This window comes from Sceloporus occidentalis, unplaced genomic scaffold (genome assembly GCF_023333645.1).
Source record: "Sceloporus occidentalis isolate IW3139 unplaced genomic scaffold, rSceOcc1.0.p SCAF_297, whole genome shotgun sequence".
Taxonomy (NCBI): Eukaryota; Metazoa; Chordata; class Lepidosauria; order Squamata; family Phrynosomatidae; genus Sceloporus; species Sceloporus occidentalis.
Genome location: NW_028317277.1, coordinates 402,611 through 474,699, shown reverse-complemented (window position 1 = coordinate 474,699; position 72,089 = coordinate 402,611). Strand labels below are relative to the sequence as shown.

Below are 72,089 nucleotides of genomic sequence, written 5' to 3'. Positions count from 1 at the left end.
ATCCTACGTTACTTTATTAAATTATTTTAAATAAATGAATTTTTTTTATTTTTTATCCGATTAATCGAAAAAATAATCGGCCAACTAATCGATTATGAAAATAATCGTTAGTTGCAGCCCTACATTAGTGACTCTAACAGAGTCCTTCCCCTATTAAAGGAATTCTTATTACATATCTATTACTATTGCTCAATTCATAAAGTGTGTACTAAATGTGGGATTATATCTTCTAGTCTTATGCCCCAAATATTTGTCCCAATATCTTAACTCTATATTTGTGACAATATAATATTAAGGAACTAGCAAAAGCAAGTATGCCTTTGTAACTTTGTGAAACCCCCCATTTTAAGTGATTTCTTATATCTTATTTATGTGTTGCCGTTACGCAAATCCTATATGTGAGGATATCTTTCCAAACCAACACATTTTCGTCCCGATTCACATAACATGTCATATATAGGGACATCATTCCAAACTAATACATTCCCCCCCAAAAAATTCAACAAAACAAAAATTATAATCAAAACAAAATTTCCTCTATTAGGTTACAAGACCTGATTTGATTAAATTCCACTTCAATAAATTATCTTTTGCTTGCATAGGGTCGTTGCAAATATAGATCTTTCCTTGATAATTAATTCGCAGTTTTGTCGAGAAGCCCCAAGAATAAGTAATATTATTTTGTCCTAGACAGGTAGTAATGTCTATAAATTTCTTTCTTTGTAGTCTGGTTGCCCGTGAAAGATCAGAATAAGTAATTAGAGATGCAAATTTTTCGATTTTAGTAGGATTCCTTCTCATTTCCTTAACTTAATCGTCTTTGGTTCTAGAATTGGTAAAGCAAACAATAACATCTCTAGGTGTATTTGTTTGTAGCCAATTAGGGGGCAACGGAAGTCTCTGGGCTCTTTCAATTGGCGTCGGCCCATACTTTTTATAATCTATAAATGTTGAGAGTAGCTCCATCAGGTAGGGTTGCAGTTCTTTCACATCTTCTGGGATTCCTCGGATTTTAAGGTTTTGCCTGCGTGACCTGTCTTCTAGGTCTGCGAGTTTGAGGTCTTGTCTTGTTAGTTCTATATTTTAACATTTCATTTTGAGATTGCAGCTCTTTAATTTTCGTATGTAACAGAGTAATTTCTTTTGATTGAGTGGCTAGTGTGACTCTCAAATAGGTCAGTTCTTCTTTATAGTCTCTAAGATTTTGGTCCAAATCGGCTTTAATTTTGGTATATAAAGAATCCAATGCCATCATTAGATTAGACTTTGTAATGTAATCTGGTGAGTTACTGATACTAATCTCGCTCATCCGATCTGGAGACGATTTAGATGATAAAACGGAAGTGTCTGTTTGGCTTTTGGGATAGTAATAGGCACTAATTGGGTGAGGTTTCTTCGTTTTCACAGACATTTTAGATTTTTCCTCCTTATTCCCCCTTCCAGCCTTATCTCATTTTGGAGGCATTTATCGTCACCAGATTTTGTGTATGGAAAAATTACCTTCAAGGGCCCTTAGGCCAGAATATATTTAAAGTGTATTGGTAAGTAATATCAGCGAGTCCATATACGTCAAACCCAAATAGGGAGTGCAATACTTAATAGTAGTTCTGTGCAAGCTCAGTTGACCCCAATAATTATATATAGTAATATATATAAGGCTTCTTAAAGATGATTCCAGTAATGGAGCTTAATATGTATATGTATAGGTTAAGACCCAGAAGATGTCTTTGACAAATATCATGTGTTCCGTTTACATAACAATTACTAGCACAGAAAGATCTGACTCTCAGTTTGTTGAAATGGGGTCCGTGGTTGTTCAGTATTCGGCATTTGATCTTGATGATTTAATCATTATGCAAATAAACACTACAGGTATCGAGGGAAGGCGCCGGAGAGACAGCCGAGCCGACACAGCCGCAGAGGAAACCGCCAATAGAGGAACAGGGAGAGTGCAAATCGCCGGGATTCGCCGTAAGTCAGTGTTCCCGCTCCATCCACCGGCCCGGCAGCACGCCTCACACACACGATTAATGCACCTTGTTAAGTATTTTTTTTTACCTCACCAGATGTACAATACCTGTACCTGAAGCCCTTGGCCTATATAGTGTGATGCTAAGGTGAATGACAAAAGGCACTATTGTATGAATGAGTAACCCTTTGTGGAATTCAATTTAGTAGCTTGTTTTTACCTCAAAAGGTGTGAGGTGACATATATTAGTGAACATTTCGTCCTCAAAGCTGATGTGTTAGAAGCAGGAAAAATGGGCAAACATAAGGATCTGAGAGAATTTCCAAAACTGCAGCTCTTATGGGGTGTTCTTGGTCTGCAGTGGTCAGTGTCATGATTAACTCATATAATGTAGTGGATGCATGGAAGGGTAACCCAGCAGAGGTGGTTAGTTTCTTTGTTTAAGCATTCAATGAGTAAATCTGAGGTTGATTTAAATGTGTTTCTTAGTGCATGCCCTCTGTATCTGTTCTGGCAAGAGGTGTCATCTTCCCATGACCCGTGTGGTGATTCATGGCCTAACAGATAAGGATCCTTAGTTATAGGAATTCCATTCATATCTTAAGTGGAGGGGTTTCCATCACCTTTACCCCACCACAACTTATTGGCAGATCAAAGATGGGAACCAATTCTTGGAAAAGGTGTCATAATTCGCCATGTGGTCAGAGGGGTGTTTTCTTGAAACAGAGCCTGATTTAGGGACAATGCAGCAATCTCAAAGTAGAACTCCATGATATACTCTGATTGGAACAACATCATAAGAAACCATCTGGACTTAAGGAGTTCCCAGAGGCCTACTTATTGGAGAAACTCGTGAGTGAGGGTCCTGTGTTTAAGTCCCTTTGTTTTTAAGAACTTTGCTAAAAGATATACAGACTGGACCAAGAGTTCTCTATAATTATCTGTTATTGTTTTCTGTATTGTTATTATCATTTTCCTGTTTCACATTTTTTCACTGATTGATTGATTGTTTTTAGTTGGTAAAATGTATGTGATGCCTGTCACTACTTAAGTGTGTTATATTTTACTTTCTATCTTTCTGCTCCACTAACCCCTTATCTCCTATATCTGCCCTCTTACTGCCCCTGTCCACTTTAACAGTATTTAACACTCTCTATTACAGCCCTCAAAGCCTGTAATACGCTCCTTCATCTTCCCCACAACAACTGACTTTTTGCCTGCCCCTCTCTCACCTGCCCCAGTGTTGTTCTAATTTATAGACAGTTAATTACCAGATCTATTTAAACATGCCAGTAGAGGGCACCAACTCATTGGATCCCTTTAGTACCCACTCCTCCCCATTAAACCATTCCAAATCCCATCCCTCTCCATCTCTCTGCCATCAGAGCTATCCTAGTACCTCTACACTAACCTTTATATGTGAAACCTGCCTGTGTTTGCTCTGCTACTTCTGTCCCCCACATATTCTTCCCTATTACTATCACTCTCAACCACCAAACTTAACCAACATGCTCAACCTAACCAATTTTATTCCTATCATCTCCAACCATAAACTCCCTCCATTCTTTAACTGTGCCTTAACAAAGGCTCTCCTCACTTATCACCTCTTCCTTTTCCCGTCTACAAGATTTCACTCAAGCTGCCCCATATATCTGGAATCTACTTCTACTGAACCTTCAGCTTTCACCCTCCCTCCCAACATTCAACAAAAATCCCAAAACCCACTTCTTCAGAGAAGCATTTCACCATAGCTGCTAGAACTTCCTTGGAATTTAGACGACCACCACACTACCTCTCAACCTTTTTCTGTGCCTTATACCCACCCACACCTCTCACACGTCACTGATGCCCCCCACACTACCTCTCACCCTTTCTCTGCGCCTTATGTTTGTCACCCCATTCCCTCAAGATTGTAAGCTTGTGATCAGGGCTACCTAATGTATCGGTTTGTCTTAGTCTGCCAATTCTCGTCTTGTCAGACCCCTTGAATATATGTATTGTATTAAGAGCGGCGTAAATTGTTGGCACTATAGAAATAAAATATAATAATAATAATAAAGATCTGTTTGCTGTTTTATTTTTCTTTTATATGTATTGTTTTTTGTAATTGTGGCACTGTGTAATCTTTGTCTTTTTGTTATTAAAATATTCATAATCTAAGTCTGTCTTTGGGCTCTAGTATTGATATCCACAAACCCTAAGAGAGGATAACATGTAACCATATTGTTATTAAGTTCTAGAGGATATATACAGGGGCGGGCTGGGCCGGGGGGCAGGGGGGCAATTGCCCCCCAGGCCGCCCTAAATCCGGGCCGGTGGGCCGGACGGACGACCGGCAGACGAGCATTCAATGCGGCTGCGGCCGCAAAGTTAAAAACTAAGCGGCCGCGAGCAGGATTGAATGCGGCCGTCATGCGTACCTGGCGGGCGGGGGAGGGGGGCGGTCTGCCCCGGCTGCCGCTCATCTGAGGGGTGCCACCATGCCGGCACGCCTCCAGAAACGATGCGCGCGGCAACTGTGGCTGTGCGCCGGGACTTGATGTGAAATCCCGGCGCACAACACTGAAGCCACGCCCACCGTCTTCCGCGCTCAGTACACCGGAAGGACAGGAAGAAGAAGTAGAAGAAGAAGAAGAAGAGGAGGAGGAGGAAAAGTGAGAGTGAAAGAAGAAAAGGTAGGAGAGAGTGGATTAGTAAGTGTGTGAGAGTGATGGGTGTTATGCTGAATGTAAGTGTGTGAGAGTGGTGGGTGTTATGCTGAATGTAAGTGTGTGAGAGTGATGGGTGTTATGCTGAATGTTTGTGAATGAGGGTTCCAGATAGCATGGATGTGTACGTGTTGGGGGATAGCTTGGCATAGGGAGTCCGTAATCACATTCCTTTCATGCCCAGATTCCAGCATGTAGTGGCTGCCTAGGCATGATAGGAGTGGGATTGCTGTTATAAATTATTTTTTGGTCCAACTTCGGTGTGTTAACACTTTTATTGGACAGAATAATTCAATGACAGTATTAAAATATATATATATATAATTGCAAACAGCAATCACACTCCTATCATGCTAAGTCAGCCAGCACATGCTAGAACCTGGGCATGATAGGATTGTGATTGTTGTTATATATGTGTGTGTATATATATATATATATATATATATGTTAATATTGTTGTTGATTTTTTTGTCTAATTTTGGTGTTACTTTTAATAAAGTATTTTAAAGTTTTTTTTTTCAGTTTTGGCCAAGTGAATGCTGAATTTTTAGTTTCAGTCCAGAATTTTCATTTCGGTGCATCCCTACTATATACTATGCCAGTCACTAAAGTGGTAAGCCTACACCACATCAATGTTTGGCTTAGTATATAGTGATAGGGGTTGTCAGTGTCTGGCTCAATGTATAGGCACACATTGACGGTGGTACCGCGTAATCCCTAAGCATATAATGATAACAAATATGCTGTACCCCTGTCAATGTTTGCCTAACCATAGAAACTATGCAGTTTTAAAGTGTGTGTGGGGGGGTGCCACATACAGGGTCTGCCACAGGTGCCAAATACTCTAGGTACGCCCCTGCATCATGCGGCAGTCAGACCCAACGGCCATGCCTCAGCTCCTCTTCCCACGTCTTAAAAGGGGTGTGATGAAGAGCTGAGGCATGCGGTGCGTGCACACCGGCCACTTTAATTTCATTAGGCGCTGGTGGTGTGACTGCCGCACGACGGCCGCTTTCAATGTCGCTTGCAGCCGCTTTGATGGTGTAATGGGCCAGTTGACTAGACTTGCCCCCCAGGCCTTAGGCTGCCAGCCCTCCCCTGGATATATATATATATATATATATATATATATATATGTTGTTTGCCCGGGGTGGGTTGATATATATATATATATAGAGAGAGAGAGATAAATGTTCTAATTCGGATTTCTCACGAATCCGGTATCAAAATTGTGAGTGGTGGCAGACTACCTGAGGGGATACAGGCAGGATTTGGGGGTTAATTTGGTGTAATTTATGCATTGTTAAGGGGTCAAGTTAGTAAATCCAGAGGCCTGGTGCTATTAATAGGGGTTAACCCCTTCATGCCCACACCATCCACACAGTCACAGCTTGGCAAGTAGTCCTGACCGTGACAGTCAGTACCTATTAAAAGTGGGGCAGCCAGGGCTAATTGATGCATGTGGGGGCAAAGGCTGGCCCGTGTGGTCAAATCTGTATCTCAAAATTGCCGAAAACGATTCTAAGGGCTTACCAGGAGTTGGAGCCCAGTTGCAGGAGATGGTGCACACCCTTGCAAAATAACACTGCTCAGAGTGACAGGATGGAGAAATCACTTGAGTAGTGAGAGCAACGCAGGTACACGGTACAGACAGGGGTATCCAAGTCAAATGTAAAGCAGAGGTCAGGGCCGGGAGACACTGATCACGAATGGTGTATCAAAGCAGAGGTCAAAGTTCAGGAAATCAGGAATAGAATAACTGCACATCCAGCAGGAAAAAACATACAACCAGATCCTGGGCTAGAGGTGAGGCTGACCTTTAAAGCCTGTTCACAAGGCCATAACCGTGGCTTCAGGTAAGGGAGGAGGGTTCAGTCCACAGCAGACCTACCTAGTTCTTTTGGTCACCTGACCACACAGCAGGCATAAAAGATGTATAGAACTCCAGTGGACCACAGGTTAGAGAGCCTGACTGGAATGCTGGAGTTGTGAGCTCAAGTCTAGCCAGGTCTCTGCCATGCCTTGCTGTCTGCAGGACTCTGGGTGATGCCTTACAAAAATAATGCTTGATTGAAAAGCGTAACAACACACAGTGTAACGTAGTTTGTTGTTTATGGGGCTGTGTAGCTGCAGACCAGTCAGGGTGCTCATGCTGAACCCTACGATAAGCATGCAATAAGCATGCAAGCATAAGAACTAGACCACAGAGCAATGGAAGAAGGTAGCCTAGTCTGATTAATCACATTTTCTTTCACATCACGTGGATTGCTGGGCGCATGTGTGTTGGTTAGTTGGAGAACACATGGCACCAGGATGCATCCATGGTGGCCCCAACTCTCAACTTACAGGACTTAAAGGATCTGCTGCTAACGTGTTGGTGTCAGATACCACAGCACACCTTCGGAGGTCTATTGCCTTGATGGGTCAGGGCTGTTTTGAAGGCAAAAGGGGGTCCTACGCAATTAGGTAGGTGCTCATAATGTTATGGCTGATCAGTGTATAGTTTCCTGCTAGGGTGAATGACAAAAGGCACTATAATATTACCTGTGGTTGCTTAAATGAATTATTGCAAAACAGTAATTTATTTGGTCTAATATATTTTAAGTTATTGTATTATTTTCAATCTAATAAAAGTTTTTGTTAATTTCACTTTCCAGTTACCAGAATTTATTTCACTGTTGATTGCTTTGGTGCTTATATACCGTATTTGCTCGATTATAAGACAAGTTTTTTTCCAGAGCAAATGCTCTGAAAAATACCCCTCGTCTTATAATCGGGGTCGTCTTATAATCAGACCTCAAACAGGTCTGACTATGAGACCAAGATCCAGATCCCCTGCAGCGATGCAGGGGACCTGGATCCTCCTGTGTCATGCCCCCCCCCCAACTTACCGGTGCTTCTGAGTCCCCGGTGCTTAGTCCGGGCAGCGTGTAGAGCTCTACGCGATTCGCGTAAAAAACAGACCTTCCCCGGCTGTCAGAAATCAGAGTTCCCCGCACCGGGACGGCCGGGGAACTCTGACTGCCGGGGGTTGTCTGCGCGATGGATGCAGACAACCCCCGCTTCTAACCGCACCTCCTCCCGGCTGCAGCGGAAGTTGTCTAAGCAAATCGCGTAGAGCAGCGGGGACTCAGAAGCTCCGGTTAGTTTGGAGGAGGGAGTGTTAAATGGGGAGCATAAGGCATTTCTGGAGGCAGAGCGCTCTTAATGCCACTCTGCCTCCAGAAATGCCTTATACCTCCCTATATGCCACTCTGCCCCATAATATGTCTTCTGGAGGCAGAGTGGCACATAGTAGGTCAAAAGGCATATTATGGGGCAGAGTGGCATATAGGGAGGTATAAGGCATTTCAGGAGGCAGAGTTGCGTATAGAGGGTTAAAAGTCATTTCTGGGGCAGAGTGGCAAGCCTGCGGGCAGATGTGCATAACTGGGGGGGAGCAGGTTAAAAAAAAAAAAAAGGAAATAAAAACAAAATATTTTTCTCAATTATAGCTTTTATTAAAAAAAAAATGTTCACATAGTTTACATGAATTAACTTTTACTGGTAAAACTTTTTTCCTATAGGGTCGTCTTATATTCAGGCTTTTTTTTTTTCATAAATTAATATTCAGATTTTGGGGGGTCAATTTATAATCATAATTCTGTTTGTTTAAATATGGGATATATGATCCATTTTATATCTAGGTCTGAGACATTACTCTTGTCTTCTTTCCATAGTGTGGGGATATTGAATAGTGCTAAATATAGGTCTCATAACATTGAGAAAAGAGCAATGTAGGGCTGAAACAACTAATCGATAAAATCGATAATAATCGATAATGAAAATCGCTGTCAACGATTTTCATTATCGATGAATCGAATCGATTTTTATCGATTATAAAAATTATAATCCAACCTCAAACAGAGATCGGATTATAACACTAGAATCCAGATCCCCCGCAACGCTGCAGGGGACCTGGATTCCCCTCACTGTCGGCCGGTCTCTCACTTCCGTCTCTCTCCCCCTCCCATATACCCCTCTGACTCCTCCCCCCTCCCATACATCACTCTGCCTCTCTACCCGGCTCCGCTACTGACTTCATAGAAGCCTCAGCGTAAGTGAAGGGCAGTAACGGAGGCTGTCTGTGCGCATCGTTTAGACCCCCACCGGCTGACAGAGGATCATCCTCTCTGTCAGCCGGTGGGGGTCTGCATCGCACAGACAGCCTCCGTTACTCACCTTCACTTACGCTGAGGCTTCTATGAATCTGCAGTGAAAGTTCCTGTCAGTAACGGAGCCGGGTAGAGAGGCAGAGCGGTGTATGGGAGGAGGGAGGAGTCAGAGGGGTATATGGGAGCCACCCTCCCATACACCACTCTGGCTCCTCCCCCTCCCATACGCCACTCTGCCTCTCTACCCGGCTCCCTGGTGTCTTGTGAACCTCCGTGGCTGAAAGGAGGCAGAGTGGAGTATGGGAGGGGGGAGGAGGCAAAGTGATGTATGGGAGGGGGAGGAGCCAAAGTGATGTATGGGAGGGGGAGGAGGCAGAGTGGAGTATGGGAGGGGGGAGGAGGCAGAGTGGAGTATGGGAGGGGGAGGAGGCAGAGTGGAGTATGGGAGGGGGGAGGAGCCAAAGTGATGTATGGGAGGGGGAGGAGCCAGAGTGTGTGTGGGAGGGGGAGGGGCCAGAGTGGTGTATGGGAGGGGGAGGAGCCAGAGTGGTGTATGGGTGAGTTATAGTAGTGTATTGGGGGTATTATGAATTTCAGGGCATATAGGGGTATAAGGCATATCAATATTAGGCATATCAGGGGGGCATAAAACATATCTGGGGGTAAAAGGTATATCAGGGGGCTCAGTGGCATATAGGGGGTATAAGGCATATCGATATTACTCATATCAGGGGGGCATAAAACATATCTGGGGTAAAAGGTATATCAGGGGGCTCAGTTGCATATCACTGGCATATAAGAGGTATAAGGCATATATGGGGGCAGAGTGGCAAGCTGGGGGTCAGATGTGCATAACCGGGGGCAGTTTGGTAAATAAAAAAAATTTAAACAAGGCTTTTTTCTCATAGTTTTTATTAAATATGAAAAATAGTTAACATATGAATTAATATTTACTAATAACTTTGTATTAAAACCTAGTTTGAGAAACACTGTGTTTGGGTTCTTGTAGCTTTTATTATTATGTCAGTAAAATAAGAAGGTGAATAGAGAGAGGCCATTGCAATAAAGAGCTGAAAGTATAAATTGTACGTTTTTTATTACATTATTTTAAATTGAAAAAAAAATAAAAAAATTTATCCGATTAATCGATTAATCGAAAAAATAATCGGCCAACTAATCGATTATTAAAACAATCGTTAGTTGCAGCCCTAGAGCAATGTATCAGATCAGTAATGGATGGATACTTTTCAATATGTGAGATAATATTTTACTACATTGAAAGTAAAATATCATAAAACACTAATAAAATTCTTTGTGCTTGATAAAATGAAAGATAAGCTTGACAATGTAGATTTCCTTGTGCTTATCAGAAAAAAACACCCTTTGATGTGTGATTAATATCCAAGTTATGTAAGGAGGTAATCCTTGGCAGCATAAATAGTGTCAGTTGAGTTCAATTGTTCTTGACAATTTGTTCAGATCCTACCACTATGCACAGAAAAAACTACAGAAAGGGGAGCGTATAACCTAAAACTACATAAAAAGGATAGACATTCAGATTCCCAGGTTGCTGAATAATAATGACCAAAAAGTACACAAAAAAAGCTTGGATTCAAGTCTGTCTCATCCATCCAGACCCATTCAGTGTTCAAAGTCACTTAAATTCCCTTTTCTTCCCAATTCTGATGCTCGGTTTTAACTTCAGCAAGTTGTCTTGACCACGTCTACATGCCTAAATGCATTGAGTTGCTGCCATGTGATTGGCTGATTAGCTATTTGTGTTAACAAGCATTTGAACAGGTGTACCTAATGAAGTGGCCAGTGAATGTATACTCCCATGGATCAGCACCCTCAGTGTTTGGAAGATGCATTGCATCCTTCATAGACCATTACGGGGCCTGGATTTTAGATACCCCTTCCCTTGCGTGATCATCGATGGATCTTGAAATCATAAGTAATGATCTTCTTTGTGTCAAAAGGGAGGGCTGTCTAGCCCTAGTACTTAGAGGTATGGGAGTTGGTAGAGACTTTAATATTTATTTATGCCTCTCCTCCTCAATAGCACAGGGCACGAATGGAGAAAGGGGAGCGATAAAGGATGGGGTTCATGCCTTTCCCAAGTTTAAGGCCTTTAAAAGAACCTTTGGGAACTGGGGTTATTATTATCATAGTTGTTTTTATCTGTTTTATTATTATTATTTATTGTTTTATATAGCGCCATCAAATTCCGTAGCGCTGTACAATGGGTGCACAGGACACAACAAGTAGTATGTAACATAACAATTTGACTTACAGAGACAACAGGTGAGGAGGGCCTTCTTTATTTTGAAGGCAGATGTTTGCACTAAACTTTGCAAATTTCACGTAAGGACAAGTTCTGTTTTCATTCAACTCATATGCCCTCATCTGAAACTCACTTTTGTAAATATGCCGCATCCCCCGTCGACCAAACCAGCGAACCTCCACACTCAACGGAGAGAACCCCAACTGTTCCCCGCTCGGACGAACCGCAGCCCGCTTTCTGGCCCAAAAGATGTACGAGTGCCCGATGAACCACACTTGCGGAAGAACCAAATGCAAAAGAGCAAGCCCGCAGACCGAAACTCCACCAGGCACGTGCCTACTAGGGCTGACCAATTCCCCTATCCGCAGGGCCCCGAAAAAAGCCAAACTAAACGCAGCCCGAAACAACCAGACTTCAAAATCTGAAACACACACCGCCTCCAGTACCGAGCATAAACGGACCAATAACTCAGCCGACACCGGCCTCCTAGTGTCCATCGACACAGTCCCCCTCCTCCAGCCCTTAACAGCTTGACGAACCAGGAAATCTTTAGTAAAATCCCCCATCCCCATCAACTTGCATAGGAAACTCAAACCCGACAGGCGAGCGGACGCCGCCGACGTGGACACCCCAGCCTCGTCCCACTGACACAGGAGGGAGAGCAGACCCTGGACCCGAGCAGCGTGAGAAGCAAAACCACCACAGGCTTCCTCAAACACCACCCACTCGTCCCACACCTTACTATACCTCCCCCAAGTGGCCTTGGAAACCGAACCGCGGATCCACTGTGTCACTCGTCCAACCCAAGGGACCAAAGTTCCACCGGACATGGAACCCGCTCTTCGTCTGCATATGGTGCTGTAGGTCGAAACTCCGCCCACTGAAAGCATCAGCCGTCACGTTCTTTACACCCGGTATATGCACCGCTTTACAGGTCAGATTCAGACCCAAACGCCACAATACCAGCCGACACAAGAGGCGAACCACAGGAGGAGGAGAAGCTGTCAAGGAATTGATGGCCTGAACAACCCCCAAATTATCACAGTGAAACAACACCCAGCGATCCCTAAGCACATCCCCCTATACCTCCACCGCTACGAGGATGGGAAAAAGTTCCAAGAGCGCCAGGTTCCTAGTGAGCCCAGTATCCCCCCAGGACGTCGGCCAAAGCTCCGCACACCATCGGGAGCCCAGGATGGCCCCAAAACCCGCAGAGCCTGCTGCATCCGTGCAAAGATGCAGCTGAGCATTGGAAACCTCGGGTGCCTGCCAATACGACCAACCATTATAAGTGTCCAGAAAAGACCCCCAAACAGCCAAGTCGTCCCGCAGCGGACGAGTGAGCTGAATAAAATGGCGAGGCCGGACAACCCCCGCCGTTGCCCCGGCTAACGCCGGCTAAACACCCGACCCATCGGCAAAATGTGACACGCAAAGTTCAACTTACCTAACAGCGACTGAAGCTGACATAACTGCACTTTGCGCATGCCCCGCACCCGTGCCACAAAACCCTTCAAATCAACAAGCTTGTCAGCCGGCAAACGGCACTCCGTAGCCATGGAATCGATTTCGATTCCCAAAAAACTGAAGCAGGTAGTAGGCCCCTCCGTTTTGTCAGCTGCAAGCGGAACACCAAAACTTCGCATTGCCTCCTGCATGGTGCGCAGGAGGTGAAGACAATCCCCAGAATGACCAGGACCGATACATAAAAAATCGTCCATGTAATGCAAGATAGAGGCCAAACCAGCCTCCTCCCTCACACCCCACTCCAGGAACGTACTAAAACACTCAAAATAGGAACATGATATGGAACAACCCATTGGGAGGCATGTATCCACAACTTTTCATCAAACCGACAACCTAACAGATGATGACAGGCCGGGTGAACCGGAAGGAGGTGAAACGCCGCCTCAATATCCGTTTTTGCCAACAGTGCGCCTCGCCCGGCCGCCCGAACCATAGCAACAGCTTTATCAAAAGAAGCATAAACAACTTTAACCATTAACCGAACAACCCCGCGGGTACGACAAGTGGTGAATTAAACAAAATTTACCCGGCTCCTTCTTGGGAACCACCCCAAGCGGCGACACCCTCAAATTCGCTAGGGGCTGCACGGCGAAAGGACTCGCCATGCGCCCCAACCTTACCTCCTTACGCAACTTGTCCCGCACTACATCCGGAAAATCAGCAACAGACCGCAAATTACGAAAAAGTAACTGTTTGGGGCATCCACACAGGGAATCCAAAAACCCTCAGTGAAACCCCGTAATAGAACCTCTGTGGCCCGGCGGTCTCTATACCGGTTTAGCCACGGGCGCATCGCGTCCTCACCCTTCTACCCCACATCCTGACGCTCATCCCACTTTGCCCGCTTGAAACAGCGGGAATGAGGGTGGGCTCCGCCACAACCGGAGCATTCGTGTTTAAAACGGCACAACGCTCCCCACTTACACTGCCCATCGTTATACTGATAGCAGCATCCTGGCCGCCGCTGACCGGCCGGGGAGGGTGCGGTTCCCAATCCCCCCCGGCCCCCCGAGAAACGACGAAAACCTGCCTTGATGAGTGGCAGGCCGAGTCATAATGGCCAGCCACAGACCAATATCCATTTGATCTCATCCTATGGACGGCTGAACCGCCAAACGCTGGCGGAACTGCTCGTCATACCGCCACTAGCCCAGACCCCCATACGTCCTGCAAGCGTTCCAAATTAAATCCTGATACGCAAAAAGTGCCGAGCATTTTTCAGGGCACTTTTCGCCTATCACACTAGCTAGAATGGAAAAGGCGCAAATCCAATTACCAAAGGTCTTTGGAATCCGCAGGTACCTGTACTTCTCCTTCTCCTTTTCTTTATCTGCCCCCTATTTTGCTGGTGGAGGAACCTCCTCCAGCGGCAAGAGGGAGAAAATCTCCAGAAACTCGCCTTTCCAGATTTTTTCTTTCGTCTCCTGCTTTAAGTGCAGGCCCAATGGGCCCGACCAACACATATACGCAGCCCCACATATACGCAGCTACACCCAGCACCGCATCAACTATGGCGGCAGGGGCAGACTCAGAACCCGCCGAAACCACAAGCGCAGCCCCATCAGAACCCGCCACCGTCGGCGCTGGCAAGGGAACAGGACCTGCAGACCCCGCAAGGCTCCCAGACTGCTCCCAGACAGATCTGACCTGCCCATCTAAACCAGCTCCAGCCGGCCCCGCGCTGCCCCCACGCTCCCACGCATCCAGAAAGCCCCTAAGTCCCGACAAAAATTCCCCCACACTAGAGCCCGGGCGACCCCCCACACCGGACCCCAAAACACCAGAAAGCTGAGAAGGTAAGTCACCACCAAGCGACCGGCAGACCTCCTGCGGCGCCGTGCTCATAGCCATGTTGCTTGCAGCATCGTGTCTCATCGGTCCAGACAGCCGGGAAGGATCCTCCTGTGAAACTCCAGCCCCAGCCTGCGCAGAAAAGAGGGGTGAGAAAAGATGACCCTGGGCCACTGAAGGACCGGGAACCGCCGGCAGGGACCCAGCCACAGGAAAGCCACCAGCAGGTGCCGTAGAAAAGGGGGGGGTAGAAAAAGCCTCCTCACCAGAGGAGCCGTAACCCAGGAGGGAAGACCCCCCCAACCCCAGTATCCAGAGGGGGTAAACGGGCCGAGAGCCGCCGAGGTGACCCCAGATAGTCCCCGGAGGACCCACCGTTGTCCTCCGAGTTGTCCTCTCCCGCACGGCCCCCAGCCAGACTATATATATTGGAACAACCCCGGTAGCACGAGAGCCATAAACGTCAATTAGGGGTCTTAAGCACAGTCCTCTAGGGCAATCAGAGTCAGGAACACCAGTTTGTAGCAAAACAGTGCTTTATTTTTAATCGCTCAGACCCCAAAACCAAATCATAAAAAGAAAACCTAGCTCCCAATTGGAGCCCTCTCTAACTAAACTATGCTGGTCCAGACTGACTAGCCTAATCACTCAATAACTTGACCTCCCAGCCAGACCCAGCTACGCCAGGCTCTGGAAACCCTCCCCCAGACAGCACACACAGGTCCAGGCAGGTATTGCCTCACTTGGCTCAGGGATGGTCTTCTCGTTCAGGGCCTCTCCTTGCCCTGGGAGCTCAGGGAACTTCCTCTTCCCCCCAACAGTCTCTCTGAGTATCAGGCTCCAGGGGTTTTTTAATGCCCAGCACCTGTGCCTGATGCCAGCCTTATAGAAATCCCGTACTGGATCCTGCAGACTTCTAGCCTCCTGGAAAAGCCGGCATGGATTTTCCACAGAATGGGGGAATGGAGCATTGGCCCTACCTGCTCTCCAATTGCTCCACCCCAGGGACCCATATTTACATTCTGGATAGCACCTGTACCCAAATGCCAAAATAAGCATCTCCCTGGGGTTTACACTGTCACAATATATATATATATATATATATATATATACCGTATTTGCTCGATTATAAGACGACCCTCTATATGCCACTCTGCCTCCAGAAATGTCTTATACCCTCCTATATGCCACTCTGCCCCATGATATGCCATTTAATCCTCTATATGCCAGAGTGGCATATAGGGGGTTAAAAGGCATTACTGGAGGTATATATATATATATATATATATATCTGCTAACAGCAATCACACTCCTATCAAGCCAAGGCAGCCAGTACATGCTGGAACCTGGGGATGATAGGAGTCTGAGTACAGCCTCCCTATGCCATGCTACCACCATCACCCCCCTTACACATCCATACTAACACACACTCATTCACAAATTTAAATACTCATTCATTCCATTAATCACACATACTTGCTCAAAAAGTTTTAAAAATAGCTTGTGTAAGGCGCAAAAGAAGCCAAATACAGCTCTGCCCACAACATCCAGGCAGCGCAAGAGCCTGTTGCTCTGTCACTGCACTTATTTGTAAACTATAAAGAAAAGCTTCCAAGAGCTTTCCTCTCTTTCTCTGATCTGAAACAATACCTGAGGAAGACAGGAAAACTTTTGAAAGCTTGCCATTTAAGTATTATGTTAAGCCAAAGGTATCATTGCATACTGCATGTTCTCCCCCATATTTACTAGACTTGCGCATTTGTCTTCGGGCGAACATGAAAACGAGCATGAAGAGGCCGTTTTTTTGTTTGTTCCGAAGACACGCCAAAGAGAATACAGTGCCGGCAAAACGTAGGAGAAGACGAAGACTCACAACCACGAAGAATCAAAGTCTTCGTTTTTGCCGCACAGCCGCCAAAATTTCAAACAGGAGTGAGCTGATCCTCATCTGTCCAATCAGCTCACTCTTGTGACGTCACGCTAAGGGTCTCGTCCAATGCCTGTGCTGCTGTTTTTTGAATTCTGAAGGCGCCTTTATAAGACCAGAGCTTGCCTGAGAGATCCATTCATTTTTCACTGTGACTACTTTGGCAACACTGCTGTGCTGCATCCGAGCGTTACAGAGAGAGATTGTTCTGTTCTGTGTGTTCTCACAGTGTACTTCATCCTCACTTCAGTTCAATTAATATATTTTATATGGGCCTATGCGGTCGTCCTTAACGCAGGACAAAAGGGGCACCTGCCCCTTAAGCCTGCAGCAACTACGACCGGGCCCGCTACTTACCAGCAGATGCGCGCGGGCAGCGTCCCTTCCACGGCCAGGGGGACGCAGGAATCCAACAGAGCCATGTGACGTACGTGACGTACGTCACATGACCCTGCCGTGCGTCTGCTTCCCCTGTGCAGATCCGCGGAAGTCTGCGAGCGGCGCGTGCATCATCGGTTTAGGTAAGGGGGTGAGGGAGGCTGTATGGTGTATGTGAGATTGAATGAAAGAGTGAATTAATGAGTATCTGTGAAGGAGTGAGTGAATGAATGTTTGTGAATGAGTATATGTAAATCAGTATCTGAATGAGGGAATTAATGAGTATCAATGTATGAATGAATATCTGAATGAGTGAATGATTATCTGTGAATTAGTGAATAAATATTTGTGAACAAGTGAATGAGTATGTGTGTGTGATAGCATGGATGTGTAAGGGGGGGGCAAAGATGCCACAGGCAGGCTGTTATGGTGGCAAAGTTGCCACAGGCAGGCTGTTTTGGTGGCAAAGTTGCCACAGGCAGGCTGTTTTGGTGGCAAAATTGCCACAGGCAGGCTGTTTTGGTGGCAAAGTTGCCACAGGCAGGCTGTTTTGGTGCCAAAGTTGCCACAGGCAGGCTGTTTTGGTGGCAAAGTTGCCACAGGCAGGCTGTTTTGGTGGCAAAGTTGCCACAGGCAGGCTGTTATGGGGGCAAAGATGCCACAGGCAGGCTGAGTGAAACCGTGTGTGGAAACCCTCCGGATGCGGGTGTCAGTGTGGCAAAGCCTGTCCTGGTGTTTGTGGTTGGGTGTCAGTGTGGCAGAGCCTGTCCTGTTGTGTGTGTGTGTGTGTATGTGTGTGTGTCGGTGTTGCAGAGCCTGTCCTGGTGGGTGTGTGGGTGTCGGTGTGGCAGAGCCTGTCCTGGTGTGTGTTTGTGTATGGGTGTTGGTGTGACAGAGCCTGTCCTGTTGTGTGTGTTTGGGTGTCGGTGTGACAGAGCCTAACCTGGTGTGTGTGTGTGTTTGGGTGTCGGTGTGCCTGTCCAGAGCCTGTCCTGGTGTGTGTGTCTGGGTGTCAGTGTGGCAGAGCCTGTCCTGATGTGTGTGTCTGGGTGTCAGTGTGGCAGAGCCTGTCCTGATGTGTGTGTTCGGGTGTTACTGTGGCAGAGCCTGTCCTAGTGTGTGTGCGTGTGTTTGGGTGTTGGTGTGGCAGAGTCTGTCCTGGTGTGTGTACGAACACAGAAAAGAACCCCAGCACTCCAATCAGCTTCCAATCCTTAGGTTACTTTACTCAAAGAAAGCAAAACAAAAAAGCAACATTCCGTCCAAACAGGGTCTTTGTCAAGCTCAAACGGCCCTGTTTGGCCAAAACTTTGCTATTTTTGTTATGCTTTCTGTTTTTGTTTTGCCCTTTTTCCTGCTAGCTCCCAGCTTCCTGGGAGTTGAGTGCTGAAACATTTCTTCTTTCTTTAACTGTCCTGGTGTGTGTGTGTTTGGATGTCGGTGTGGCAGAGCCTGTCCTGGTGTGTGTGTGTTTGGATGTCAGTGTGGCAGAGCCTGTTCTGGTGTATGTTTGGGTGTCGGTGTGGCAGAGCCTGTCCTGGTGTGTGTGTCTGGGCGTCGGTGTGGGAAAAGCCTGTCCTGGTGTGTGTGTTTGGTTATCTGTTTCCTTAATTTACAGTGGGAACTATTTCATTTTAACTTATCCAGAGATAAAATGCCCTCCTGAATTTGTAGTGACTTCAGGGGACAAAACATTCAAGGCCCTGAAATCACCCTGAAATAGTGGAAAAGATAAGGTATTGTGTTATTTACTCTATAATATTTATTTCAAGGATAAGTCGCACTAAATTGTGGCCTCAGGCTTCCAATGTTGAATGACCAAGTATTATGTATATGTATGTACATATATGTTTTTTCATAAAAATGGGCTGCTCAGTCTGAAATGCGCGGGCCTATTTTTTGTCCCAGTCCGGGCCTGCTCTGGGGTGAAACAGGTGAGCGGGACGCCAATTGCCCACTCATTCGCCTTTCCCAATTCTGCTGCTGCTGGTGGTGGTGGTGGTGCCAGCGTCTCTTCTCTGCCAGTTCGCTTCCTGGCTAGTGTCATGCCTCAAATGTCCCTAATGGTAAGGGTAGTTTCTCCCCCCTGGCTGCCTCTGTCTGCGGTGTGGCAACGCCTGCTACCTCCGCCGGAGTGGCCAGCTTACGCTAGGGCCTAGTGTCTGAGCTCTGGAAGTCTGCTGCCAAACGTCTAAGACTGACAGTGTTTGGGTGCTTTGCCCTGGGGTGAAACAGGTGAGTGGGTCGCCAATTGCCCACTCATTCGCCTTTCCCATTTTTCAATGCTGCTGGTGGTGGTGGTGGTGGTGCCAGCATCTCTTCTCTGCCAGTTCGCTTCCTGGCTAGAGTCATGCCCAAAATGTCCCTAATGGTAAGGGCAGTTTCTCCCCCCTGGGTGCGTCTGTTTGCGGTATGGCAACGCCTGCTACCTCCGCCGGAGTGGCCAGCTTACGCTAGGGCCTTGTGTCTGAGCTCTGGAAGTCCGCTACCAAACAAGACTGACAGTGTTTAGATGCTTTGCTCTGGGGTGAAACAGGTGAGTGGGTTGCCAATTGCCCACTCATTCGCCTTTTCCATTTCCTTTTCCATTTCTATTTCATTATTTTCCTTCTGATACACAACCAACCAAACATAACACACACAATAACACAAATAACACAGTGACATAACACATAACACACATAACACATATAACACAGTGACATAACACACATAACACATACACGTACAATGCACAAATCACAAGGACCTTTCCTCTTGTTATTTGTCCTGGCCTTCACGTCTACACTCACTAGCATTAATGCTATAACTCACACTTCATCCTATAACATTTTTCCATCCACATACCTGCCAACAGACCCAACTTTTTCAGGGACAGTCCTGCTTTTTTCCAGTCCTGTCCCATCTAATTTAGCTAAACTAGGTATGCAAATACACGTAGGTAGTTATAGCTTGGTAGGTAGCACTAGTATAAACATTAAATAAATATAATAAAGTACTAAATAATAAATCTAACTTTAAAATACATTTAAATAAACCCCTAATTTTTTTTTTAAAACCCATTTAAATTAAAATTAAATTATTATTTAGACATAATACATCTTTAACCAAACCAGTGCACTGCTACTAATCTTAAACATAACCGTACATTAACCCTAAACTATTTTTTAGTTCATTTTTCCATCAGCATACCTGCCAACACACCCAAGATTTTGGTGGACAGTCCTGCTTTTTTCCAGTCCTGTCCAGTAAAAGTTGGGTTGTTGCAAAGTATGCCATTGTAAATAGGTAGCAAATGTTAGGCATGTATTACAAGTGGTCCAAAATCAATTTAAAAATGTAAAATAATCCCTATTCTTTTATTAAACATCTATGGATGTGTGACTGTGTATGATAAAAACGGAGGCCAAGTTCCTTGGAGCATTTGTCTCTAGGTCATGACCCTTGCACTGCCCATACCCAGGAGGTTCCCCATTTCCCAAACCCGAAATAAGAGACAGACACCAGCAGGATTGGATTTAGAAAAGGCCGAGACATTTATTTAACAAATGTCTCGACATAACTTTATTTAACATCTTATAAATTATTGTAAAAACACTTTAATAATAACTTCTGTATAAATACTATACAGTCTTCTGTACACCTGTGTACAAACAGCTGAGGGTTCCCAACCTAAACACAAAACAATGGCTTCACACTACCCCTTCCGCCGGATACCACAATCGCCCAAGCGACCGCGGGTCGGATAGGGGAGCTCCACCTTAACGCTTTGGTTAATCCTGTACAGGGAGGGCATTAACTCTAACCTCTAACCAAAACCATCAACTTGCCACTCCCATTATCATTCAAACTTCTCCAGGGAACTCCTCCGCCACAGCAAAGAAAACAGATCCTGAAAAAAGAAAGAGGGAAAGGGGAAAAGAAAAAACACACAAAGCCAACACAGAAACACAAAGCCAAAAGACAAAAAAGGGGGAGGGCGGGCGGGAAACTGCTCCTGTGGTGTTCAGTAATTGCCCCTTGCACGTGTGCTTAGAGGGGCTTTATAGCCCTGTCCCCTTCCCCCTACAGTCACGTTCCTTGTGACTTCCCCCTCGTTTCCTGTGCATTCTCACCTCGTGCTAACCCTTGCTGAGTTAACCCTTTCCTGCCCTAATACCATGTGCACCGTCCTGTAGTGCTGGCAGGGTCATGTTCCCCTTACGCCTATGACTCCAGGGTTTCTATTCCATTACATATATGATATCTCTGTTCGCAATGGATTTATGTTCACTTGTTTGGCCCCCTGAGCCGACCATCCAGACACCTTGTGTGTCGAGTTTTCGGTATCATCCATTTATTGGATTGAATGGCTCTCCTTTTGATGTGTCTGCATCCTGCTGGAACCCGCTCTGCGGGAATACAGTGTTCTGTTTTGTTTTTTTCCTGTTTTTTTTAGCCCTGACTGCTGTTTGCAGTTTTAGCGATGCGTGTAATCCGGCTGTCACCTCTGTGTCTTTTCAGGGGTCACTCTCATGCAGCTTAATATAGTTAAATTTGTCACCTTAAATGTACGGGGCCTCAATAAGCCGGAAAGCCGTTCCAGTCTATCTTATTTCCTACAATCCACTAAATCTAAAGTGGCCTTCCTCCAAGAAACCCACTTCAGAGATGGCAAGGAACCGAAATTATGTGCTTACCGCTTCCACCTTGCCTTTATCTCAAGCTCCCATGACACTAAGTCTAGGGGAGTAGCTATTTTATTACACAAATCTTTGCCATTCCAGCTAGTTGACACCTGGAAGGACTGAGGGGAGGTGTGTCTTTATTAAAGGATATATTGTATCTCAGATGGTTACCTTTGCCTGTATATACTCCCCCAATCGAAATCAGACGAGTTTCTTGGTGTCGGTGCTTCGTAAACTCGCCGATTTCCAAGATAAACACATCTTCATTAAAAGTAAGTAACACACCAAAATTGGACAGAAAAATTTGATAACAATATTAATATATATATATATATATATATATATGATTGCTAATAGCAATCCCACTCCTATCATGCCCAAGCAACCAGTACATGCTAGAACGTGGACAAGATAGGAGTGTGATTGCTGTTTATCATATATATATATATATATATATATATATATATATATATATATATTGTTATTGATTTTTTTGTCTAATTTTTGGTGTGTTACTTTGGCTTAGTATATAGTGATTGGGGTTATGCTGCATTATTGTCAATGTCTAGCTCAATGTATAGTGATAGGTGTTGTGTTGTGCCACAGTCAATGTAGCCTCTGTATATAGTGATAGGTGTTATGCTGTACCACCATCAGTGAGTGCCTCAGTATATAGTGATAGATGTTCTGCTGTACCACTGTCAGTGTTTGCCTCAGTATATAATGATAGCAGTTATGCTGTACCACCCTCAATGTTTGCCTCAGTATATAGTGATAGCAGTTATGCTGTACCACTGTCAATGTTTGCCTCACTATATAATGTGAGCAGTTATGCTGTACCACCGTCAATGTTTGCCTTAGTATATAATGATAGCAGTTATGCTGTACCACCGTCAATGTTTGCCTTAGTATATAATGATAGCAGTTATGCTGTACCACCGTCAATGTTTGCCTCAGTATATAGTGATAGCAGTTATGCTGTACCCCTGTCAATGTTTGCCTAACGATAGAAGCTATGCAGTTTTAAAGAGTGTGTGTGTGTGGGGGTCCCACATACAGGATCCGCCCCAGGTGCCAAATACTCTAGGTACGCCCCTGCACACAACAGTTTTTCCCAATTTTTTTTTATCCTTTTTTTTATGCGGCCTGGAGCCTCCGCTTGTGATTCGCTCATAATTTACCTATGCAGTGAGAATTTCACCTTTAAAAAAACATTACAGTAAGTAATACTGTTGTGTAACTAATACTACATTATCACACTATAATGTAGTGCTATTACCCATGAGCGAGCTGTACCAAAAATATAGAATAACAATTTAAATTTAACATTTGCAGAAGCATATTGTGCGCATAAAATTTTGGCTCTGGGAAAATTTTTGCACAAAAGAAATTTTCTGCAAACACCCCCTAAGAAAAACATTGGAGGTCAAGTTCCTTCAGGATGGAGGGCAGAGATATCCGGGGCCGAGAGATAGAAAAGAGAAGATCGTCGGCATAGCCCAGGATCTTATGTTGAGTGTTGCCCACCGGTATACCAGCAATTATCAGGATTCATCTGGATGGCCTGTAGAAGGGGTTCAAGGGAGAGCACAAACAATAACGGAGACAGCCCTGCCTGGTGCCGTTACAAATAGGGAAAGAGTCCGAGAGGAGCCCATTAATCCGAAGCTGCGCAGAGGGAGTGGAGTACAACGAGCGGACCCAAGCTAGATAGCCCGCCTCGAAGCCCATGTGTTCAAGAGCGGTCAGCATGAAGGTCCAATCTACGCGATTGAACGCCTACTCAGCGTCCGCGGAGAGGAAGGCCGAGGGCATGGAGAAGGACTTCTCCAGGTGCATTAGGCTAAGGGCGCGGAAGGTGCAGTCCCTGGCCTCTCGACCAGGGACAAAGCCAGATTGATCTGGGTGCACTAAGGCGGGGAGGAAGGGCTTCAGTCTGTTCGCCAATATTTTGGTGAACAGTTTTAGATCCGCATTAAGCAGTGAGATCGGGCGGTAGCTGCTGCAATGCTCCGGGTCCTTGCCCTCCTTATGAATAAGAGTGATGGATGCTAAAATGGAGTGTGATGTATCTGACCGCCGTCCAGTATGGAATTAAAGGCATCCACAAAGTGTGGGCCGAGTTGTTCGCGGAATCGCAAGTAATATTTCAGGGGGAACCCATCCGGGCCGGGACATCTCGGTATACGTCGAGTCAGGGTGAGTGAGAGGTAGTCTCGGATGCGTGGAATCCGGGAGGGCGAATCCCCCCTAGAAGAGGGAAGGTTGTAGAGGTCAGAAAATAATTGAGAAAGCTGGCCGAGATGTCAGAATGAAGGAGATGCACCACGCAATCCGAGGAACAGATCTTGGGTATGTAGGTGAGATGGCGAGATTGCTGGAGAGCCCTCGCCAAGAATTTACCTGATTTATCACCGTGCTCGTGAAAAAGAGCCCTGTGAAAAGATCTGTGATATCTGGCGTTCAAAAGAGAAGCCAGATCCTCCCGAAGCAATAGTAGACGCTGTAGGTGCTCTCCAGATAAAGATTCTTTGTGGGCCCGTTCCGCGGTTGCTATTTGGTCACATAGAGAGGAGATCGACAATGCCCCTGGAAAACACATTTATGGACCTCCCATACAGTGAGACGGGGGGTGTCGGCTGCGAGGTTGTCATGGAAGTAATGGGAGATCGCGTCAGCCGTGTCTGCGCAGATGCCGGTATCCGCCAGAAGGGACTTGTTTAGGCGCATAGTGCGCTCGGAAGAACGAAGGAGGGGAGAGCAAATGTATATAGTCAAAGGGGCGTGATCAGACCATGTGGTCAAGCCTATGCGGGCCCCGCGTAAGAGGGCGGTGTGGTGGTACGGGAGAAAAAAGTAATCGATTCGGAAGTAGGAGCCATGAGGCGCAGAGAAGAACGTGTAGTCCCTGTCAGCAGTCGACAAGGTGAAATCGGGAGAGGATGGAAAGGACCTTGCGCAAGACATGTGTAGGGGAGCGGGAGTTTCCAGTGGAGGTGTCAAAGGCCGGGTGAAGGGCGACGTTGAAATCGCCGCCTAACACTAAGATACCGTCGCTAAAGTCGTGGAGACGCCCGAGTGCAGACCTCAGGGTAACATGTTGGCCACGGTTGGGCAGATAGAGGTTAGCGAGAGTATAGATCTGGTTAGCAATGAGACATTTTAGAAATAGGAAACGGCCATCAGGATCCGCCAACACAGCCAATTCACGAAAAGTCACACATTTTGGTAACAGGCTTTTGTTTTAGACCCAGAAGTATTACCAAAGAAACCCGTGGGATAATAACGATTGGATAAACTAGGTGCAGAACCCTCCCAAAAGTGCATCTCCTGGATAAAGGCCACACCCGCTCCCGCCGTAGGTCACAGAGCAAGTGGGAGCGTTTCTCCGGGATATTAATGGAGAGAAATGTGAGCGGATTCTCTTGGGTGGGGAAGGCATAATGGGTCAAGGGAGGAGAAAAAAAAAAAAGGGGGGGGATCAGGGAGAGGAGGAGGAACTTTCACAGAGAGGGGGGAGTAGGGAAGAAGGAAAAGGACATCAAGGGGGGCACTAAGTGCGACGGGAAGGGCGAGAACAAACCTCACTGCGCCTAGGCTAGAGAGGGATCACCCAGCCCCTACAAAAGAGGACGTAAAGTGTCAGGACCTACACAGCCCTAGAGGGAAAAAGGCACAGGGAAACAGTAATAAGGAGAAATAACTACAGCGAGGGCATCCACCACCGCTCAGCAGTCATGAGAGCAATAAGGAAACACGTGGAGGTTGTAATTGAAGTGGCTAATAGAGGGTCAGTAAAAGTTGAGAGTAAAAACACGTGTGTGAGAAGAGGAATCGTGGTGTGTCAACGGAACGAGACCAAACAGCTTAATTAAACAGGGGAGTGTGTGTGATTAATGGAATGAATGAGTATTTAAATGTTTGTGAATGAGTGTGTGTGTGTGTGTGATAGCATGGATGTGTAAGGGGAGTGGTGGTGGTAGCATGGCATAGGGAGGCTGTAATCACACTACTATCATCCTCAGCAGCCAGCATGTACTGGCTGCCTCTGCTTGATAGGAGTGTGATTGCTGTTAGCAGTTTTATATATATATATATATATATACCTCCAGAAATGCATTTAACCCCCTATATGCCAGAGTGGCATATAGGGGTATAAAGCATATCATGGGGCAGTGGCATATAGGGGTTAAAAGGCATATCATGGGGCACAGTGGCATATAGGAGGGTATAAGACATTTCTGGAGGCAGAGTGGCATATAGAGGGTTAAAAGGCACATCATGGGGCAGAGTGGCAAATAGGGGGTATAAGGCATTTCTGGGGGCAGAGTGGCAAGCCTGGGGGCAGAAGTGCATAACTGGGGGGGCAGGTTGGCAAATAAAAGGAAATAAAAAAATATATATTTTTCTCAATCATAGCTTTTATTAAATATGAAAAAATAGTTTACCTGAATTAATATTTACTAGTAAAACTTTTTTCCTATAGGGTAGTCTTATATTCAGGCTTTTTGTTTTTTTCCTAAATTAATATTCAGATTTTGGGGGGTCGTCTTATAATGGAGCAAATACGGTATATGTCTGTACTGATGTATCTATGGTGTGAGGCGTGAAGGGATGTCACAACAGAAACCCAGTAGCGGCAGAGTGGGCACAGGGGGTACCCCACAGCGACTGCGAGCGGACGATGGCAGAGGTGCAGCCCAAAGGTACAACGCAAAAAAAAAAAATAATAATAATTGTCTGTACGTATGTGTCAATGGTGTGAGGCGTGAAGGGATGTCGTAGGCAGGTTCATCACCTAGGCAATAGTAGGGTGACGCATGCGACTCAGGTTCTTGGCGAAGCGGTGTAACCGGAGGCACAACAACAAATTTCAATTTTTCATTTATTTTAAATTATTTAATAAAGTAACATAGGATGTTAAAAACAAACGGCAGAATAAAAATGTTTTCTTGTTTTTATTTCCCCAAACTGCCCCCCAGTTATGCATATTTGAGCCCAGGCTTGCCACACTGCCCTCCCAGACATGCCACACACCTTATATACCCTATATGCCTTATACCCCCAGATATGTCACTCCATCCTCCTCAGGTATGCTGTATACCCCCCTGATATGCCATAGTGCCCTCATAGGATTTGCAGACACAATACTATTATAAATAAATACATTAATAATCTTCACTGCCCCCAGGATTTAGATTCCCCTCAGTTTGCCCCCCCCTTTACCTCTAACTGCCCCTAAATTAACCCTAAACACCCCATCAATCACAACTGCCCCTAAATTAACCCTAAACACCCCATTAACTATAACTGCCCCTAAGTTAACCCTAAACACCCCATTAACAATAACTGCCCCTAAGTTAACCCCCACCTCCCCTAACTTTCAGCAGCCCAAATATTAATTTTATACTCAGATGAGTGTCACAGCCATGGCGATGCTAAGGAAATGGGCGGAGCCAATCGGCTGTTTGGCTCCGCCCCTTCCTGTCCCTCCCTGCAGTCACTGCCGATTGGCCCCGCCCCTTTCTTTCTCCAGCAGCGATTGCAGGGAGGGACTGGAAAAAGGAAGTGGGCGGGCCAATCGGCAGTGACTGCAGGGAGGAACTGTAAGTAGCAACTGCTGCTGTTAGTCACACTAAACGGATTATAACACGAGAGGTATTTTTCAGAGCATTTGCTCTGAAAAAACCCTCATTTTATAATCGATAAAAATCGATTCAACTAATCGATAATGAAATTCGTTGCCAACGAATTTCATTATCGATTATCATCGATTTTATCGATTAGTTGTTGCAGCCCTACAAAGAACCCTCTCACCCTGTCGCGGAAGCTGCTTCTGGCAGCTGGGACACAATTGCTAGTCTATAGACATAGAAACATAGAAAGTGACAACAGATAAGAACCAGTAGGCCCATCCAGTCTGCCCAACCTCTGAGTACTTTCCTTTTAGTACTTGCCCTTATCCTATATCTAGCTTGGCCTTATGCCTATCCCATACTTGCTTAAATTACCTCACTGTATCAACATCTACCACCTCTGCCGGAAGGCTATTCCATGCGTCCATTACCCTTTCCGTAAAGTAATATTTTCTGATGTTACCATTAAACCTTTGCCCCTCTAGTTTATGGTTATGTCCTCTTGTTGTGGTAGTATTTCTCCTTTTAAATAAATTATCTTCCTTTACCTTGTTGATTCCCTTTAAGTATTTAAATGTTTCTATCATATCCCCCTGTCCCGTCTTTTTTCCAGGCTATATAGGTTAAGATTCTTTAACCTGTCCTGGTAAGGTTTATCTTGTAATCCATAAACCATTTTAGTAGCCCTTCTCTGCACTTTCTCCAACATTTCTATATCCTGCTGGAGATACGGTCTCCAGTACTGTACACAATACTCCAAGTGAGGTCTCACCAGTGATCTGTACAACGGCATGAGCACTTCCCTCTTTCTACTGCTAATACCTCTCGCTATACAACCAAGCTTTCTGCTAGCATTACCTGCTGCTCTACTGCATTGTCTGCCTACCTTTAAATCCTCAGAAATAATTACCCTAAATCCCTTTCCTCACACGTTGAGGTTAGGACAGTATCAAATATTCTATACTCTGCCCTTGGGTTTTTATGCCCCAGGTGCATTACTTTGCATTTATCTACATTAAATGCCAATTGTCACAGCTCTGATCATTTTTCCAGTTTACCTAGATCGTTTGCCATTTGGCTTCTTCCTCCAGGAACAAGCCAGCCATTGCAGGGAGGGGTGTCTTTGATGACTCATCAAAGGCCTTTCCTGAAGCTGCCTGTGGCAGCTGAAAATGCGATTGCAGGTTTTTCTGCAATCGCGTTTTTAGCCTACAGAATCACTCCATGGGAGTGATCACAGGCTTGGGGGCGGTCTTGGAGTGGCTGTGCTGGTCTGCCCAGACTCCTGGGCAGCAGCAGTTCCCCCGCAATCACCACGATCGTGACGATGTGGCGGCGGTTTTTGGGGGATGACGTACCTGGTACGTCCCGGTCTGGTGGTGACATATGACCAGGCAGTACCAGGCATGTCCCGGTCCGGAAAGGGTTAAACCTTTAAAATCAATATTGACTTGGCAGGCATACATCTGTAGAAAGAACAGAAGGAACATATACAGTTAGAAATACCCAATGTTTTCAATTTTTTGTACAGATTAAAAGGCAATAAGTACAAGAAGCATACTCTTCCAATTCCGGTTACCCCAAGTTAACTTTCTATGCCAGTATTTTTGGTAAGATACAGTGCCAACGTTAGGAATCGTAATAAAATAAATTTTTCTTTTTGTTTAACGTTTTCTTGCTGCTGGATGGGTTCCCCTAATGCTGTCAAGGCCATTTGACACATAGATGTACTGCACCACGGAGACCCCCAAAAGGAAACCAGGAGCCATAATTATAAATACGGGGAAAAGGATGAGAAAATAAATAAATACATTTTTTATCACATATTACCACAAAATTGGATGCAATTGGATCTGCCCATTCACCCCGAGACTCTGAGATGGAGTAAAAACACTGGAAACCTGCCCATTTCCCGCTGGAGTCTGAGACTTGGGCAAAAACCCTTAGATTCTGCACGTTCACACTTTGGTATAAAAACCCTGAGAATCTGCCCCTTTCACTCCAATACACTTAGACTGTTGGTAGAAACCTCTAGAATCTGCCCATTCACCCCGAGACTGACACTGGGGTATGAACCCCAGACACTTTGCCCATTTAGAACACCCTTAAAATCTGCCCTTTCAGCCTTAGATTCATAGGATGGGGTTAAATTCCTGAGAAACTTCCCATTAAACCTGAGACCCTGGGAGGTGGGTAAAAACCTTCAGAATCATCATATTCACCCCCAAGACATGAAGTAACAATCCTGAGAATTTTCCCATTTACTAGCAACCGGAGAGGAGAATGGGACATCAGAAGTGCAGCGGGGGGCCACGGGGTATTACAAAAAGAGACTTGGCAGGTATTAGATTGTTTGTTTTTTGTAATGCACAACAATGAAAGACTGCACAGAACATAGAAAGCCAGAACCTGACGGCAGATCAGCCCCATTTGGCCCCATGTATGTTCTTCAGACATTTAGCCCTAAGATGTGTCGGTGTGTAATGAAGCTAAAAATCAGGGGGAAGTTAAGAAGAGCAGTAAAGCACTAATGTTTTATAAGGTTTTTATAAGTACTTCCATACACATTTAGCTGTGGGATGTCCCAACGGTCCCTCTTAAGTTCAAGTTCATTTAGCCAGGATACATTTGGTGTACATTCTATAACAAATGGTAGATGTCAAAACAGCACAGAAGGGCTCAGATTAGCATGAAGAGGAAAAAAACAAATTACACTAAGCAAATACTTTATTTATATTCTCACTACGGGAAGCAGAGTACAGTTCAGCAAACACACCTATCTCAAACAATAAAAAATTTAGGATTATAAAAGATGAGTTTTCGGCAAGTAAAAACCGTATATTTATCTGTTGAACAATGATTATTTACAATGCAACACAATATGCTATCTGAAGTACTTTCAAGCTCCCCCAACTGCAAATAAGTTTCTCAAAAGTGGTCCTTGGGTGCAATCTGTGCCGTCTAAAAAGGTTCAGGCGAATGCAATTACTTCTGAAACAAGAACATGAAAAAGAGGATGAATACCAACATAAATATACAAGCCTGATTTTTTTTGTACACTTCGTGACAATGGCTGTTTTAAAACTTCTGCAATGCTCATATTTAGATGTTATTTTTTTCTCTCATTTACTGAACCCACACGTTATATATTGTTGCTGAGGGCATCACATAAATCAACACTAAAAGGGGGCTGGGTGGTACATTAGGATGACGACATTTGGGTGTGTTTGGCACAATGTGTCCGTGTGTGTGTCCGTCTATCCTGGTGTATGTGTTTGGTCATCTGTTAACAGCTTATTTACTGTAGGAGTAAATTTAACTATTTTGTTTTTACTTGGATAAAAACGTTGTCCTGAATTTGTAGTCACTTCAGCAAATAAACTTTCTAGGCCCAGAAATCAATGAGATGAAAAGTAAAAGCTATTGTTTTATTTTCTCGATTTTAAGTTGGATATATTATTTTATTAAAAAGGATTAGCACTAAATTGTGACTTAATTCATCCCGTGTATGATGACTTGTTTTAGTGTACGGCGATACACCCAATCACTTTACTTACCAGTACACATGGATGTCAGGAGTTAAAATGCTATCCTGTCCATTTTATTTCCCTAAAAAGGCCCACCAAAATCCTTAGCATCAGGCTCATTATGTGCTTAATCTGGCCCTGTACCAGCCGTAGTCAACTTTCGTGGTAGTATTTTTTTTTTATGGAATGTGTCACACAACATCTCCGGAGTACAGTGATACCCTCCATGCATGGGTTTGTTAGGTTGTTTGGGGGCTAAAAGGACACCTTTAGAACACGTGCATTTTTCTAAATGGAAATTTGACATATGGTCCTCCTGCACCCATGTGTTATTTGGCACATTGTTAAAGCCAGTCAATTCAACTTACCAAATCAAACCATGTATGTTTGAAAAGTAGACACCCCAGGGTATTTGAAATGGCAATATTTTAACCCTTTCCAGAATATGGACATCTGGTCAGTCTGTGCCCATGTCCTATTTTTGGGACACCTTTCAACTGGGCCTTGAAGATATAGCGCCGATTTTAGGACTTGCTCATAAACATATATATATATATATATATATATATATATATATATATATATATATATATATATATATATATATATATATATATATATATTTGGACTTTGTTAATATTTTTTATTAGTTTCAGAATACATAAAAAAGAAACAGAACAAGGAAAAACACAAATACGAAACTGATAACTCCACATATAAGTACAACGTATATAGCTTATTCATTAATTTATGCTAAAATTAAAGCATTACATTCATAAATATTCAAGATCACAAGCCTATACATAAAATTCACTTGGATACGTACCAAGTTTTCGTCACCAATAAAAAAAAGGGGGGGTGGGGGTATGTGGCGTTTTATTATTTAAATCATAATTTCTTTAGTTTAGAGATCCAGTCCTCATATAAATTGATCTTTTCTGTTGTGGGCTAATCAAGTGGAGACCAATCTCCATCTGCAGTTGAAACATAACCTGATTTTTCAAGCGTAATTGAGAGAAGGGTTTGTTTTCTTTCCAATTTCTTGCGATTATCAGTTTAGAGGCTGCAAATACATGGATGGTTATCTTTTTCTTTAGAGATAACTTAGATGGAAATTTATGGAGGAGAGTTGTTTCTAGTATTTTATTAATCTTATTATCTATAATTTTCTAGGAGTTCAAAAGCGTACCTCCAAAGAAGCCTTACAACTTTACAAGTCCACCAAATATGTTTCAGGTCTCCCTTTTCCAGATTACAACGCCAACATCTATCTGAGGAGTTTGGGAATATGGATTTTATTTTTGTTGGTGTTCAATGCTATTGATTTATAAGTTTAAAATAAATTTCTCTAATATAGTGTATTATATTATGTGTCGTGTTTATTGCTTTATACCATTCTTCTTCTGTAATTTGTCTCATTGAATCTCTAGCCCATTTAGCTAGGATTGAGGTTGGTGGGATCTCATCAATTTTATTACTTCATATGATTTAGACATTTTTAACATCTTTCTTATTAAATACATTTTGAAGTTTAAAGTGGAGTTCGTTGTCATCTTTATATCTTCCTTGTATTAAAAAGGATTTTATTCTTAGATGTAATGTACATGCCTCTATTTGATTTTTTATTTATTTTTTGATAATTCGTATTTTCCTCCCATTATTATTAAACTTATTAAAGCTAGCTTGTAGCATGTTGATCCATGGACTTGGAATTTTTAGCGGGATATTCTGCCAATCCAGGATAATTGTGTATTTCGCCATTCTTTTAACAAGTAATTCGGTTCCTGTAAAAGAGGCAAACATTCTGTTCAACTATATCTTCTACATTTGATGCTATTTTTAAGCCCAGTTAATTAAGATCTTGCAATTTCCAAATAAATTTATATTCCCGTTGAATTATTTGTTTAGTTTGTATAGAAATAGTTAATGGAAGGAATACATGTTACCAATTTTATTTTTCTAACTAATTTTTCTATCACATCACATTGTGATTAGAAAGCTCAACTGACTGGCATGGTTGAATGCAGTACCTGTATTCAACCTGCAGCCTGAGCCCAGAGTTCAGGAACGTCTGGAGAGACCCTTTTGGAAAATCTCTTGCAGTGGCGGTTGTAACAGCTCTCTGGAGCAGTCACAGTGCGTCCTGGGGTGGGTTTTCGGTGTCTCGCAATGAGTCGCTATCAGGGCATTTCAGCGACACAGTTTAAGCTTAGGAGGCAAGCTCTTTTAAATCAGGCGTCTGTCCCCATACGATATATTACGAATGTTGACGTCTGGGGGAGGGAGGGGGTCACAAGGGGCCCCTGCTGACAAACTGTGTTGCTGAACCTCTAAACTCGTTTTAAAGTGCCAGGCATGTCAATTGTCGCCAAGTGGTTAATAATCTGAACTTCACATATCAAGTAATGTTAATGTTTGCGCATTCAGTTTTGAGTTATATCTCTGATATATTCAACATCTTGAAACAAAGTTTAAAAAATAAACTTTAATACAATATTAAAATTAGATTTTCAAAATACACTTTTTTAATGGTTCTAGTTTTGTCATAATAGTGTTTTCAGGTAGTTATGTATCACCAAGTGTTAGACGTTGTTGGCCTTAAGATAACTGCTCTAGAGCATCCTGACATCATATGGCCATGGGGATAATAAAGAGTCATATTGTTTATCACCCAGACGGACACCGAGAAATGAGTCTAAGGAGGAGTAGAGCTCGCTAGTTCTGCCATAAAGAATCACAGAGCGGTGCCTGAGCAGGGCAGGGCAGGTATAAAATATTTGAGACACTAGTCCCCTCAGGATCTGCAGCTAAAGGAAGATGTATGTTAGTATTGACAAAGACCTAGGCTTTATTATGATACACAACACTGTGCTCTAGATTTATATTTTTCCCATGGGACATTCCCTACTGACTTAAGATAAAGAAATGCATATGTATGGACCTTTAGCCCGCAGGGGTTTATTTACTAAACTGCAAGCTATATGGATATACATTTTCATTGTGAAGATACCTCATCTCAGACAGAAGAATTGGCCATGCTTTCCATCCTTTAAATTATATTTAAGTAATCACATCCTTCAATTACAGAAGTTTGTCAGAGCTACCACAATCACACTGAACATGTCATCAACTCACTTACCTGGTTTTAGAATTATGTAGGGTTCCATTAGTGCCAGCACAGACTATAATTGGTGAAAGGTCTGTTGACCTGTCTATTTTTAGGCATATACAGGGTTAAAAATGGCTGTGATCATAGAGAACATGCTTCCCTACAGTGCAAAGCCTTCTGTTTAAGTAGTTGATGCCGGCCACTGATCACTTCCTAGTGATCTGCAGCAGCATTCTCTTAGGAAGTGTGAACTTTGGTTTCAGACACACCCCCTCTGTGAGATCAACTTCAGACAGCGATTAAAGCAAGGACCAGATAGGTCTTAAGCGATCTCCATCAGGACACTGCAAACATACCCGGTGATCTGATCACATACTTGTCAGCTGCTGTGTGTATGTGGAGAGAAGGAGATTGTCCCGATACCGGACAATCATGCCGGATTCCCTCACACAAAAAAATTGCACATGGTTTTTCTAGTTTTGAATGATTTGATACAATAAATACAATCGGCCGGATTCAAAGATGTCGCAAAAATAGGACATGGGCAGAGACTAACAAGATGCCAAAATTAAAAAAAATAAATTAAAAAAAAAAAAATGCACACCTTGCAAAGGTGACCTTTAACCTCCCAAATAACACGACAAACCAATGCATGGGGGGGTATCATTGTACTCAGGAGATAATGCTGAACACATATTGGGGTGTTGTGTGACATATACCAGGAGCTGTAAATTCATACCTAAAGTAGAATTTGTGTGGAAAAAACTATGGTAAAGGCTGGTGGTAGAATTAGTGAATGGAAAAAGTTATTACCAGTATCTGAAATACCCCGGGGTGTCTAGTTTTGAAATATATATGGTTTGGATGGGGTAAATTGAATTGGCCATGTTTAAAGATCCCCCAAGTAGGACATAGGACAGTGTGATCATATTTGAAAGAAAAAAATGGCTTTGAAATAGTCATATGCTACTTATTTTCTTAAACCTTGCAAAAAAAAAAAAAAACCCAAAACATTTGGTATTGCTAAACTCAGGACAAATATTAGAATCTATTTAGCAAGCTAAAACCCAGAAAGTATTTTGCTAAATTTTTCACCATATTTTATTTTTATATTTATATATGATACAATCAAAATAACAAGATCTAAATAAAAGCCCTTCTTGTCCTGAAAAATAAGAAAATGATAGCTAAATACTAGCACTGCAAAAATGTTAATGTTAAAATTGTCACAGAGGGGTTTAATTAGGTTTGTTTTTCAACACGTATTAACGTTTCCAAGAAAAAAAAAAATTTTTTTACCTTGTAATGAGGTGCTTCAGTAGTTACTTGTGTTTTGACCCCCTGTCTCTTGAACCGCGGTGACTTCTACTACGACTGCCTGAACGGCTTCGATGACGTCTGTGTCGGTCCCTTGACCTTGAACGAGACCTTCTCTTGTCACGTGAAGAAGATTGAGACCTTCGCCGTCTCCTCTCTTTAGACCTGGATCTGAACCCAAAAAAGGGTTGTTACCACTGAACTGTTTTTCTAAGCCCTTAAGAATAATTTTGGCCATGGCCATTCAACATGACAACCATACTCTGAAAAAGGAGCCTCAATACGGATTCCATAGTTAACCTCTTTAATCCCAGGGGTTTTTGGTACCTCAAGTCCTGGAGCAATTTTGACATTTTTGCGCTGTCGGTTCAGCGACTATTCTCCTTTACATGGGTACACTATTCACAGGAAACTATTTTTGTTTTCAAGGAGAGATAGAGCTTTCTTTTAATACCATAGTTAGATGATTAGCTGAAAATTTAGAATGAGAAATTTAGTAAAAACTAGCGAAAATTGGGAACACACTAATTTTTTTAAAATGTTCCCTCTGAATCCTCACAAAATTAGGTAAAGTGATGGAAAATCCCCTCCAAGTTTATCAATTCAGGTGTCCTGATTTCAGAAATACCTAATTTATATAGATTTTCCATACATTCCCAGCACTTATAGGGAACATACTATAAGGTGAACATTATTCGTGGAAATTTTATGCTTATGGCTTAACGGGTTTGGGGGGTTGTGAATGGGGGCAGGGGATTACCCTGTCCTCTGATGACCTTCCGGGTGACGTCAGCAGTAACGCGACCGGGAAGGGAATGCCCGATCATGCAATCGGCGTTTAAAAATGTAACAGTTTCCCGGCTTTTGTGCCGGAAGCTGTTACATCAGATTGGGCAGCAAAAAGCCGGTGATGCTGGCTTCTGCTGTCAGGGGGGAGTCCAGGCTGTCAAACGACAGCATGATCTCCCAACGCAGCGGCAGGGACACAAGAAGGGCAGGACGTACCGGTACATCCATAGGGGACTGAAGTGTTAAATATTAAAATCAGACTCATGCCAGAACGAAACCGCGAAAAAGTAGAAGAGTGCTAATTTATATGCCATGGGAATAAGAACTGCAATAATAATAGTAAGCAGCCATAACACCACAAACGTTACGCCATTAAATTTCCAGTTATAGAAAATCTGCATAAATATTAGAATAAAAAAAAAAAAAAAAAAGGCTCACCTCCGATGGTCTCTGCTTTTAGACCTGTATAGCAATGAGAAAAAAAAATAAAATCAAGGGGTTGTTTACTACCAGTAAATTGGTTACCATTAAATATATACACACACGATGTATGTAGAATATATATATATATACACATACATATACACACACACACACACATATATATATATATATATATATATATATATATATATATATATATACACACACATACATAAACCCATTTGCTCGATTATAAGACCAGAAGGTAAAAGAAAAACACCAGATAGTGAACGTGAGAAATGAAATAATAAAAAGGTACTTCCTCACAGTACTGCAGCGGCCCAGAACAACACTCCTCTTAGTGTTCAACAGAAAACAACGCAAGTATAGGCGCGCATGTACATGTGTGGGAAAAGAATAAAAAATACATTTATGTTAATTTTTAGAAATAAGAAGAAAAAGAAAAAAAAAAATTATTCTGAAGAGCCTTGATCACCTGTACTTTTGTGAGTGCACCCACTACACATACATGTTATAATTTTTTCCTTTAACATTATTGCATCATTTTTTATTCTTTTCCCACACATGTACATGCGCGCCTATACTTGCGTTGCTCGATTATAAAACAAGGTTTTTTACAGAGCAAATGGGTCTGACTATGAGACTAAGATCCAGATCCCCCGCAGCGATGCAGGGGACCTGGATCCTCCTGCCCCCCTTGCCGGTACTTCTGAGTCCCCGGTGCTTAGTCCGGGCAGCGTGTAGAGCTCTACGCGATTCGCGTACACAATTTCCGCTGCAGCAGGGAGGAGGTGCGTTTAGCAGCGGGGGTTGCCTGCGACCATCGCACAGATCTTCCCCGGCTGCCAGAGATCCCCGTGATCTCTGACAGCCGGGGAAGGTCTGCGCGATGGACGCAGACAACCCCCGCTGCCAACCGCACCTCCTCCCGGCTGCAGCGGAAGTTGTCTACACGCTGCCCGGACTACGCACCGGGGACTCAGAAGCTCCGGTAAGTCTGGAGGAGGGAGGGAGTGTTAAATGGGGGACATAAGGCATTTCTGGAGGCAGAGTGCTCTGTGAAATGCCTTTTAACCCCCTTAATGCCACTCTGCCTCCAGAAATGTTTTTTAACCCTCTATATGCAACTCTGCCTCCTGAAATGCCTTATACCTCCCTATATGCCACTCTGCCCCATAATATGCCTTTTAACCCCCTAAATGCCAGAGTGGCATATAGGGGTATAAGGCAATTCTGGAGGCAGAGTGGCACGTAGGGGGTCCAAAAGGCATATCATGGGGCACAGTGGCATATAGAGGGTTAAAAGGCATTTCTGGGGCAGATGTGCATAACCAGGGGGGGGGGGCAGGTTGAAAAGAAAAGGAAATAAAAACAAAATATTTTTCTCAATCAACTTCTATTAAAAAAATTGTTCACATAGTTTACATAAATTAACATTTACTGGTAAAACTTTTTTCCTGTAGGGTCGTCTTATATTCAGGCTTTTTTCATAAATATTCAGATTTTAGGGGGTCGTCTTATAATCGAGCAAATACGGTATACACACACACACAGTTATTTTGAGGGGAAACACTTGACCGTCAGACTTATTTCCTGTACCTTCTGCTTACTCTCTCTTCACGGTCTCGCTCCTCTCTTCTCTTTAAGCGATCTTGGTTTCTTTTTTCTTGCTTTGCTGCCACAGCTTTCTGGATTGGGGGAGCACACTTAAGCACGTCAGATGCCACAAATGCCCTAGACTCAGATCTGCTTGTAGACCACACTATGCCGTATTCTATAACCTCCCTATATCGAATCCTCTGATCCACTGAAGAGTGGGGGAGTCTGTGGGCATTGCCTCATGGGGGAGGGGATTTCCCAGAAACTGGTAACGACACTAGAATAGACGTTATGAACAAGGGAATGAAGGTCTTACTGTCTATAGAGTGTACACAGAAATGTGCTTCAAATTGCTCCATAGAGCATACATAACACCTGAAGTGAGGGTTTATATGGGTGCCAACACAAGTGGCAGGTGCCCTAAATGCTTTGCCTTACCAGCAGATTTGATGCGCTGTATCTGGTCCTGTCCACATATTCAATCATTCTGGACACAGCTTCACAACTAGGCCTCTCAAATTAAGTTCTGGGCTGTTTAGGGTGAACCTAGCTAGACCACTACAAAGTATTGTCTCAGTAGATACCCCCACACTCCCAACTGAGGATATGGTTGTGTCTAGGTTCCATTGTATCTTTAGAATGAACTGGATTGAGTCAGCCTTCCACGAGGAAATTACGCACTAAAGCATTTGTTACATGTTGGCACCCTTATATTAAACACCTTGGACCGTCCTACCCAAACTATATTGCATTGAACATTTTAACACACTCTCAATTCAACTTCCGAAGGGACAAAATCCCAACCCTTAAGGCAACTTTCTGACACTGACTCAACACGGAGGCAGCAGAGGTTTTGTCATTTCTTAACAGGGAGGGGAAGACATGGGGGGAGTAGGGGAGAAGGACGACTGCACTTTTTCCTGGTCGCCAGGAATAGGCACCACCAGATCCTCAGGTGTATACCGAGGGCATAGATAAAGATCTTCGACTATGTTCTGAAATGGGTCTGAGCCAGGGCTGACATGAACATACTCAACATAAGTTATCCGTTTTGGTGCATGGGGGTTTGTTGGAGTGCGAACCAGCTGGCTAATACACCTTTGCCATTTCCCCTTTTTCTTGTCTGATGTAAATATTTTTATGAGCAAGTGATAAAATTAGCGTGGTATCTTCCCCAAAAAACAGTAGTTTAAGATTTACCTCAAACTAAAACCTGTTAGACAGCAGATACTTACCCTCAGCATTTCCAGTTTTTCACGAATCAGAATAAATCCTAAATGCAATTTCCCCCCAAAGTGATCTGCAAGACGGCGGTCGTTGTCATGTAGACCAAGATAGGCAGAGCATACTTCACACACACGAAGTTTTTGCTGCTGAAAGCTAGATGCAGGCATTGAATTCCGATATTCCTCCTGAATAAAAGAAATGTTATTTTAGACTCTAAGAGAAAGTTAGTGAAAATGTCCCCATTATGTATCTGGTATCATGAAATAGTAAATGATTTTGCATCGTTCTTCAAACATGTAAAAGAAATATTCAGTGAATGCATTCTCTTACCTGAAGTTGTCAAATTAAAGTATTTCTTAACCCCTTAATGACCAAGCCTGTACACGAACAGGCTCAAAATGCATTGTCCTTAAGGGGTTAAATTAAAATATTTCCCGATTTGTCTTGACCCTGGCACCATTCCAAATACTTGCTCCAAGTTCTGCGGTAAATTTCTGACCAGCCACCGTGACTACCTTTATCCTGTAGAATTAGCCTTGCAGCATCCATGCCGTTAAGCGAAACATCTGGATGGAGTGTATATGAACATTGTGGTTTCCCAGTAGATCTGGAGATTCTGGAGGTTCCCAAGAACAAAGCGTCATCTGGAGCAGGTCCGAGGACCAGCCCCGGTTTGGCCAAACGGGAAGGATTGCAAGCACCCTGGCTTTGTCCTTCTTGATCTTCTGGATACGCGGGATCAGAGCTACCGCGGAAACACAAAGGCTAGCTTGAATTGCCATATCACTGTTAGTCTGTCTAGAAAATGAGGATAGTCCATTTTGTAGAGAAACGCAAAAAGGGGTTTCTGTTTTGTCTTGTAGCCATGAGATCTACTTCTGTACGCCCCAAACTTGACGACCAACCTGTCAAAAAATAACTGGGCTCAGAGACCACTCTGTCTGAGAACATATTCCCCTGCTCGGATCGTCTGCCTGATATGACATGCCGATAGATCTGTCAGCTGATTTTTGGCCCATAACAAAAAAATCTCCGAACAAAGACATTGAAGCTTCCAAGCCCTTGTGCCTCCTTGTCTGTTGGGGTAAGCTACTACAGTCGCATTGTCTGACTGAAGCTTACTTGGTGGAACATAATCCAAGATTTGAACGCCTTTAGGGCTAGAAAAACTGCATCCAGTTCCCTTTAGTTGGATGACTGGCTTGTCTTTTCTGGAGACCATCTTCTTTGGGCTCTGTGGAACCAAAGGTGAGCACCCCAACCTGTCTCTGATGCGTCTGTTGTGACAATGGACCAGTCTGCTGGTTGAAAACAAAGCCATCAATTGAGCTGTTGGAGAACCACTCTTGACACCTGGATCTTAGAATCTAATTCCTCTTGAGACCTGGACCAGCTGGAAAGGATCTGCCACTGAAGTGGCCTCATTCTTGACCGGGCCCATCTTACTGCTGGGATGGTAGAGGTTAATAGACCCAGGAGACTCATTGCTTTCCTGATGATACAAATTGGATATCGTTGCAGATGGTTTACTGCCTGTCTGATCTTCTAGAAGTAAGGTGCAAAAAGAGGGATACAGAGTCCACAATGTGACCTAGGAAATAGATTCTCCTGGATGGAGTAAGATAAGATTTTCCTATGTTTATGATCTATCCGTGCGGTTCTAAAAAGGCTATTGAAGTCTTCAGTTGGTGATTTAGTTGACTTGGAGAGGATGCCTTGAGAAGCCAGTCGTCGACATACGGGATGACGGCTAAACGGTCTCAACTGCGCCGCCATTGGACAGAGAAGCTTTGTGGAGACTCGTGGAGCGGTAGCCAAACCGAAAAGAAGAGCTTTGAGATGAAAATGCTTTGTTCTTATAGCAAATCTCAGGAACTTCCTGCCATAGGGACATGTAGATACGCATCTTTTAGGTCTATAGTGACCATGAAATCTCCTTCTCGGACGATGTGGGAAACGGATATAATGGCTTCCATTCTGAAATGTTGATAAGCAATACAACCAATGACGGATGGCCTTTAAGTCGAGACCCGGACGGAGTGTGCCATCTAGTTTGGGCACGAGAAAAATTCGAGAATACACACTCCTCTCCATTGATGTTCTGAGGGCACTTGTTTGATGACCTCTTTCACTAACAATTTTAACACTACTGCCGACAAAACTTTGTTCTTTCTTGTAAGATCAGAGGAACACAGGAAGTGGTCGCAAGGAACAGTGAAAAACCTGATCTTGTAGCCTACAAAAACTATTTGTCTAGACCACTCTGTTATCCATGTGTTTTCTGTAGACTGAAACCATGCTTTCTAAAAGTGTTGCAGGCGACCCCTGCTCTCTTGCCTTCCAATGGTGAACCAAAAAAGTCTTCCTTGTTCAATCAGCAGGTCACATAAGGCTGCTTTAGAGGCTGTAACCGCCTTCCAAGATCTAAACCATACTGCCCGTCTGTCCACTGATGACAGCCCCATGGATCGGACGGGAAGCCCAGGTTGCTTTGATAACAGGTGCTCCCGCTGAAGCTGTTTTACTCTGAAACACAGCTGCCTGAAACATTCTCCTAATGGCTGTTTCGGCTCTCTCATCCATAGCGTCTCTGAGTCCCGCTATCTCCCTATAGGAAGCACGGTTTACTTAGATACTGTGCAACTTGCACCTCTACCTTTGGAAGCTCTTCCCATTTAATATATTTATTTTTTTTCCAATTCTCCGTTTATTGAAAAAGTAACATTGCATAAGTTGGTGAACATAGTACATCAGGCATCAAAACACAATTGTACGCATCGGGCGAGTGTTACACTAGACGGTAGCAGTTCGAAATGACAAATATACGTCAAATGCGACAAAGATCAATGTACCATACAGAAAGATACAGTGTGCATAATATCATAGGTACAATGTCACAGGATATGGCAGCAGATGAGCTTGTACCGGAGAGTTGCCAAGATGGAACAAGCGAGAAAACAAAAACAATAACATCAACGATACCGCACGTGAATGGACGGGTGGATGGATGGAGCGCCGTCTCCAAGAGCGTACTTATAGAATGGCGCCGTAGTAGAACAAAACGTCGGGATCAGAGGCGAATCATATGCATACATGTCAACAAGCAACCTTAGTCTAGATCAGGGGGGGCTGCAACGAAGCAACCCAGAATGGCCTGAAAAGAGGGAGAGGCCAAGAATTCCCTCCAGGGTAACCACTTCAAGCCGTTTCTATATCCAAAACTCCTGGAGGTCATGACCAAATCCTCCATCTGACATATGAAATTGACCTTCCTCAGCCACACTGAGACAGGCGGGGGCAAAGCCCGTCGCCAAAAACAGGGGATGGTAGCCCTGGTTGCAGAAACAAAGTGGATGGTGAGTGACCTCTTGTAGGAGCCCAGGCTAGAGGGGCCGTGATGTAACAGCATTGCCTCGGGGGAGGCCTGAAAGGAAGGGTCGTCAACAGCCCATATCACCGCGGCCACAGCCGCCCACAGGGGCTGCACCAGGGGACAGGACCACCACAGGTGCATAAAGGAGCCCTCAGCGGATCCACACCTCCAACACAGGGGGGAGACCTGTGGAAGGAAGCGATGGAGCTCAGCGGGCACCCGATACCACCCATTTAATATATTCTTGAAACTTGAATAATTGTTTAAAAGGCTTAGAAATAAAAGCTCGATTGCTGGAGCTATTCCACTCCCTCTTTTATAGACTTGTGAATTTCTCGAGGCGAAAAAACGAATCCGTCCCCTGAATCATAAAAATTAGTCTCAGAAGATGAGCGAGAGCATTCCCCCGAAAAAATTGTCAGACAAAGCCTTTTATGCCTTTTTGCAGGTGACTCAGGTGCAAGAGATTTAGCTGCATCTTTAAATGCTGAAAGGTCTGGGATAAATTATCTTGGAACAGCATAAGAATGACTGCATGTCTTTTTGCTTTTCTTTTGCCAAGATGTCCGAAGCACACTGTTGGCAAGTCTTTTTTCTGTAGCCGTCCGGGAGCGGCATATTACACTCTGCACAGGCTAGATGTCTAGCTTTAGAAGCAGCTATCTTAGCAGGAGGAGCAGGTTTGTCTTTTTCGGGAGATGAAGGGTTAAACCCAAATTAAATCCAAGACACCAGTGTGGACTCTAGTGGTCAGTCAGGTTTGCACAGCTTAAAATAGGCTGCCAAATCATCAGAATTGGCGCCATAAAAACAATCTGCCCCACGCATGCTCAGATCGCGCTACAGGATCACAGCGGAATGAATAGCCATCTGGGCGTGCGTTCCACACAATTGTGCATGCTCCTCCTTCTCCATTCCCAAAAAAAAGGATATAGTGAACGCTGCCTCTGTAAGCCAGTTACAAGGCGCGCAGCACAGAACTTCCACCCGGGAAGTTTAAACCGCAAACAAACACTTATTAAATCCAATGCAAGACAACCGTGTGGGGGCTTGGCGACACGGGAACCTGACCCGACGCACACTCTTGTGGTCAGTCAGGTTCGCACAGCTTAAAACAGGCTGCCAAATCATCAGAATTGGCGTCATAAAAACGATCCGTCCCGCGCATGTTAAGATCGTGCTACAGGATCACAGTGGAACGAATAGCCACCCGGGCGTTCGTTCCACACAGCTGCCCATGCTCCTTAACCAAAAAGGATAGAGTGAACGCTGCCTCTGTAAGCCAGTTACGAGGTGCGCAGCACGGAACTTCCACCCGGGAAGTTTAAACCGCAGCCAAACACTCACCCCTCCGGCAACAACCCGCGTGCAGCACCATCAGAAGAATCCACGAAGCTGTTCATCCTACAAGGGACAAGAAAGAACTGAGGACTCTACCAGTTTGACGGCCTTTATGGGTAAGAGCGGAGTAGTTTACTTTTTGATTGGTCTTTCAGAAGCTTGTCCTGAGGGGAAAGAACAACCCATACGTACTGCCACTATACGCATGAAAAAAATGTTACGTATGGGTTTAGGGCATGTGCTATGCTTCTGCAAAGTTTCACTCTCTAAATAATGTGTTAATCAAACATTGACAGCATATAATGTAATTCATATTTCATAGCAACCTCAGCTTCTCTTTTTCTGGCTTTGACTTTCTCCATCTCCATGAGGATTTTTTGCGACTCTTCCACATTCCCTTCAGCTCCCAGTTGTTCAGCTTTTGCCAGCAGCTTTCCTATTTCTTCATTCAGTTCATGCACCTTTTCAGCCTTCAGGAGAGAGAAAAAAAAAAAATGACTGATCGGATTCATATCAGACTAGGGCAGATTACAACTACATTCTAAAAAATGATGTATCAATTATCTAAATGATGTGCATTTATAATCTGGAATATGTATGGTACAGGTTAAAAACAAAAGAGGGATAATTAGTGGATTCATTTAGTTTCTACTAGATTTGCTTTGCACACATTTCTCAAGGGGCAGTGGCAGCTACCAAGTCATAGCAATAAGGCATCAGAAGATCCATATATGTATGTAACCTGTGGATGCTATCTGTATACCTTTGCTGCAACTTCTGCACTTATTTCCTCTTGGGTTTCAGCAAGACGTTTCTTGGCAAGTTCAGTTCTCCTGTCACACTCTGCAATAAAGGACTCCAAATGATCCATTGCCTAGAACACCAAATGTTGTGTTAAAAACTGATCAGTTTAACAGAGAGATGTTTTTAAGAAACAATCCAGAAGAAATGTGCATTTTAAATTACACTAAAAATCAAACTAGATTTTTTTTTTTTAACTGTTCAGCCAAGCTTCACTGACCACAACTTTGAAAGTTGAACCCAGAAAAATGAGAAAAGAATATCTCATGATCAACTGGCCTGGAGCTCGGAGGCTCTGAACTAATTAGTTCAACAGGGGTGCAAAATCAAAGTGCCGATTAATTCTAGACTGTCATTTAAACAGGTCTCTACCATAATAAACTCTGCCTTCTTTCATCTGAGAAACATAGCCAGGACACAAACTTTAATTCTACTGGATGACATAGCAACATGAATCTATGTTCTCTTGTCTAAATTTCAGTAAGTCCTCACTTAATATCGTTACAATGTTGATATCCACTCAGTGTCTCCCTCTACCTCCTCTGCCGACTGCTTCCATGTCCTGGTCTCTATTCCCACAACTACACTTCTGACCTTGCATCTTCTTGCTCTTCTGTCTACTTTCTTTCGTCTTTGTCCGCTTTTCAGTTTCTTCTTTCTTGGTCCCGGTGTCTGAATCAGGGGTCCTGGCGCACATACGCAAAGAGCCAGAGGTTCCAAGAATACATTTTCCCCTGATCCTCCAATCGGGAGAAGAGGATGTTCCCGGAAGCACTGCTTCCTTGCAGATGTGCACCGGCAGAGGATGTAGGGAGACTTTGGAATTGCGTTATACGTCTTCACTTATAAAGTTGCAGGTTCCAAGGACCTACCTGTGACTTTATAAGGGAGGACTTACTGTACTGTGTAAAGAACTTTATTTTAGCTTCCCAGAAAAATAACTCCATCGTACAAAATGCAGCATCCAGATTATTGACCAATCAAACTTGCTCATGTTGCATAACAAGTTCTCCATCAAGTCTTTATCGTGCTCCGAGAGCCATTATCATTGCAGGCTCATGAAAAACACTTACATCAAGCTCAAAGAACAGTTCTCTTTCTTTGCTCGCTATTTCATAGTCAGCTCTCAGCGCCAGGTCATGAATCTTTGTACATTCACCCAAATCCATACGCTACAGGAGAAGAAAAAGCCTCATTAAATATAGTGATCGTGTTGTTCCCGGGTTGTTAAAGTTATCCAACTTTAATTTCACTTTAAATAGAAATAGTGCTTGAAATTAAGATCATGTAGGCAGAACTGACTCAGCCCACAGTTAACAGAACTGTTACGGTACCTTTGGGTGGTACACGAACTACAGAAAAAGCGCAATCACCCCAATGCTGCCTTACCCACAGATCTACAACCACTTTCTGGTTAGGCCAAGAATGGCATGGATAATATAGTGAAGCACTGTTTTAATTTAGCCTGGGTTGTGAGTAAGTTATCTATGACCTATGAAAAATATACAAGGCTGCTACTGACTGGAACACGAAGTCCCACTCCTATTTTTTTTTTTTTGTTTTTTTTTTTTTTTGGTGCACCGGTCCTGGAGGTACTGCAATACCAGGTCAATGCGTGGAGTGGACAGAGCAAGCTCTTCTTCCATCTCCCTGTTCTAAAAATCCATTTAATATATGGTCCCCAGATAGGGGACGTATCAGATATTAAACTGATAAAAACAGATACTACACTTGATCTTAGCCAAAAGGCCGAGAAGCGATGTCCCACTCCTATTTTGTCTAGGGAATCTAGTCTTACTTAAAATATGTTTTTTCTGCAGATTGCGTTACAAAATTTGCTGGAAAGTTAAAGGGAAAATTACCGTTCCTGCAAGAATATCATGAGGGCAGCAATCCAACAGATGACTTTTGCAGACACGGTCATCTGTAAACTTCACTCTCTGCCGAGTCTCATCCCCTACAAGACATTTGAAAAGTAGATGTTTAGCAGAACTACGAAATTACGTTGGTGTCTAGGTATAGGACAAAGTATTGCATGTTAGCTTAAATATCTAAAAGCAGTAGTATTTGCTCAAAGATTATGACGATAGGAAAAAAAAAAGAAATGCAACTAACATTAGAGGCTTGTAAAATGTAAACTTTAAAAATAAATAAATATATATATAATTTTTTTTATTTTTTTTTTAATATATATAGTGTGTTGAGGGGAATGTATGCCCAAAATTACATCTTCTCTAAAACATCTGACTACATGTCAAAGTCTTCATAATCTAGGGTAACTATAGTGTCGGCAAGAGCAAAAACATGTTTTTAGTATTGGAAGAGTTATTTCCATAACCTGGCAAAGAGCTTGGCTACCAAAATTTCTGGGCTGCTCACCTGAATAGCAGAATTCAAATTGAACCCAATGAACACTTAACAGAGTCAGAATTCATCTTGGCTGGAACTTTCACAGAACATCCAATACATAGTTCATACTATTGAAATTGGCTGGTGAGTGAGTAAACCCATCCCATGCTTGCAGAGAAACAATATATAGAGTGCTTAGTAAGCTTATTTAAGTTCTCAATTAGTCGTTACAGACTCATACTGTGTTAATACTTTGTTGAATACAGACAGCCTTCAATCCACTTTACAATGAAAGAAAGCATGACAGACAGCAAAATAAACCCTACAGTATGCAAAGGTTTTTGGTATGTAATGTTGCCTATGTGTCCTCATGTTTTCAATGAAACCTTTAACCAGAAAAAGAAGAGTGAATACAACCAACATGACAAAAAAGGCTTCCAAGTAAATGGGAATCTCAGGAGAGTTTCGGGTATTGCAGGAAAATGCTATCGGTGAAACATCACTGCGCAACATGCCCCGTGTCATTAAAAATGCGCTGTACGGCCGCACCTGAGAAACAGAATAGGTGAACGTTCTGACTGGTTCATACAAAGTGGAATCTACCTGAATACCATTTTATTATAAAAACCCAAATTAACCTGAATATTATTGCTTTACAGTTTTATCTTAAAGTAGGAACAATTGGTAAAAAAACACTCTTTACCTGCCTGTAGAGTGCTTCATGTTTATGAGAAATACTGGTGCTTTACACAAATGTAAACTACATTTGTTTTAGATAGAAAATGCCTCAAGACTATAAAAATATTCAAACTTAGTGGATTTTTGCCACATGATGTACAATTTTGAATATCATGAGGGTTCTGACTCTAAGATTTAATTACTTGAAAAATACAATTTTAGTTACAACAGCTTGAAAATGAATTGTGACTCACGGCTCGATGAGTGAGGCTTTTCTGCAACTCCAGTGCAGATGTAGGCAGGCAAACATACATTGAACCTTAATAAATGAAATAAAGGAGCCACAATTGTTCAGTTTGCAAGAACTTGAGCAGCAACATGCATTTGTTAGGTTGTTAACACTACTTTACAACTGCATAAAAATTATTTACATAAATGTACACACATATGTAATCAACTAAATGTACTCAAGACCCGCTCTACTGTTCCAGCTAATCAATTCCATTTGAGCATGTATATCTTCTAAATATACGTTTAACAGAATGATAGAATCTATTATGCAACTCAGTAAAACTGTTTACATGTAATCATTGATAAGTGCATCTATAGTCACAGCCCAGGTAAAACCTCAATAGCTTGTTTTCAGGCATGCCCTTTTTCATTCATCCAGTTAAGCAGTATCCCTCGTTTTAAGTAAAAATGTGTGTTTGGCCGCTACTCAGTACCGAGTCCTACCGTGAATGACCTGCGCCGCAAAGATATTGCAATCTCAGATGTACAACAGAATTTCTTAGCTGCAAACTATTTTGGATAAAGGTTCAAAAGCAAAGCAAAAAATCATTCACATAACATGAAATGTGCAAAGGATTTTTTCTGAAAGCAAGAAAAATGTATCATATGCATTTTAAATTATCAGTAGGAACTGGGAACATTTTATCTTTAACCCCTTCAGGACCGGGATTTTGATACTAAGGTGGCGCTAAAAGACTGGAACCGTTTTTTGCTATGCCTTTCTTCAACTGTAATTTCTCTCTTATCAGTTAGTGCACACACAAAAATCATAGTTTTTTTCAGGACAAGTAGGGCTTTCTATTGAAATTATATATAAACCATCATAAAGTATGAAAAATATCTAAAAATGTGGGGGAAATTAGGAAAAAAGGAAATATTTTCACAGTTTCACCTATAAAAACTTAATATAACCAGTGCAAATGGGAAAAAAAAAATCAAAAGTGTATTTGGGTATTTGTCCTGTTTTTGGAAACACCTGGTATTTTCATTTATTTTGGCACTTACAGGGTTAAATATGAATGACACGCATTGCTGTTTCTACACAAGATTTTTTTTTAAATGTGGTATCCTGGGAGTTGCGCTCAAATAGGGGTCAGAAAAAGAAAAACTGCCCAACAAAAGTATATATTTTTGGAAAGATGACATCCCAAAGTATTTTACTTGGGGCATTTTAACCATTTTAGTGCTAGTCTGTCCTAAACATTGCAGTAAAATGTAATTGTTTTCATTTTTAACAAACCCATTTAATCCGAACATAGTATTTCACTATTTTTTTCTCTGGGTACATAAAATGACTGAAACAACTTGTGATTTGTATTTAAAAACATCCCCCAGAGCACAGGAATACCCCATATACATGGGTAGAGCATGTCTCTTTGGCACTGCGAGTTCAAAATTCTAACATGCGCATTTCAGTTTTCAAACATGGAATTTTGACAGACCAGTTTGCGGTAGACATTCCATATTTCATTTTAACCCCCTAAAACTATATATTTCCTTAAACTAGACAGCTCAGGGAATCTAGTTAAGGGCGTGATGGCCCACCCCATGCAGCTGATTTCACACCGGCTCCTTCCAAATTAAGTCTAACAAAAAAAGAAAAACGTTTTCACATCCACTTTGCGGTTTCACCATGATTATTTTTGAGTGGATGTGTGAAAAAATAAAATGGGTCTTTGTGTTCAGTAATACCCCCTGAGTACAGCGATACCCCACATGCATAGATAAGTCATATTTCTCAGATATTGTCGAGTCAAAACTGGAACATGCGCATTTCAATTTTTAAATCTGATTACTTGTAAGTGACAAGTTTAGGCCACTGACATTGATCAGGGAGACCGATCAATAATCAGCGACTTAAAATGTCACCGACAAGTGATCAGGTAATTATGTATTTTTTTTTTATTTATAATTTGTGTTTTTTCATAATTACCCTAGATCACCCCTCTCTCTTTGTAGGGCAGGGTCATCCAGGGGCTGCCATAATGATCAGATCACTCCTATTGGCCAGGAGTGATCTGATCATCATCAGCCTAGCCCAGCATTTGACCTGGAAGCACTCTGGACCCTTTTTTTTTTTTTTTTTTTTTTTTTTTAAACTCTTTCAATGCTGATGCAGGGAGGAGTCTCTTTGATCAGTCCTACAGACAGCAGCAGCGTCCCCACGATCGTGGCAACGTGAGGGCATTTTGTTTTGAGACGACGTACCTGGTACGTCCCGGTCTGGTGGTGACATCTGATCAGGAAGTACCAGGTACGTCCCGGTCCGGAAGGGGTTAAAACATGTGCAAAGATCAATACATTCAAGCAAATAATTATACTGCGTTCTTCCAGTTGATGTATAATTTTTGCATTATGTATAAGCTTATATCATTTGGGCATGTTAACTGACCCAATTTTATCAACTGAAAATTGGTATTTCTTCGGTTTTGTGTTTAATGCAGTTGATTGAGGCTACAAAGAAATAACTGTTGAAAAGTGTCACTACTCTACATCAAATAGTATTTCATAAAAAGTTGAACAGTTTAATTCTCAATTTCATAATGTACATGCAGAAACGATGGTATGTGTAAACATATACCCCAAGAACTTTAATTGAACGCCGTAGTGAATGAAGAGGAACCATCAACGAATAGGTTAACATTATTTTTCATACCTTTATACACAGGAGCCGTTACAATTTTTCAACATATGCATTCATCTTCTGGTGTGTTTTATGTGGTGGCTGCAATCTTGCCACTACTACAAGCTACACTGGCTGGCGGAAAGTATACAGTGTGTGTGCACTAGTAAATAGGAGATGTGTTGAGTTGAACACCTCTCCTGCAAGCCAATAAACTGTGGAATGCAGGTAAACAGTAAATGCTTGGGGGGGGGGGGGGGGAGTCTAATAAATCCTCCCCATGTTCTCAGAGGGGGCTCTCAGCTAGCATATGAATTAAAGTGCATTTCGTTGCTGGGGTGTTCTTTAAAATTTCGCTTAATTGGCTTCAAGTGCTAGGTACATCTCGGGTATGACAATTTCCACTTAATTTATTTTTTTTAAATCTCTAAACCATTTTTTCCCCAGCATGTGAGGAGATCGAGAACATCGTTTCTCACTCTTCCCCCCTGCACCGATCACACTGTGATCTCTGTGCAAGTCCCCACAGACTTGCATAGAGATCACAGTATCTGTGCCTCATAGGAGCGATCGGATATCCCACGGGATATCCTGTCCTCCGATGAACTTCCGGGTGATGTCAGCAGTGACCTGGAAGGGAATGCCTGATCACACATTTCAAAATGCAACAGTTTTCCGGCGTTCGTGCCGGAAGCTGTTACATTAGATTGGGCAGCAGAAAGCCAGCGATCCTGGCTTCTGCTGTCAGGGGGAATCCAGGCTGTCAAGAAGGGCAGGGCAGGGCGTACCGGTACATCCATAGGAGACTGAAGGGGTTAAGTGTAAAACATATGTCTGAACATAGTGTAGAACAAGGTATACAAAAAGACAAACTGTCTGCGCTTCTCATCCTAATAAAATTGGCAACAAATATATAAACATGATAAAATGAGATGTTTTGGTTATATGAATCGGCATAATTAACCCCTTAAGAACCGGGCTAATTTTTCGTTTTGTACCCTGTGGGACCGAGGCTGTTTTGACACTTTTGTGGTGCTTGTGTTCAGCTGTAATTTTCTCCTCACCCATTTAGTGTACCCACATAAGTTATATATTGTTTTTTTCAGGACAAGATGGGCTTTCTTCAGATACCATTTTGACCGTATCATCTTATTTACTATAAAAAAAAAAAAATGGTGAAAAATTGAAAAAAAAACACATTTTATGACTTCTATTTGAAAAATCTTTTACTCACCTAAAAAAGCAAGTAAAAAAACTAGCTAAATAAATTCTACTACTTGTCCTGAGTTTAGAAATACCCAATGTTTTTTTTGCTGTTTTTTGTAAGTTATAGGGCAATAAGTACAAGCAGCGTTTTATGATTTCCAAATCTTTTTTAACAAATCTGGTCAGTCTGCCCCCATCTCCTCTTTGGAATATCTTTGAAGCCGGTTAACTCAATTTAACCCATTCAAACCATATATTTTAAAAACTAGACACCCCAGGGCATTCCAAATGCTGTTATTTTAACCCTTTCCATGCACCAATTATAGAACTACACTTTGTCAAACTTTGTAATAGTAATTTTTTTTATTTTTTTTTTTCACACAAATTGTACTTTAGTTATAGATATACAGGTTCTGGTATATGTCACTGTCAAACAACAGTGTGTTCAGGAACATCTCCTGAGTGCAGTGATACCCGACATGCATGGGTTTGTCGGGTTGTTTGAGATTTAAAAAGCCACATTTGGGAAGTGCGCTTTTTTTCTCCATTTTGGTCAGTCTGTACCTATGCCCTATCTTTGAGCTCGGCCACTCCAATTTACCCCATCAGCCATTTTTTTTTATATATTAGACACCCCTTGGGTATTTGAAGTGCTTTTATTTTAACTCTTTGTTGAGATTTTTGAGAAATTTTAGCACTTGCTCAAAATAAACATTTTTTTATTTTATTTTATTTTTTTAATACTTTTTTTTTTTTTACACATTTTGCTGGTACTGGATGGTTCATCAAGTGACATCACTGCATAATTATTTTTAAATGTTAGCACATTTTTTTTATTTTTATTTTTTTAATATTTTACTAATCACATAGTGATTAGAAAGCTGGGTTCCATTGACTTGCTTGGTTGAATGCAGTACCTGTATTCAACCTGCAAGTGGAGCCAGAGTTCTCTAGAGGGTCTGGAGACCATCTAGCGAACTCTTTCTTCTTTATTTTTTTTTCCCGGGCCGCCGCCATCTTGCTGATGGCGAAGATCATCGGCAGCTGCGGCTGTGACCGCTCTCCGGAGCGGTCACAGCCCATCCAAAGGTAAGTGTTTGGTGTCGCTGGATGCCTCCTGATCGAGGCATTCCAGCGACACCATCGTTGATCGCCTCCTAAACGCTTTTAAAATACAATGTATGGCTGCTGTTGACGCCCCGGGGAGGGGCCAGACATGGCCCCCGATGCCGATCTCGGCGTTACTGAATGCCTCGACATCGAGGCATTACAGTAAAGCCGTTTAAGCGAAGAAAGTGATCATTGATCACTTTCTAAGCTAATTTAATTTTTTGACGGTTCAGGACCGTCAAAGGTCATTTAGTGACCTTCTTGTCATGACAGTCCTGAACCGGCAAAGGTCGCGAAGGGGTTAAGCTCACCTCCCCCAACACATTAATAAGGTTTTGGTAGCAGTATAAACTGCTCTGTGTGCCCACTATATAGGAGGTGAGAGTAGGTCCTCACCCTATTGAGAGTATGCCTTGATGTGGCGGGTGAGCTTAATTATGCTTTGGCCAACTCATATAATATAAATGAGAGGTTTTGGTTATGTTTATATATTTGTTGCCAACTTTATTAGGGTGAGAAGCACAGACAGTTTTTGTATACATTGTACAGCCAACACACTGTATTTGCAGCATGCTCACACTGTTTGGTAGAATATATATAAATACACATATATACACACACACACACACACACACATATATATACATATATACATATGTAGAACAAGAACAAACATCAATAAATTAAAGGTTATCCTAGCTAGGGATACCTGAAAAGGGCATTAATCGTCAAAATGCCAAAATAATAATAAAGAAAAACTGCCGAAAATAATCGTGCGCAGGGGCCAGCCTGCTTACACTGTGCCAACAGCGTCTCTTGTACAGGCCAGGAGAATCAGGAACCCAGCGGTGAATGCTCCCTTCCTTCTTCCCTGGGGACAAGAGAAGTTGCTCATGCAGCAACACAGAGGGAAGCAGCAGGGCCCCTACAGAAGTCTGCAAGTGAGAGATCTGCAGTTGAGGTAAAGGGGTGGGGAAGGTATATGAATGATTGAATGACTTTGTGAATGAGTGTGTGATAGCATGGATGTGTAAGTGTGTGTGTGGGGGGGGATAGCATGGCATAGGGAGCCCAGGTTCTAGAATGTACTGGCTGCCGCGGCATGATAGGAGTGTGATTGCTGTTAGCAAATAAAGTTATATATATTTTTATATGTCCAATTTTGGTGCGTTAACCACACTTATTAAAAGTAACACCAAAAAAAATAAAAATTATATATATATATATATATATATATATATATATATATATATATATATATATACACACATACACCGTATTGGCTCGAATATAGGCCGCACCCCCCCCCCCCACTTTAAGTCTTTAAAGTGGGGGTGCGGCTTATATTCGGGGTCTAGCGCCCGACGCCCGGGACATGCAGGCAGCAGGGTTAGGATACAGATCCCCCGCAGCGGTGCAGGGGACCTGCATCCTACTCTCTGATACGCTCAGACAGCCTGCCCTGCCAGGTTGTCTAAGCGCATCGTGCAGACGTTCACCGGCAGCGGCGATGCGCGTAAACAGCCTCCGCTGCCGGCACGTCTGCACGATGTGGTTTAATCTTGCCGGGAGATTGTTAAAGAACATCATGCAGACGTGCGTTTTACCTCTGCCCCAAAGACTTACACCAGAGCAGACTCCCGGGTGTCTTGCGGGGCCGGCGGGGGACATCTACGCAATACGCGTAGATGTCCCCCCACCGGCCCCGCAAGACACCCGGGAGTCTGCTCTGGTAAGTCGGGGGGGGGGGGGGGGCGGGACAGTGGCAGCATATCTGGGGGGGGGGGACCAGAGTAGCAGCATATCTCGGGGGGGGAGAGGACAGAGTAGCAGCATATCTCGGCGGGGGGGGGGAGGACAGAGTAGCAGCATTTCTCAGGGGGGAGAGGACAGAGTAGCAGCATATCTCAGTGGGGGGGACAGAGTGGCAGCATATCTCAGGGGGGGGGCAGGGTGGCAGCATGTCTATTAAAAAAAATTTCTTTACAAAAGCACCAAACTTTTAGGGTGCGGCCTATATACAGGGGCAGCCTATATCCGAGCCAATACGGTAGTTATCCACAGGCAACCAGTACATGCTGGAATCTGGGTATGCCTGGGCATGATAGGAGTGTGATTGCTGTTAATATATATTAATATTGTTATTGAATTTTTTGTCCAATTTTGGTGTGTTACTTTTATTAAAAGTGTGGGTTTACAAAAAAAATAAAAGTGGGGGGGTCAGTTTCGGTTTCGTTCCAGAATTTTCATTACGGTGCATCCCTACTAGTTAACCTTTACATTATCCTCCATCATTTACAGTGAATCTAGTACTGCAACTTCACATTGAACCCCATCAAGGAACAGGTTGTTTACTCCAAAAAAAAAAAAAAAAAAAAAATAACTGTATAAAAACATACACATGCATGAAAGCTAATGATTGAGTCATTTTGATTAACCCATTCGTGACAATTTTATTTTTTGTACCCTTCGGGACATTTCGGCGGTGCTCGTGTTTAGCTGTAATTTTCTTTACTGAACCCACACAAGTTTTACATTATTTTTTCAGGACAAGGGCTTTCTTTAGAAAGCCCTTGTCCTTTCTAAAGTATAAAATATGGTGAAAAATTGAGGGGGAAAGATGACCTTTTCTGACTTACTTGAAAAATCGTTGATCGTCTCCTAAACTCTTTAAAACAGGCATCCGCCGCTATACAGTGTACAGCGGACGTTGACGCAGATCTCCCTGTTGCTGAAAGTGAACGTAGATCGTTTTTATTTATTTATAAAAGCAAATGAAAAAACCTGCTAAATAGATTCTACAATCTATGAGTTTAGAAATACCCAATGTTTTTATGTAGCGTTTTGCTATTTCAAAACCATTTTTTCCAAATCTGGTAATTCTTCCCCCATGTGCTATTTTGGGTTATCTTAGAAACTGCCCAATGCAATTTACCCCATCAAACCCTATATTTTTGAAGACTAGACACCCCAGGGTATTTCAAATGATAGTATTTTAACTCTTTACATGCACCAATTCTACCGCCAGTCTTTGTCAAACTGTGTGGTAGTCATTTCTTGTGGTTTTTATTCCCCACACACATTTTACTTCATGTATGAATTAACGGGTGTCCGCCGCTATACAGTGAACAGTGGACGTTGACGCCGATCTCCGTGTTGCTAAATGCTTCGACATCAAGGCATTACAGCAACACAATTTGGGTTCAGAAAGTGAACGTAGATCGCTTACTGCACCAGTTTAAAGCCATGACGGTCCTGGCACGTCAGTTGTCACTAACTATGTTAGTGGATGACGTGCCTGGAACCGGCAATTGTCATCAAGGGGTTAAGATCCCAGTACATAAGCTGTATATCCGAAAACCCTAAAGAGTTTGTTGCAAAGCAGCAGATAATCGCATGTGGCTAAATGAACAATGATGTTTTGCTTGTGATCGAACAATACCTCAGTGACTTCAAAGTACCGCTAAGCACGTTTTAGAAGCATATCTACTAATGCTTCCTTTCAGTAGGGGCAGTCGGAAGAGAATATTACAAAGACATATCGGGGGGGGGGGTATAAGGCATATCAGGGGGCAGAGAGGCATATCAGGGGTGTATAACGCATATATTGGAAGAGTGGTATATCTGGGAGGCAGAGTGGCATATTGGGGGGTATAAGGCATAACGCACACCTGGGAGGCAGCGTGGCATATAAGGCACACCTGGGAGGCAGCGTGGCATATATGGCACACCTGGGAGGCAGCGTGGCATATATGGCACACCTGGGAGGCAGCGTGGCATATAAGGCACACCTGGGAGGCAGCGTGGCATATAAGGCACACCTGGGAGGCAGCGTGGCATATAAGGCACACCTGGGAGGCAGCGTGGCATATAAGGCACACCTGGGAGGCAGCGTGGCATATAAGGCACACCTGGGAGGCAGCGTGGCATATAAGGCACACCTGGGAGGCAGCGTGGCATATAAGGCACACCTGGGAGGCAGCGTGGCATATAAGGCACACCTGGGAGGCAGCGTGGCATATAATTCCCTCTAAGCTGTACGCGCACACATAGCATTTTTAAAGAGCGCACGTGTCCAAAAATTGTGCGCACTCTAGAATCCAGACCCCCCGCAAAGCTGCAGGAGACCTGGATCCTCTCTGCCACCCGCTTCTCCCCTCCACTTCCGCCGGGGCTTCTATTACTGGACCCGGCGTCACGTGACCTTCTGGCGCGGCTTCCATCATGGAAGCCCCAACGGAAGCGGAGGGGAGAAGCGGCTGTCTGCACGCATCGTATAGACCCCTACCGGCTGCCGGAGACGATCCAGGTCCTGTGCAGCGCTGCAGGGGATTTGGATTTTAGTGCGCGATGTGCGCAACCTCCACTACTTCACCTCACTGCCACTTCCACCTGCCCCACCAGGGGTTAATATATCAACAGAAGAAAAACAGGACAAGTAAGCAGCACTGGGTTAGTATAATCTTTATTTTTATGCTCATTTGCCCTGTGTTTCTTCTGTTGATATATTAACCCTTGGTGGGGCAGGCAGAATTTTTGCGGGATCTATTAATTATGTGCATTCTTTTATTTGTGTCTTTTTATTTTTTGATGTCTAATATTTGATTTATTGTTTATATTGTCCATATATGTATATATATTTATATTGTATTGTGTATTTATTTTTTTGTCTATATTTAATAAATATAAAAAAACCTATTTTTAGCGATGTCAGTTTTTCTTATATCGAGGGGTTTTCAGGGGGGGCAGTGGCATAAAGGGGCTATAAGGCGTATCAGGGGGCACAGTGGCATGAAGGCGCTATAAGGCATATCAGGGGGCACAGTGGCATATAGGGGTAAAAGGCATATCAGGGGGCATGGTGGCATATCAAGGGTAAAAGGCATATAGGGGGCTATAAGGCATATCGGGGCACTGTGGCATATATGGGGCTATAAGGCATATCGGGGAACTGTGGCATATATGGGGCTATAAGGCATATCAGGGGGCACAGTGGCATATAGGGGGTATAAGGCATATTAGGGGACAGAGTGGCATATAGGAGGTATAAGGGGGCCACAGTGGCATCTCTGACATATAGGAGGGTATAAGGCATATATAGGGGCAGAGTAGCATATAGGGGGTATAAGGCATTTCTGGGACAGAGAGGCAAGCTGGGGGTGAGATGTGCATAACTGGGCAAAAATAGTTTACATGAATATTTACTAGTAAAGCTTTTTTGGTATTTTTTGGGTTCTTGTTAAAATATAGCTTTAATTATTATGTCAGTAAAATAAGAAGGCAAATCGTGAAATGCCATTGTAAATTATAAGTTTTTAATTTTAAATAAACAAAAAATTTGCATTTTTTTTTTACCAGATTAATCAAAAAAAAATAATCGGCCAACGATCAATTATGAAAATAAGTTAGTTGCAGCCCTACTTTGAACTAATATCGGTAGCCAATAGATTATGACATTTTTATAACTTTCATACATTCATCTACAGTCAAAGTAGAATTTCAGAACAGTAAAGTGATATGCTCATTTTCTACATTTGGCTAACTAGTGCCTTAACCTTAAACTCAAAATTAAAAAAATTACTCTGAAAACTGAACTCAGGAAATTTAGCTTTTTAATTAAACGAACGATTCTGAAAGCTTTAAAGGGGGAGGTGACGTCAAATACAAACTGGACTAAATTAAACATTAGGTTTTAAATGTATTTTATCGTTTTAAGAGGTTCTCCAGTTTTCCCTAAACAATTAAGCATCTTCAAACGTTACATTCGTGCCTGCACGTATTCTATATACGTAGTCCGTTTCGTATTTCTAAATATTATAAAGACGAGGATTCACAATTACTTGCGACGTACATTTAGAATTTTTACTGTGACTAAATAACTGCACGTCCCTGAATACACGGCCTAGAATATCGCAACGCGCGCCAATCTCTCTCCTAGGCCTCGTGAAAGAAGCGACAAGGCCACAGTCCTAACCGATACTATATTGCTAGATTTGACTCACCATCCCTGGCCGTGCCCATCAGCTGGTCCAGCAATGCTCTCATTTGAGCCTGGGCGGACATGATGCACACAGCGTTCACTACACGCACTCGAAAACAAACTAGAACACCGCCGACTTGTTCCTCGGATAACTAAACGACACAGAATTGTGGGAAAGAAAAACGAGACCGGAAGTCGTGTTGCTGTGTGCAGGAAAAAGTGGTCCGCCGAATCAAAGCGTCTGCGCACTATTGTAGGTAGTCCGTTTCTCAACATACGCTTTGGGTAGCAGCTAGTTCCTACCCAGTAGAAGGACTCTGGTGATGTCAGCAGACCATGTGACTGTTTGGTCACATGGTACAAAGAACTACAGGAAGCAGCAGCGCGGGAAGTGCAAATGAATACAGTGCTGGGCTTCTGTTTCTTTTTTAATAACGTGGGATGTGAGGATGAAGCTTTAACAGAACTACTGAAAATACAGAATACAGAGAGAGAATCTCTCTCTCTCTCTCACCCAGAGAGAGAATCTCTCTCGCACCCAGACAGAGAATCTCTCTCTCTCGCTCGCACCCAGAGAGAGAATCTCTCTCTCGCTCGCACCCAGAGAGAGAATCTCTCTCTCTCGCTCGCACCCAGAGAGAGAATCTCTCTCTCTCGCTCGCACCCAGAGAGAGAATCTCTCTCTCTCGCTCGCACCCAGAGAGAGAATCTCTCTCTCGCTCGCACCCAGAGAGAGAATCTCTCTCTCGCACCCAGAGAGAGAATCTCTCTCTCGCACCCAGAGAGAGAATCTCTCTCTCTCTCTCTCTCGCACCCAGAGAGAGAATCTCTCTCTCTCTCGCACCCAGAGAGAGAATCTCTCTCTCGCACCCAGAGAGAGAATCTCTCTCTCGCACCCAGAGAAAGAATCTCTCTCTCTCTCGCACCCAGAGAGAGAATCTCTCTCTCTCTCGCACCCAGAGAGAGAATCTCTCTCTCTCGCACCCAGAGAGAGAGAGACTCTAGTTAAGTCAGGGATCTCAGCTATCCTGCACATCATTTTTTTTGTGAATAGACATGTCTGTAATTGAGACCTTCACAATGTGTATGAGAATGTTATATAATAAAGCAACAGCTGTATATGTTTCATAATAATAGTAATAATAATAATATATGTTCACAAATAATTAAATGGACATAACGCATGTACTATATTTGGGCACACAAATGGCAGATGAAATTCAATGTAGATAAATGTAAAGTTATGCACAAGCAACCTACACCCTAAACGGTAGTGAATTAGGAGTCACGACAAATGAGAAAGATTTGGGAATTTTTATAGACAACAAACTAGACAACAATGTGCAATGTCAGTCAGCAGTTGCTAAGGCCAGTAAGGTATTGTGTATAAAAAGGGGCATCAATTCACGGCATAAAAGTATAATTTTGCCTCTGTATGAATCAGTGGTAAGGCCACACCTTGAATATGCTGTGCAATTTTGGGCACCTGTTCTAAAGAAGGATATCATAGCACTAGAAAGGGTGCAGAGGCGGGCTACAAAATTAATAAAAGGAATGGAGCACTATAGTTATGAAGAAAGGTTAACAAATTGAAATCTGTTTAGTTTAGAAAAACGGCGCCTCAGAGGGGATATGATAACATTATATAAATATATTTGGGGCCAATACAAACCATTGTGTGGAAATCTGTTCATAAACAGGACTATGCACAGGACACGTCATGTGTTTAGACTGGAAGAAAGGAGATTTCGTCTAAAGCAAAGGAAAGGGTTTTTTACAGTTAGGACAATAAGGATGAGGAATTCTCTGCCTGCAGAGGTAGTTTTATCTGAGTCTGTACAGACGTTTAAACAGCAACTGGATGGATACTAGGAAAAACATAATGTGCGGGGATATAATCTTTAATTTTGGGGAAACAGCTTATTGATCCAAGGAGAAATCTGACTGCCATTTTGGGGTCAAGAAGGAATTTTTTCCCTGGTTAGTGCAAAATTGGAAAGAACCAAACTGGGGTTTTTTGCATTCTTTTGGATCAACAGCAACAAATTAACCGATATAGGAAAGGCTGAACTTGATGGACGCATGTCTTTTTTCAGGCTATGTAACTATGTAACAACTATGAATTGCAATAAAAATAATTTTTTTCTTTAATTAGATGTTTATGCTGTTTTCTTCTTCTACAGTCTATCTCAACCACTCACAAAACAGTAACTTTTTAGTGACATGGGTGGATTAATAGATTACGTCCTCATGGTGGTGTGCTTTTTGGAATATGGGTCAGGCATAAGCTGTTGCCCACAGAGTATTGTGAAGCGGACACGTCCAATGGTAGTGGGCACAGCTCAGCTGTGTGCATTGACCCATCATACACAAGGGAGAACATCCAGGAAAGACAAGGCCAATGGAGCCTTTCTCCTGCTCAGATGATAAGGGACCACCCAGGTTTAAGGTGAGAGAGCACTATGAATCCAGGACAAGACTATTGGAGTCATAAAAAGGACACATTGGTACCCATTAATACAACAATTATTATTAGGAATATCTATGGGTATATAGAATCTAATAGACAATGTTTCTGGAATTTTTCTTGCCTTTATGACTATAGCATGCAGATATGTGTTGTACCTAATCGCAGTGCCACTTTACAAAGCGTCAGAAGAAGTAAACCAGTTTCATTCATTTTTAACAATCCTTAGACCAGTTTTGACCAACACACCTTTATCAAGGTAAATCGAAGTGACCATAAAGAACGTAAGCCACTGCAGCCCTCACAAGAGAAGGGACAAACATGGCCTACCTCAGGCTATAAACAGTGAAACATTGAAAAGTAAGCTTTGTTTTTACTTATTTATTAAAAGTGTTTTCTATCTGTAGAGCATACTGTTGATTAGGAACACATTAATACTTGGATAGCAGGTACTGCCATTTAACCCCTTCGTGACAAAGGCTGATTCTATTTTTTGTACCCTTCGTGACAATGGCTGTTTTATCGTTTCTGCGGTGTTTCTGTTTAGCTGTAATTTTCTCTTAACCCATTTACTGAACCCACACAAGTTATATATTGTTTTTTTCAGGACAAGAAGGGCTTTCTTCAGACACCATAATTTTTTCCATATGATGTAATTTCCTATTATAAAAATAATAAAATATGACGAAAAATTAAAAAAAAAAAACATTTTCTCACTTTTATTTGAAAAATCTTTTATTCATCATAAAAAACTGCTGAAAAAAACAGCTAAATAGATTCTACTATTTGTCCCGAGTTTAAAAATACCCAATGTTTTTATGTTTTTTTGCTTTCTTCTACACGTTATGGGGCAATAAGTACAAGTAGCGTTTTGCTAATTCAAAACAATTTTTCTCTGAATCTGGTAATTTTGTCTCCATGTGGTATTTGGGGCATCTTTAAAGCCAGCAAATTAAATTTACCCCACCAAACCATATATTTTTGAAAACTAGACACCCCAGGGTATTTTAGATGCTGATAGTTTAACCCTTTCCATGCACTAATCCTACCACCAACCCTTGTCAAAGTTTGTGATAGTAATTGTTTTTGGTGTTTTTTTCACACACTTTGTACTTCAGGTGTGAAATTACAGCTCCTGGTATATGTCACTGTCCCACAACACCCCGATATGTGTTCAGCAACATCTCCTGAGTACATTGATACCCCACATGCATGGGTTTGTCAGATTGTTTGGGGGCAAAAGGGCCACATTTGGAGCAATTCAGTTTTTCAACTAGGAAGTTTTACATCTGGGTAAAGAAAAATGCTTGTACCCAACTATCAGTAGGGACAGGTTACAAGAAAGCCTGGCCTATCTCCAAGAAGGGATTTGATCTAGCACCTTAAGCGGTCCCTCATGCCACGGAATGGACACAGGGTTCACTTGACAGTGCAAATAAAAACGCTTAAAAAATGGTGGAGCAAATAAAAGCTAAAAAACAGTAAATGTAACAAAAAATGTAAAAAAAAAAAAAAAAATACAAAAATGGAGCAGGAACAAAAAAAAAAATTAAAAATGGGAAACTGTGTGATACAACTTGAAGCAGTCACCGACACAGAGTGCAGGTTTTCCAGGGCAATCTGGACAGTAAAATGTGGTGTCCTTTCTTTGCCCCCTGCTGTAGCATACCCTGCATCTCTTTTGGGGATTCTGCTTCTTTGCTGTAGGCGGGATTTTAAAAATAAAATGGGTAGCCGCAATCCTGCTGGTTCCCATCACCACTTGGGGACCAGGTGCATCACGGTACAGGATACTTGAAATTACTTGGAGCTGAAACTGCAAAAAAGACAGTTTCAGCCCAGTGTTTGCTTTTTTGTGCAACAAAAAAGCATTATAGGTTGCAATTTGCATTAGGTAAATTGCAACCTTCTTGTACCAGGCCTTTGTCTTCCTCATAATGAGGTAGGGCTGTAGGAGTTGATCTGACAGATCAACTCCACCCATGTTCTTATTATAGGCCCTGATGCACACTGGCTTTCTAGTGACCCCAGCTCTGCCACGGACAGAAACCTCCACGGTTCTCTCATCGTGGATGGTGCTCAGCATGCACACCTCTTTTCTGTCCCTGAACTTCAATGCCAAAAGCTCCTCTTGAGGTAGAGCTGAGGTCTCCCCCTTTCCTAGCCGGGTTCGTGCCAGGTGTTGTGGGAAACCCAAGCGGTTCTTTTTTATAGTACCGCAAGCTACTGTATCGAAACAATACAGCAGCTTGAACAAAGGGACGCTTGTATAGAAGTTATCTACATACAAGTGGTAGCCTTTGTTAATAAGGGGGAATATTAGGTCCCAAACAATCTTGGCACTGCTGCCCAGATGTTCTGGGCAACCTGGAGGGTCAAGGCAGCTATCCTTACCCTCATATACCCGGAAGGCATGAGTATACCCTGTCTCTCCATACCTAGAGCGCTTGTAAGGAATATACTGCTTGAATCCCAGCCTTCCTTTATATTTCATCAGGGATTCATCCACGCAGATATTCTTTCCAGGTGTATAAACCTCTGGAAACCTGGCAGCGAGATGGCTAATCAGGGGGCGGATTTTGTAGAGCCTGTCAAACTGGGGGTGCTTCTTAGGGGGGCACAGGCTGTTGTCATTAAAATGCATGAAATGAAGAATCATTTCATACCTTTGCCTAGTTATAGTCTGGGCATAAATGGGGTACTAAGGATGGGGCTGGTGCTCCAGTAGGAGCGGATGGAGGGCTTTTTTATAATGCCCATTAACATTGTGAGTGCCCAGAATTTAAGAAATTCTGGCACATCAATGGGAGTCCATGGCTGTTTTGCCCAAAAAGAATTAGGGCTAGCAGCACGGTGCTGCTGGGCATAAAGGTTAGTTTGTGTGACAATGTCTCCCAAGACATCATCTCCCAAAAAAACCTGCACAAATTGCAGTGGAGTGAATCCTGTAACATCAATATTGATAGAAAGTAAAAGAGTGAAACCCAATATCAAAAAAGTAACAAAACCGAAATACTTTCCTTTCTTGCGGACGGGTCTATAGCAGCAGCCCTACAAAACACTCTCCACGGAATGTTGGAAAAGGAAATGCAAAAATGACTTCTGTCTAGGGGCGCTTAAAACCGCGGTCTCGAATAGTTCATATACCGATGTAGAAAAAGGAAAAAGAAAAACTATATAGTGTAGTACAATAAAAACAATTTAACTCCGGCACTGAATTTCAATGAATGCACTCACAATGTGGATAAACCTTTAGCGCGTATATCACAACCACTCCTCTGTGTGTATATGGATTCCTTGGCTCCACGTATATGCAAGAGAAGAAAATCTAATAGGGTGATACCATTACCCTCAATATGTGTGCTGTGTGGTAGTGCACTCACATTTAGTCGAAGTATATCAAGCTCATCTGATTTGTCGTCCTGCAGTGGAGTCAATCCTTTAATGAGGTTCCTAGGAGGTCGTGCTGGTTTCCACCAAACGAAGTTTTCTTCAATACTCCGGTATAAGTGTGAATAAAGTGCAAGTGCTTATAATAAATAGTGGGTGTTCATTGGATATGTGCCGCAGATAAATCCAAAAAGCGGGATGAAATGAATAAATAAATAATTTAATGTGGGACTGAGCCCTTACCGCACACTGGTCGGTAACTATACCATATAGGTGTTTACAGAGATATGCTAAAAAAGTACTTAAACAATGGTAAAAAAGAAAAATTAAAATATATCTAAAAAAAGTAAAAGAAGCAAATCGAGTCCAAAATATACAATCCTCAACGCGTTTCGCCGTTTGGAGGCTTCCTCAGGAAGAAAAATTAAAATATATCTAAAAAAAGTAAAAGAAGCAAATCGAGTCCAAAATATACAATCCTCAACGCGTTTCGCCGTTTGGAGGCTTCCTCAGGAAGCCTCCAAACGGCGAAACGCGTTGAGGATTGTATATTTTGGACTCGATTTGCTTCTTTTACTTTTTTTTAGATATATTTTAATTTTTCTTTTTTACCATTGTTTAAGTACTTTTTTAGCATATCTCTGTAAACACCTATATGGTATAGTTACCGACCAGTGTGCGGTAAGGGCTCAGTCCCACATTAAATTATTTATTTATTCATTTCATCCCGCTTTTTGGATTTATCTGCGGCACATATCCAATGAACACCCACTATTTATTATAAGCACTTGCACTTTATTCACACTTATACCGGAGTATTGAAGAAAACTTCGTTTGGTGGAAACCAGCACGACCTCCTAGGAACCTCATTAAAGGATTGACTCCACTGCAGGACGACAAATCAGATGAGCTTGATATACTTCGACTAAATGTGAGTGCACTACCACACAGCACACATATTGAGGGTAATGGTATCACCCTATTAGATTTTCTTCTCTTGCATATACGTGGAGCCAAGGAATCCATATACACACAGAGGAGTGGTTGTGATATACGCGCTAAAGGTTTATCCACATTGTGAGTGCATTCATTGAAATTCAGTGCCGGAGTTAAATTGTTTTTATTGTACTACACTATATAGTTTTTCTTTTTCCTTTTTCTACATCGGTATATGAACTATTCGAGACCGCGGTTTTAAGCGCCCCTAGACAGAAGTCATTTTTGCACATCAATATTGATGCCAGGAATTCCAGAAAAAGGAGGGATAGCTGGCTTGTACCTATTAGGCGCTACCCATGCCTCTGGTGCACTGCCACGACTACGTGTGGCAGGCCTCCTAACAGCCACAGATACATCACTAGATGTATCTGTGAACTGACCAACGTCAAAATCTGACGCTGTATCAGTGGCCTCAGAATCTGTGGCCAAAACGGCATACGCCTCCTCAGCCGTATACCTGCGCTGCATGGTTACAATTACAGCAAAAATAGTGGGGAAGGAAAGGGTTAATGGCTCTAATAAAAATAAAAAAATGTAAAAAAAACCTAAAAAAAAAGCAAAAAAGAAAAAAAAAATGTAAAAAAAAAAAAGAACCCCAAAAACAATTGCCACTATGCAAGATCACTGTTTATGCAGTGATCAATGGCAATGAAGGGGTTAATATTGAATGGGTGGCTCTTATAAGAGCCTTTGGATAAATATATATATTTTATTTTATTCAGAATACCTGTCACACACCAATCTGTCTCTCTCCCTCACTAGAAGCAAGTGAAGGAGGGAGGCAGATCCAATACTGGTCAAATCATGATCACTCTTATGAGTGATCTGACCACTAGGGGTGTTATTCACTGGATGTCCATGACATCCAGCAACACCCCCCCCCCGATGATGACAGCAGGCTCCGCCCCCCGGCTTGATGGGCGCCGCCATCTTGAAACACCGCGTGTGTTTCGAAGACGCCGGTAGCGGGAAGGTAAGTAAGCATTTAGGAAGCGATCGCGAGTCGCTTCCTTTGCTAAACAGGTGTTGCAAAGATGCCTCGCTACTGAGGCATCTTAGCAACACTAGCTAAGCAAAGGAAGCGACTCGCGATCGCTTCCTAAACCCGTTTTTCGGCGGCGGGCGCCGCCATGTTTGAAAGACGTACAGTCTTTCAAACATCCTTTTTTTTCCCCCCCTAGGAGCGATCGTGGGGGGGGCAGAATGTTTTTTTTGGTGTTGCTCAATGCCTCGATGTCGAGGCATTAGAGCAACACCGTTTGAGTGAAAAAATCGATCACGGATCGATTTTTTCACCCGTTTTAACAAATGACGGTCCTGGCACGTCATTTGTCGTTAACGACATGTTTTTCCGTGACGTGCCCGGACCGGCAATTGTCATCAAGGGGTTAATTCAACAGGGGAACACCTAGTTTTACAAGCATTCTACACAAGGTCTTCAGGCAGCCAGGACTGCAGGTCAGATAAAGATGGATTGTGGGTGAATAGTCAGAAAGACCATAGGACTGATTACTGACTGCACTGGTCAAAGGGCACTATGAGGGGATTTTTAAAGGAGGCGAACACTGAAATTGTGCCTTATAGTGACACAATCTTAGTGTTTGTCAATTTATAATGCTAACTTGTGACAAAAGTAGAGTGTTTGCACTACTTTTGCTGGTTCAGACTTTCTGTGTTGCTCTGGTGCTATTTGCTAGAGTGCTAAAATTTGGACCAACAATCCCCACCACAATGGTTGGCAGACTCTCAATTTCAGGAGCCAAGAGTTGTGCTGTAAAAAAAACACAAAAAAAGCAGGTGCAATGACTGTTATAAATATGATAACATCCATTGCTCTTTTTTTTTTCTCTCCTGAAACTTGCGACTGCTGGTCACCCAAAGGACAAAACTCCGGACATTGTGTCTTCTTGATACGCAACGCTAAAGTCTTTACATTTGTGTCACCTTTTGCCAACAGCCATGTCTGGCGGAAAGAAACGAATACGTCCAGGGGCGGGGGGCAGGGGGGCAATTGCCCCCCAGGCCGCCCGAAATCTAATCTTAATGGCCGGCGCTACTTTAATACTTTTTTTTTTTAAATGTAATATGGCAAGCCGGATCGGCTATTAATTTAAAAAGTATTAAAGTAGCGCCAGCCGCAAGCATCAGCACCCAGCGGCGGTATGCGATGGCCGCCAAGTGATGGGAACAGCGTGAGGGGTGAAAGGTGAGTGCGAGGGGGCGGAGCTTTCACCCCTCACGCTGCTCCCATCACTATGCGGCCATCAGACTGCTGGAATGCTGATCTAAACGGCCGATGCGTGCTGATGCCGCCGGCAGGAGCTCTTTTAATACTTTTTTTTTAAATTTAATAGCCGATCCGGCTTGCCATATTAAATTTTTCAAAAAAAAAGTATTAAAGTAGCTCTGGCCGGCGGGATCAGCACGCATCGGCCGTTTAGATCAGCATTCCAGATCTGATGGCCGCATAGTGATGGGAGCAGCGTGAGGGGTGAAAAGCTCCGCCCCCTCGCACTCAGACTGCTGGAGCACCGGATTTCGTGTCACTGACATCCTGTATACATAGAAAACAGTCTGTTGCTACCAGGGGATGGAGGTCTAGACGAAACCCCCCAAAAGTGGAAGTAGAAAGTTAGTAAAAAAAATAGGTATATGTGTGTGTGTATGTAAGTGTGTCCCCAGTGTCACTTCTGTCCCCAATCAGCTCCCGCATGTCATTGCTGTCCCCATTCAGCTCCCCAGTGTAACCTCTGTTCAGAAATACCTAATTTACATAGATTTTCCATACTTTCCCAGTAGTTATAGGCAACATACTATAAGGTGTACATTACTTTATACAAAGCCTACAAACGGCTTTGTATAAGCCGTTTGTAGGTATGATGGGACTGCAACTCTAATTTTAAACAAATAAAACAAAAACACCCACAAAGGTATATATTTCTGTAAAGCAGACAATCCAGGCTATCCTATCAGGGGTATTTGGGCATTCTACATGCAGGTATTTGGCCACCAATCACTGTCAAAGGTGGCCACAAAAATTAGTTCCTGCACTTTTTTCACCAACGTGTTTTAGTATTTTGTAGTATTTTTAGGATTTTTTGTACAGGGTATGTATTACAGCAGAGAAATCCAGCCTAAAGTGTTCAGCTGCCTCTCCTGATTACGGAAATACCCCACATGCCTAGTTTTTTTGTGGTTTTCTGGACATTACAGGGCACAAACGGAACCATGCGCGTTATAGATTCCAAACGTGAAATTTTCACATTTTGCTTTAGTAGACCTATGTTTCATTTGGGCCTGTTTAGCACCCCCCTAATTATAAATACCCCCATAAAAGTATATATTTCTGTAAAGCAGACAACCCAGAGTATCTCATCAAGAGCATTTGGACAATTTTCATGCAACCATTTGACCGCCAATCACTGCCAAAGTCAGCCGTTGCTGACGTGACCCGGAAGGGAAAGCGCGATCAGGCATTTCCAGCTGTAACAGTTTACCGGCATTCGTGCCGGAATGTTCAACTGCACCTGAATGACCTGTCGCAGGTTAATCATTCAGACTATTTAAATGTCACAGACCAAGGATTGCTTCAGATAAGACAGCACACAGAAATCGCCGAGAGCTTGCAAGCACTTAAGTCTGTTGTTCTTTATGCTTGGCCAGATTCAAAGGCAGAGGTGCCATTACTTGTGAGAGAATACTGGACTTTCAGAGATGAAATCGGCATTCAGGATGGCATACTGTACAAAGGGTCAAGGGTCATCATTCCAAAATCATTAAGATCGGAGATGCTGACACGTATACATGCTAACTTGATAAAGACCTCATTGTGAGGTCGAAACGTTGTTGTCCTTCTCCTTCAATAAACCTGCCTGAGCTGGAACCCTTGAGTGCCTGGAGCCTTTTTCTATTTTGATTTACTGGGGAGCTGGCCCTTCCTCGCACAGCTAAGCACCTGAGTTCCTGTGGTGTGTGCAGATTCCTGATTCTGGTGACGTATACGTGCCAGTGACATTGGTGGAGAAGCATGCTATAGGCAGGCACGAGATACCTTATACTGGCCCAACATGCAGAATGAGATTAGAGATTTGTTAGTCATTGTTCAGCATTCAATGAATATGCACAGGCACAACAGAAAGAACCCATGAGGTCGCATGTGCTGCCCACCCGACCTTGGCAAATTGTAAGCATGGATTTGTTGAATTATGCAGGGCAAGATCTTTTAGTAATTGTTGATCACTATTCTGACTTTTGGGAGATTGAGCTCCTTCCCGATCTGTCTGCTGAAACTACCATCAAGCATGGTAAAGCACAGTTTGCACGTCATGGACAGCCGGACAGGGTAATCTCGGAATAATGGACCTCAATTTGCATGTAAGCAATTTAGACGGTTCTCTACAGATTGGGTGTTTGAGCATCTTACCTCTTCCCCACGGCACCCGCAAGCTAACGGCAAAGCGGAATCAGCTGTAAAGATAAAGAATCTTTGCAAGAATGGCGAAGTATGATGGAAGTGACCCATGGAAAGCCATTCTACATTGGAGGAGCACCCCAACCGAAGGCATGGACAGTAGTCCTGCACAGCGCTTGATGTCAAGGAGACTGAAGACTTCATTGCCAGTGGCCAACAAATTACTTGAACCTTGTGTGGTAACAGGTGTACTGGAGAAACTGCGACGGAGGAAACATATCTCCAAACTGACATATGATGTCTCTGCCAAAGATTTACCTGAATTAAGCGTGTGAGAGACCTCCCCCGGGTTAGCCCCCCCATATTAATTTTTTTTTACAAAAGATCATGGCATTTGTTAGATCTTTGTTAGATCAGGTTTGATCAACTGTTTTTTTCGTTAGATCTACTCTAAAATAGGCAATATTAACAATCTTTTTCAGGGGGGGCTAACCCGTAGCCAGCCCCCCCTCAACAAAAATGTCAACAAAATGTTACTGATTATGATAGCTCTACGTTAGATCAGGTTTGATCAGACAAAATTTTTGTTAGATCTAGTCTAATTACTGAGATATTGCATATTTAATGAGGGGGGCTGGCCCCCCCCAACTGAAATTTGGATTTTTTTTAATGGATCTTGGTAGATATTCGTTAGATCAGGTTAGATCAACAGTTTTTTTCGTTAGATCTACCACGCAGGAGGCTGTGTTCACAATCCTATTTTGTGTGCGGGGGATGGGTATACATACGGTCTGGCCCCCCCTCAACTGAAATTTGGATTTTTTTTTATGGATCTTGGTAGATATTCGTTAGATCAGGTTAGATCAACTGTTTTTTTTCGTTAGATCTACCACGCAGGAGGCGGTATTCACAATCCTATTTTGTGTGCGGGTAATGGGTATACATAGGGGCTGAAAAAATGCATGTACACAGACCTAAACAAAAAGGACCAGTTTTCTGGGGTTTTTTTTAATAAAACTAAATATTAAAGTTATTTGCATGGTCTAAAACACAACTAAGTAAATACTGTAGAAAAAAATGTGCAGTGCTTTTACAACAATGTCTAAAAATGGAAACATGAAACATCTTGAACATGCATAATAAATGCCCATAGTGTACAACTCCTATCTAATTTGGAAAATCAGAAAAACATTGTTTTGGTGTATGTAAACCAACATGTAGCTCAATTAAGAGGTGTGGGCCACATTTACATCCCATTGTAGCATGTTGATTGCATTTATATGAAAATGGTCTATGAATGACCTTAGATTAACTTTATAAAGAGTGTTTAAAACTATGTCTTACATAATTTGTTACATCCGTTATGTTAACAGAAAAAGCTACACCTTAACATATACAACTACCTCTGAAAGTCCACATACTTTGTTTGGGTCAACAGTTTTTACAGTGCGCACCATATCATCGTATACCTCCCAAAAATTGTCTTTTCTTCTACAACATGAAATGTAATGGCCTCCTTGAACATGCATTATAACTGCCCCTAGTGTGTAAACCATGCCTGATATGGTCACATCGTTAGGAAATTCAGAGAGCCATTGCTTTGTTGTTGGTGAACCAACACGTGGCTCGATTATGAGATGTGGTCCAGGTTTACAGATCACACAAAATAGGATTGTGAATACCGCCTCCTGCGTGGTAGATCTAATGAAAAAAACAGTTGATCTAACCTGATCTAACGAATATCTACCAAGATCCATAAAAAAATATTTAAATTTCAGTTGAGGGGGGCCAGACACTATGTGTACCCATCCCCCGCACACAAAATAGGATTGTGAATACCGCCTCCTGCGTGGTAGATCTAATGAAAAAAACAGTTGATCTAACCTGATCTAACGAATATCTACCAAGATCCATAAAAAAAAAAACAAAATTTCAGTTGAGGGGGGCCAGACCCTATGTGTACCCATCCCCCGCACACAAAATAGGATTGTGAATACCGCCTTCTGCGTGGTAGATC

General features: G+C 42.9%; 1 protein-coding gene and 2 non-coding genes across 3 annotated transcripts; all 3 read right to left on the bottom strand.

The window, feature by feature from the left end:
- Nucleotides 1–34,999: 34,999 nt before the first annotated feature.
- On the bottom strand, nucleotides 35,000–58,888 carry LOC149275159 (putative RNA-binding protein Luc7-like 1). Its single transcript, XM_089504938.1, has 9 exons — nucleotides 58,828–58,888; nucleotides 46,431–46,525; nucleotides 45,642–45,740; nucleotides 44,531–44,641; nucleotides 44,094–44,237; nucleotides 39,062–39,238; nucleotides 37,827–37,915; nucleotides 36,222–36,245; nucleotides 35,000–35,165 (listed from the first exon to the last, which is right to left on the bottom strand). The coding sequence occupies exons 1-9, from the start codon at nucleotides 58,886–58,888 to the stop codon at nucleotides 35,000–35,002; spliced, it is 966 nt and encodes a 321-aa protein (XP_089361064.1).
- Nucleotides 46,139–46,329, bottom strand: LOC149275160 (U2 spliceosomal RNA). The gene has a single exon (XR_016279408.1). It is a non-coding gene; the product is annotated as a U2 spliceosomal RNA (small nuclear RNA).
- Nucleotides 58,889–62,577: 3,689 nt separating the features above from the next.
- On the bottom strand, nucleotides 62,578–62,707 carry LOC149275158 (small nucleolar RNA SNORA35). The gene has a single exon (XR_016279406.1). It is a non-coding gene; the product is annotated as a small nucleolar RNA SNORA35 (small nucleolar RNA).
- Between the last annotated feature and the right edge of the window lie 9,382 nt (nucleotides 62,708–72,089).

Coding starts and splice junctions, on each gene's coding strand:
- LOC149275159 (XM_089504938.1), bottom strand. CDS start 58,888: ATGTCCGCCCAGGCTCAAATGAGAGCATTGCTGGACCAGCTGATGGGC. Junction 46,526..58,827: donor GATGGGCACGGCCAGGGATG/GTGAGTCAAATC, acceptor AATGTCTTGTAG/GGGATGAGACTCGGCAGAGA. Junction 39,239..44,093: donor CCAGAAAAAGAGAAGCTGAG/GTTGCTATGAAA, acceptor TCTTTTATTCAG/GAGGAATATCGGAATTCAAT.